At 37.7% G+C, this 66,598-nt stretch overlaps 3 protein-coding genes across 4 annotated transcripts in view; all 3 read right to left on the bottom strand.

The window, feature by feature from the left end:
- Positions 1–3,501, bottom strand: part of LOC306885398 (focal adhesion kinase 1-like) — a gene marked incomplete at its 5' end in the record, with an annotated part of 90,477 nt that extends 86,976 nt beyond the window's left edge. The window contains one exon of the mRNA XM_079441869.1: positions 3,300–3,501. The remainder of the gene's footprint in view (positions 1–3,299) is intronic.
- A 15,863-nt stretch (positions 3,502–19,364) lies between these two features.
- On the bottom strand, positions 19,365–49,820 carry dennd3a (DENN/MADD domain containing 3a). Of its 2 annotated transcripts, XM_079441325.1 has the most exons (25): positions 49,714–49,777; positions 45,414–45,586; positions 44,218–44,500; positions 44,010–44,125; positions 43,172–43,302; positions 42,985–43,096; positions 42,755–42,874; positions 40,779–40,997; positions 40,471–40,586; positions 39,467–39,622; positions 38,438–38,534; positions 38,248–38,351; positions 35,426–35,604; positions 34,616–35,146; positions 32,455–32,499; positions 31,001–31,260; positions 30,754–30,924; positions 28,891–29,020; positions 28,350–28,457; positions 24,708–24,847; positions 24,059–24,219; positions 23,236–23,375; positions 22,257–22,375; positions 20,689–20,826; positions 19,365–20,608 (listed from the first exon to the last, which is right to left on the bottom strand). In XM_079441325.1, exons 2-25 carry the CDS (start codon positions 45,495–45,497, stop codon positions 20,420–20,422), a joined length of 3,849 nt encoding a protein of 1,282 aa, XP_079297451.1. In that variant the 5' UTR covers positions 45,498–45,586; positions 49,714–49,777; the 3' UTR covers positions 19,365–20,419. The 2 variants fall into 2 exon arrangements, with proteins under 2 accessions (XP_079297451.1, XP_079297452.1); XM_079441326.1 differs by lacking the exon at positions 32,455–32,499 and having other exon boundaries at positions 49,714–49,820.
- A 745-nt stretch (positions 49,821–50,565) lies between these two features.
- LOC306885131 (kelch-like protein 7) lies at positions 50,566–60,387 on the bottom strand. The gene is made up of 11 exons (XM_079441479.1): positions 59,819–60,387; positions 58,797–58,899; positions 58,614–58,707; positions 58,406–58,530; positions 56,749–56,924; positions 56,481–56,655; positions 55,081–55,223; positions 54,017–54,257; positions 53,734–53,935; positions 52,459–52,556; positions 50,566–51,482 (listed from the first exon to the last, which is right to left on the bottom strand). The coding sequence occupies exons 1-11, from the start codon at positions 59,951–59,953 to the stop codon at positions 51,157–51,159; spliced, it is 1,818 nt and encodes a 605-aa protein (XP_079297605.1). The 5' UTR covers positions 59,954–60,387; the 3' UTR covers positions 50,566–51,156.
- Positions 60,388–66,598: the final 6,211 nt, after the last annotated feature.

Raw genomic sequence — 66,598 nt, 5'->3', positions numbered from 1 at the left:
GCCAGTTATACAAGCACTTCAAGAGCTTGTTGAAGTACAGGTGTTTGATTTGGACCGGTTCAGACTGGATCACCATCCAGCACGGACCCACACTGAAACAGTCCAGATCACGTTTATAAAGCAGCATTTGTGAGTGGTGTTACCTCCGCGGCTCAGTCTGAATGAGCCATTGAGACGGCTGGAAACTGTAAGTACAGTGGTACCATCACTCGCTCTCAATGCAGGCTCTGTCCACACGCTCTCAAACACACAACACGCCAGATACACACGCACAGGTTCACATTCGAAACAATCAACTAGTTCAAAGGTTGACTTCTATAATCAATACAGATATCTAGAGAGCAATGGCAAAATGTAAGCATGCAGGTACACAAAAAAATTTCATATTTTTTTATTTTGATTGTTTTTATTTTAAAATGTATGTATTATTCAAATTTTTACAGTTTTAGGATTTAATTCGTTTTATTTTGTTTTCATTTTAAAATTATTTATTACATATATTTTAGGATTTATTTCATTTTAGCATTTCATTTTCATTGCTTTTATTTTAAAATTATTTATTATTTTCATTTTTACATGTAAGATACAGTTAATTTGGTGTTTTATTTTAAAATTATGTTTTTAATTTGTATGTTTAATTGATTTTTAATATTTTATTTCAATTTATTTGTATTTTTTATTTTTGTCTTTAAATTATATTTTAATTTTGCATTTTTATTATTATTTTTTTTTAAAGTGTTTTATTTGGATTGCTGATTAATTCATTAATTATTAGCTTGTCATCAACTTTTTGAACCCGCTGCAATTCTCTCATATTTTAGCTGATATATTGTTCTGTCACTACATACTACCAGTATATAAACAGCCAGCTCTATAGTAGCTACTTTATTGCTACTTTCAATACATCAATATAAAAAGACAGGAACATAGGTCAGGAAAACACAATTCTATTAAATCATCCATAGACAAAAAAAAAAAAAAAATAGTTTGAAGACATTTTGCTGAAACGTGCAAGTAATTTTTCAAACCTGATGAAAATGCATACGTGTATTGCTTCATGTGACCTGCTGAGCTAAAAAAAAAAAAGTTGCAATGACCAATGCAGATACCGATATCTAGAGAAAAACTAGAGAGAAAAAAATACTGTGCACATAACACAATTTCAATAAAGAAAATGAGATGCACAAAAAATGCTGTAATGCAACACTTATTTTACACATTATTTCCACTGCTTTTTACTATTTTACACTACTTTTGATCGGTTAATTGATGCCGATATTCTCTAAATTGTCAAATATCGGTCTGACTGACACCCATCACTAGTTAGGAAGACAATGTTGCCCTAAACACACTTAGACGTCTGTTCCTGCCCAGAGGAAAAAGGCGTTTTCCTCTTAAACCCTGAGGGACGATACAAGGTAGCAACATCCTGCTAAACCAATCTCAGTTAAATGCTTTGCAACCACACACACACACACACACATATACGACTGAGCTTCCTGTCACAGCTGCTGAAATCACAGGCCGTCTTCCTGCGCAGCTAAAACAACAGGATTGCACACCATCAGATAGATGCATTATGAGGAGAAATCTTGCGGTTATATGTTACAGAATGATTAATGATCTAATCACACAGTGCAAGTTGAGCCGAGCTATCAGGTTCACTCCAAATAATGTACAAAACGCCTTTTATGTGAGCCAGAAGTTGTATCCACACGGGTAAATCTCTTGTGATGACAATGCAGTGGTCGCAAACTAAACATAATGACGAGTGATGTCAGCCGTAATTCACTCAAACGCTGTGATCTCACAGTCTGGCGGCTGTCGCCCAGCACCGGCTCTAAAAATACCCCAGCCCTGCGCACTGTCATTTCCACCGCCCCGAGACGCACAAAATACAGTATCGCTCGTACACAGAGCTGCCAGAACACAGCAGCAAATTACTGAGATTCCCCAGCACAATCAAGCTCTGTTTGCTCTCTGATCACATTCAAGGATGAGGATCTAACTGGTGCAATCATTAGTGTGATGGTATATATATATATATATATATATATACAGACACACACACATTTTTTTTTTCATTGTGCTTTCATATAATTTCCTACCATTCAATTACTCTACTCAGTATCAATATTGATTCTAACCATGGTCTATTGCAACCTTTTGAATCATAATACGTATCAAGATGTGACTTGTATCATTATATTAAAAACATTATTTTCAAATTAATGTCCAAATTATTATGTATAATTATGTGAAACCCTGTCCAAAAAGTGCTAATAATACAGCAATAACTCAATAAGCCTAAGGAAAGTCAACTGACTAAAAGGTTGCAATTAAAATTTTGATGCAAGTTTGAGCATTGTGTGGGATTTATACTTTTATTTTTCCAACTTTTATTGCATGAATAATCTGCCTGCAAAAAAATAGATAAACGAATAAATAATATAAATTAAAATGATGAAACAAAAATAAAATATATCAAAAATAAATCTGATATTACCATGGTACACCATCCAAAAATTATACAAATTCTCTACTATATGTATTAAAAATCATGTTCAAAAAATATCATTACGATGGTACATCTCCAAAAAACATATTATTACTCTAGTAGTACACACCCATAAAGCAAGGTAAATATTTTGTAAAATTGATCAAAACAAGGCACATCTCCAAAAAACACAGAATTACTATGGGGCATACCCATAAAGCATGTTAATTTTTTTTTTTTTTTATAAATCTTTTTTTTTTTTTTAAACCTGCTGAATTAATGCTTCTACTGTAAAATTACTCACACTGTGTATATCGAATATATTGTTTTATTTTCCCTTCATGTATTTTTCAAATCAATGCCAATGCTCTGCATACAATCCATTCATTACAATACAGCTATTTTTATCATTTATACTAAATCTATATTCTTATGCAATACTTGGTAATAACTTTTGTTGATTGAAATAGCTGAGCTTGTAGAATAACACAAACTGTCATCAAATCCTACTGCTGTTCACTTGATAAACACAATAGGTTTGTGCTGAAGTAGTGTAACATAAACTTTTGAAACTGACGTCAACATAAACCTCAAAAGTCAATATTAAGCTCGATTCGATCCAATGAACCCGACGCGCGATCAGTGCGCAAATATCGGATCCAAATCCATCAGATTTAGAGCAGTATTCCTCATGAACGCATGGCACGGTCGATCCAGCACAGGAATGCTCATTTTTACTGATTACAGTGACACTTTGTTTCTTTCTAACAGATGTGTGAAGGCATGAATGCGCGCTACTCACTCGATTATTGTGTGATCTTCTGTGGGGATATTCCAGAATGCGCTTTTCCCGTCTTCTCCAGTCGATTCTCTCTCATTCCAGCTTTTCATTCCCTCTCATTCCAACATGGCTGACGGGCAGAACCCAGCCCACTCCAGCAGCATCCAGCTCCACACACACACACAAACACACACATACACACTCCTCCCAGTCCCGAGTGAATGAACGCCGCTGGAGACGCGCACCAGACTTTGGCCACTGGCGCCGCCGGGGTAGTCCGATTCTTTTAGCGAATCGATTCGCTCGAACGGTCAAGTGAACTCTCTCGCCGATTCTATTCCATTCAAATGTCTACGATCATCTTAAAGGGTTAGTTCACCAAAATAAAAAAAATCTGTCATTAATTACTCACCCTCGTATGGAAGCCCGTTTCCGCCACAGTTGAGAAAAATGTGATTCTGTAAGTCATAATAATGAGAAACTTTCTCATAATTATGACTTAGCCTATTTTCTCATAATAATGAGAAAATTTCTCATAATAATGACTTAGGGTGTATTCGCAGCAGGAAAGCTCGCCAGTTCACTTGCTCTGGTCGGGACCAAATACAATGTTGATTTTTTTGTTTGTTTGGTGAGGTTCACTTTCACACTGACCTTTTTGCAAGTGAATCAAAAATTGTAAACAAATCCACACTTGTGCTAAGGTCATTCATTCACTGGACAGAAATTCTCAAGCAGGGGAATCATGGAGATCTTTCGTAGTGCAATTTTTATTCTTTTACTGATTTGCTGTTATGAGATATTAACGCACTATGAAGAAACGTATGAGCATCAAATGAGACAATGTCATAAGATGTTGAAATTTCGACTTGCCGAAAATAAAATCTATAGATATAAAATACTTAAAGCATATCAAAATGTTAGTTTAAACATTTAACCTAGATAAATGTACCCTATTACGCACATATCCAATCGTTTATGAGGAGAGTGGAAGCTGAAGCATTAAATACATTAAATAGACCATAATTGTTGCAAGAATAATACATCGTTCAGAACTGTAAAGGGTCTATTTTAATTTGTGTGCACTCACAACATCAACACGTTGTGCTTTTATAAAATAAAGAAACTAATAGGATGCGCTTGCCGTCCCGGTCTTGAACAGGAGTGCTTCACAAAAATGAACCGAAACTCAGTGAATATTTTCCTTACAGACATCTATAGAAAGCTTTAAATGACTAAAAAACGAAATCATTCATATACAAAACAAAAACTCTTTCATTATAATCCATAAAGATGCATTTCTTTCTAAAGAAGTGTCCAATGAGGAGATGGCGAGTAAGGATTTTTAACTTGATTTTTGTGACACTGACTCAGAAAACACTAGTTTATTAATAAATAATTCAAATATCTCCTTACTATTTCCCCCAGACACATTCATTGTAACTTTTGCTGGGGCTTTGCGGCAAGCTTTAGCCTATTTAGTGCGCTCGTCACATTGCTGTGCGCTATGATCACAAAAACTCATAATTTGCCCGAGTTTTTAAGCATTGAGGTTTAAAAACAAGCGATTTAAGATATTGAAATGCAAACAACAGCACTATATGCACAGCGTGAGCTGTGTGTTTCTGAGCGTGCTTTCTGCAGTTGGGTTGGATCGAGGCCGGTTCATATTCACACCTTAAACTAATCGTACCAGAGTTCGTTTGGAAGCGGACCGAGACCACCTCTTCAGCTGGGTCTCGGTGCGGTTGTTTGGTGCGCACCAAGAAGGGAAACGAACTCACGAACTTGAGTTCGTTTCAGTCGAACCAAACAAGACAGGTGTGAATACACCCTTAGTTTCTCGTAATAATAAGAAACTTTCTCGTAATAATAAGAAACTTTCTCGTAATAATGACTTAGTTTTTAGTAATAATAAGAAACTTTCTCATAATAATAAGAAACTTTCTCATAGTAATGACTTAGTTTCTAGTAATAATAAGAAACTTTCTCGTAATAATGACTTAGTTTCTAGTAATAATAAGGAACTTTCTCGTAATAATGACTTAGTTTTTAGTAATAATAAGAAACTTTCTCGTAATAATGACTTAGTTTCTAGTAATAATAAGGAACTTTCTCGTAATAATGACTTAGTTTTTAGTAATAATAAGAAACTTTCTCGTAATAATGAGAAACTTTCTCGTAATAATGAGAAACCTTCTCGTAATAATGACTTAGTTTCTAGTAATAATAAGAAACTTTCTAGTAATAATAAGAAACTTTCTCGTAATAATGACTTAGTTTCTAGTAATAATAAGAAACTTTCTCGGAATAATAAGAAACTTTCTCGTAATAATAAGAAACTTTCTCATAGTAATGACTTAGTTTCTAGTAATAATAAGAAACTTTCTCATAATAATAAGAAACTTTCTCGTAATAATGAGAAACTTTCTCATAGCAATGACTTAGTTTCTAGTAATAATAAGAAACTTTCTCGTAATAATGAGAAACTTTCTCGTAATAATGACTTAGTTTCTAGTAATAATAAGGAACTTTCTCGTAATAATGACTTAGTTTTTAGTAATAATAAGAAACTTTCTCGTAATAATGAGAAACTTTCTCATAGTAATGAGAAAGTGGTAGTGATGGCGCAGTGGATAAGACACATGCCTTTGGTGTGAGAGACCCGGGTTCGAATCCACTGTGAGACACCAATGTGTCCCTGAGCAAGACACTTAACCCCTAGTTGCTCCAGAGGCGTGCGACCTCTGACATATATAGCAATTGTAAGTCGCTTTGGATAAAAGCATCAGCTAAATGAATAAATGTAAAATGTAAATGACTTAGTTTCTAGTAATAATAAGAAACTTTCTCGTAATAATGACTTAGTTTCTAGTAATAATAAGAAACTTTCTCGTAATAATGACTTAGTTTTTAGTAATAATAAGAAACTTTCTCGTAATAATGAGAAACTTTCTCATAGTAATGACTTAGTTTCTAGTAATAATAAGAAACTTTCTCGTAATAATGAGAAACTTTCTCGTAATAATGACTTAGTTTCTAGTAATAATAAGAAACTTTCTCGTAATAATGAGAAACTTTCTCGTAATAATGACTTAGTTTTTAGTAATAATAAGAAACTTTCTCGTAACAATAAGAAACTTTCTCATAGTAATGACTTAGTTTCTAGTAATAATAAGAAACTTTCTCGTAATAATAAGAAACTTTCTCGTAATAATGACTTAGTTTCTAGTAATAATAAGAAACTTTCTCGTAATAATGACTTAGTTTTTAGTAATAATAAGAAACTTTCTCGTAATAATGAGAAACTTTCTCATAGTAATGACTTAGTTTCTAGTAATAATAAGAAACTTTCTCGTAATAATAAGAAACTTTCTCGTAATAATGACTTAGTTTCTAGTAATAATAAGAAACTTTCTCGTAACAATAAGAAACTTTCTCATAGTAATGACTTAGTTTCTAGTAATAATAAGAAACTTTCTCGTATTAATAAGAAACTTTCTCGTAATAATGACTTAGTTTCTAGTAATAATAAGAAACTTTCTCATAATAATAAGAAACTTTCTCGTAATAATAAGAAACTTTCTCGTAATAATAAGAAACTTTCTCGTAATAATGACTTAGTTTCTAGTAATAATAAGAAACTTTCTCATAATAATAAGAAACTTTCTCGTAATAATGAGAAACTTTCTCATAGTAATGACTTAGTTTCTAGTAATAATAAGAAACTTTCTCGTAACAATAAGAAACTTTCTCATAGTAATGACTTAGTTTCTAGTAATAATAAGAAACTTTCTCGTAATAATAAGAAACTTTCTCGTAATAATGACTTAGTTCCCTATCTGTCGGTCACTACGAGTTATGTCGTGACGACATTAGGGGATTTACTTGAGAGCCCCGACTGCCTCTGATAAGAGAAAACGCCAATGAAATTTGGCTAGTGGATTTTGCATACCTGAGCCACTCCCCGTGCATACGGGTATAAAAGGGCGACAGGTGCATCCACTCATCAGATTTTTGCTTCGGAGCCGAGTGGATGAGAAATCTTCAACAGATCAGATCTCCACAAAGCCGTCTGCCTCGAAGTTTGTTCCTGGGTGGCGTTACGGTGCAGACAACGGTGTCCCTGCAGCAGCGATTCCCCTGGGCACTTCACCTGAAAGAGCAAATTTCTAAAACACTGGGCGGTTCGCGTCTTTTTAAAGATGCCGTTCCGTCCGTGTTCTCTTGGTTGCGGTCGCTTCCTGTCCTCGGATGACGGTCACGAGCGCTGTCTTCAGTGTCTGGGCATCCAGCACGCTGAAGATGCGTTTGTGGATGAGTCATGCGCCTGTTGTGGGCGTATGAACATGGCAACGCTGCGATCTCGCCTTTCCTTTCTGAAAGGATTGGCACCCTCTGCCGCCACCCGTCCCGGTCTCTCTGGCTCGAGCAGAGGACCGCCGGCTGGCGCTCTGGGAGATCTGAGAGTGACAGTAAGAGCTTCTCCGCCGGGCACGTCCCCGCGGACCTCTTACTCCTCCCGCAGCGCTTGTTCCGTCCGGTTCCCGAGTGATTTCGCTGGTTCGCCTCACGGGGCCGCCAGCATTTCATTCGGTGTGCCGCCCGAGGATCAGATGTCGATCGCGGCATCGGGGGATGGGCTTTCGTCCTCTGAGGATGAACGATCGGCGGGGCTGCCCCCCTCGGGTGTTGTCGCCACTGCCGATCCGGACCCAGAGCTGACGGCCATGCTTGCCCGGGCAGCCGTGAGTATCGGGCTGGAGGTCAACAGACCGCCCAGTCCCGAGCCTTTGCGGCTGGATGATTGGTTCATCGGCGCAAAACGCGACCAGCGGCCGCAAGTCGTGGACGGCCCCTTTCTCGGCCAGAAGCCGCTCGTCTCCCTCCTCCGTCCTCACTACCCTCGATGGCGGGGCGGCCAGGGGGTACGTGGATATTCCCCAGGTGGAGAGAGCGGTTGCGGTGCACCTGTGCCCGCAAAACGCCGCCACCTGGAGGAATCGTCCGCGTCTCCCGTCCAAAGCCTGTAAGCTAACGGCCGCACTTGCCGCCAAGGCTTACAGCGCTGCGGGCCAGCGCTGTACGCATGCCATGCCATGCTCTGCCCTGCATGCCATGGCCATCCTGCAAGTTCACCAGGCCAAGGCACTGAAACAAATGCACGAGGGTAGTCCCGACCCGGGGTTGATGCAGGAGCTGCGCACGGCGAATGACTTCGCTCTCCGGGCGACGAAAGTCACGGCGCGGTCCCTCGGGAAGGCGATGTCCACGTTAGTGGTCCAAGAGCGCCATCTCTGGCTCAATCTGGCCGAGATGAAGGACGTCGACAAAGTACGCTTTCTCGACGCCTCCATCTCCCAGACGGGGCTATTTGGCGACACTGTCGAGGGTTTTGCCCAGCAATTCTCGGCAGTACAAAAGCAGACGGAGGCAATTCAGCACATCCTCCCTAAACGGCGGGATGCTCCAGCTGCCACCGCTGGCCCAAGGGCCAGACCCCAGTCTGCTGGTCGCCGTGGGCGCCCTCCTGCGTCCTCCAGAGCTGCTCCGCCCCGTGCTGAGTCGTCACCTAGGCCGGTGCGTCGAGCCTCTCGCAGGAGTGCGGCGCCCCCTGCGCCTCAGCCGGCCGCCAAGTCCTCCAGGAAGACGACAAGGCGGCCCTGACGCGCACAACCCGGAGATGGAGGAATTTGCTCTTTCCCAGGAGACGACGAGGCTAGCGTCGCTCCTTCCCCCGGAGGAGGGCCGGGTGGAGAATCTTGTGTTTTCTTTTGTTCTGTTCCGCCACTGGCCCAAGGCACCGCCTTCTGTTCCATCCAACCTTACTCCCCCTCGCTGCACCACTGCGGGCACGTCGATTGTGCCTTTGGTGCCACTTGCACGGTATCTGGGGGCGTGGCTTGCGCTACCCGGCCCGTCTCGCTGGCTCATTCGCACAGTTCGACTCGGCTATGCGATTCAGTTCGCCAGGCGGCCTCCCAGGTTCAGTGGCATCCTCGAGACTTCGGTGGCAGTCCGAGATGCACCTGTCCTGCGCGAGGAGATTGCTGTCCTTCTGGCAAAGGGTGCAATCGAGCCGGTCCCTCCAGCCGAGATGAGGCAGGGGTTTTACAGCCCCTACTTCATCGTGCCCAAGAAAGGCGGTGGCCTCCGGCCAATCCTGGACCTGCGAGTCTTGAATCGGGCCCTACACAAGCTCCCGTTCAAGATGTTGACACAGAAGCGCATTTTCAAATGCGTTCAGTCCGCGGATTGGTTTGCAGCGATCGACCTGAAGGACGCTTACTTTCATGTCTCGATTCTCCCTCGACACAGGCCGTTCCTACGGTTTGCGTTCGAGGGGCGGGCATGGCAGTACAGGGTCCTCCCCTTCGGGCTCTCCCTGTCTCCCCGTGCCTTCACGAAGGTGGCGGAGGGCGCCCTTGCCCCGTTACGGGAAGTGGGCGTCAGGATCCTCAACTATCTCGACGATTGGCTCATCCTGGCCCGGTCGCGAGAACAGTTGTGTGGTCATAGGGACCTGGTGCTCCGGCACCTCAGCCAGTTGGGGCTTCGGGTCAACTGGGAAAAGAGCAAGCTCTCCCCTGTGCAGAGAATCTCTTTTCTCGGTGTGGAGTTAGACTCTGTGAGTATGACGGCACGTCTCACGGACGAGCGTGCCCAATCAGTGCGGAACTGCCTGAGTTCCTTCAGAGGCAGGACAGTGGTTCCGCTGAAACAGTTTCAGCAGCTCCTGGGGCATATGGCATCCGTAGCCGCAGTCACGCCGCTCGGGTTGCTTCATATGAGACCACTTCAGCACTGGTTACACTCACGGGTCCCGAGATGGGCATGGCGCTGCGGGACACGTCGTGTGACCATCACGCAATCGTGTCGCCGCTCTTACAGCCCCTGGTCGGACCTTGCCTTCCTACGGGCCGGGGTGCCCTTAGGACAAGTGTCCCGGCATGTTGTTGTCACAACAGATGCCTCCAGCATGGGCGGGGGCGCTACATGCAACGGGCAGGCAGCCTCGGGGCTCTGGACGGGGCCTCGACTGCTTCGGCACATCAACTGCCTAGAGCTGTTGGCAGTGCATCTGGCCTTAAAGCAGTTCCGGCCACTGCTCCTAGGCCAGCACGTGTTGGTCCGCACGGACAACACTGCGGCTGTCTCGTACATCAACCGGCAGGGAGGTCTACGATCACGCCGCATGTCACAGCTTGCCCGCCATCTCCTCCTCTGGAGTCAGTCACAGCTCAAATCGCTGCGCGCCGTCCACATTCCGGGGGAGCTCAATCGTGCAGCCGACGCGCTCTCACGACAGCTCACGTTCCCCGGAGAATGGCGACTCCATCCTGAGACGATCCGGCTGATTTGGAGTCGATTCGGGGAAGCTCAGGTAGACCTGTTTGCTTCCCGCGAGTCCTCCCACTGCCAGCTGTATTTCTCCCTGGCCGAGGCCCCCCTCGGCACGGACGCACTGGCACACAGCTGGCCTCGGGCTCTGCGCAAGTATGCGTTTCCCCCAGTGAGCCTGATCGCACAGACACTGTGCAAGGTCAGGGAGGACGAGGAGCAGGTCTTGTTGGTTGCGCCATATTGGCCCACCCGGACCTGGTTTCCGGAACTCACCCTCCTCGCGACAGCCCCTCCCTGGCGCATCCCTCTGAGGAAGGACCTTCTTTCTCAGGGGCTTGGCACCATATGGCACCCGCGTCCAGATCTGTGGAACCTCCATGTGTGGCTCCTGGATGGGACGCGGCAGAGTTGAGTGGCCTGCCACAGGCTGAAGTGGAGTCTGTTCACGGACTGATGTTCATCTCGTCGGGAGGACCCCCGAAGATGCACGATTGGAGTGGTGCTTTCTTTCCTGCAAGAGAGGTTGGAGCGCAGGCTGTCGCCCTCCACCTTGAAAGTGTACGTGGCTGCTATTGCGGCCCATCACGATGCAGTGGACGGCCGGTCCCTGGGGAAGCACGATCTCATCGTGAGGTTCCTGAGGGGTGCCAGAAGGTTAAATCCTCCTAGGCCACCCCTGATGCCCTCCTGGGATCTCTCTATTGTCCTGGCTGGACTTCAGAGGGGTCCCTTTGAGCCGCTGGACTCAGTCGAGCTGAAATTCCTGTCGGCCAAGACAGCGCTCCTGACCGCGCTCACTTCCATCAAGAGGGTCGGGGACCTCCAAGCATTTTCGGTAAGCGAAGAGTGCCTTGTGTTTGGGCCGGCCTACTCTCACGTTGTCCTGAGACCCCGGCCTGGATACGTGCCTAAGGTTCCCACCACGCCCTTCCGCGATCAGGTGGGGAACCTGCAAGCACTGCCCTCGGAGGAGGCAGACCCAGCCTTGGCGTTGCTGTGTCCCGTAAGAGCGCTGCGCATATACGTGGACCGCACCCGGAGCTTCAGAAGCTCTGAGCAGCTCCTTGTCTGCCACGGAGGTCAGCAGAAAGGGAAGGCTGTCTCCAAGCAGAGGTTGGCCCACTGGATAGTGGATGCCATCGCCTTGGCGTACCAATCCCAAGGCGGGCCGTGCCCCCGAGGGGTGAGGGCTCACTCCACACGGAGTGTTGCCTCCTCCTATGCGCTGGCGCACGGCGCCTCTTTGGCAGACATCTGTAGAGCTGCGGGCTGGGCGACACCGAACACCTTCGCGAGATTTTACAGTCTCCACGTTGAGCCAGTCTCTTCCCGTGTGTTGGGTAACAGGTAAGTGGCGGGAAGAGTTGGCCGGTGTCACGCTTGCTGCGCCATTCCCCCTTACCCGGGGATACGAGCACCTATTCTCTCCTCCAGTTAGTTCCCCGGACGGCGAACCCTGGCGGAGTTCCTCCAGCACCCCCGGCAGTCAGGCTGGGCGGAGCAGTCTGACGCCAGGCCCAGTACCGGTGTTAGCTTGCCCGGGTCTCCGGTCAGCCCCTGTACTCGGCTAGGTGCCCGTGTGGCCTGATTCCCTTCGGGCGATCCCACACGTGTATTCATCCACGGTACGGTTTCCCTCACGGTAAACCCGTGTCTTCCCTTTGCCAGAGCTCTGTCAGACCCTGCTGGCAGCCTTCCTCCCTTCTCCTAGGTAGGATCTGCCCCAGGGTCCAGGCGTATGTAGCACTGCCCCAGGCTTGGGCCAGTCCATACCAGTGTCTCCACACGTTACCTCCCTTCGGGCAGGGTGTGGCCTCCGTAGCGCCCTTCTCCGGAAGGCTCGCTTCCCCGTCGTTACTGCCGGGCTGTAACAACAAACAGGAAAGACTTGAAGCAGTCTTTCATAGAAGGTCGAAATCCCTTCCGATTTCTGGGGAAAGGAACAGCGGCTTGGCTATCTCCAGCAGCAATGTACTCAGTGGTCCCTGCGGGCGCCAAGGTTAGCGAATTTGCGCTGGGGCGACGGGAAGGTTGCGACCTTCGCATCGCATTTGTCTGTCACGCGCTAGCTTGTCAACATCTGCATGCCACAAGGTCGTGACGGGGTTCAGGTTGTGGCGCTTTCCATAGACCCCTAATGTCGTCACGACATAACTCGTAGTGACCGACAGATAGGGAACGTCTTGGTTACGTACGTAACCCTCGTTCCCTGATGGAGGGAACGGAGACGTTATGTCCCCATGCCACAATCTTGAACCATCGCTGGTTGCCAGGGACACGTTCTCGGCTCCTCAGCGGAAAACCTGATGAGTGGATGCACCTGTCGCCCTTTTATACCCGTATGCACGGGGAGTGGCTCAGGTATGCAAAATCCACTAGCCAAATTTCATTGGCGTTTTCTCTTTATCAGAGGCAGTCGGGGCTCTCAAGTAAATCCCCAAATGTCGTCACGACATAACGTCTCCGTTCCGTAACCGAGACGTTTCTAGTAATAATAAGAAACGTTCTCGTAATAATGAGAAACTTTCTCATAGTAATGACTTAGTTTCTCGTAATAATAAGAAACTTTCTCATAATAATGAGAAACTCTCATAGTAATGACTTAGTTTCTAGTTATAATAAGAAACTTTCTCGTAATAATAAGAAACTTTCTCATAGTAATGACTTAGTTTCTCGTAATAATAAGAAACTTTCTCATAATAATGAGAAACTCTCATAGTAATGACTTAGTTTCTAGTTATAATAAGAAACTTTCTCGTAATAATGAGAAACTTTCTCATAGTAATTACTTAGTTTCTCGTAATAATAAGAAACTTTCTCATAATAATGAGAAACTCTCATAGTAATGACTTAGTTTCTAGTTATAATAAGAAACTTTCTCGTAATAATAAGAAACTTTCTCATAGTAATGACTTAGTTTCTAGTTATAATAAGAAACTTTCTCATAATAATAAGAAACTTTCTCGTAATAATAAGAAACTTTCTCATAATAATGACTTAGTTTCTAGTAATAATAAGAAACTTTCTCGTAATAATGAGAAACTTTCTCATAGTAATGACTTAGTTTCTAGTAATAATAAGAAACTTTCTCGTAATAATAAGAAACTTTCTCGTAATAATAAGAAACTTTCTCATAATAATAAGAAACTTTCTCGTAATAATAAGAAACTTTCTCGTAATAATAAGAAACTTTCTCATAATAATAAGAAACTTTCTCATAATAATAAGAAACTTTCTCGTAATAATAAGAAACTTTCTCATAATAATAAGAAACTTTCTCGTAATAATAAGAAACTTTCTCATAGTACATTTATCTGACGCTTTTTATCCAAAGCGACTTACAATTGCTATATATGTCAGAGGTCACACGCCTCTGGAGCAACTAGGGGTTAAGTGTCTTGCTCAGGGACACATTGGTGTCTCACAGTGGATTCGAACCCGGGTCTCTCACACCAAAGGCATGTGTCTTATCCACTGCGCCATCGCCACCCCCATAGTAACGACTTAGTTTCTAGTAATAATAAGAAACTTTCTCGTAATAATGAGAAACTTTCTCATAGTAATGACTTAGTTTCTAGTAATAATAATAAACTTTCTCGTAATAATGACTTAGTTTCTAGTAATAATAATAAACTTTCTCGTAATATTCAAGAGTTTTATTTGTCACATACACAATTATACAGAGTATAACCAGCAGTGAAATGTAGGTCAGGTCCGCTCCAAGGACAGTGCAATTATAAAGTATACAAATATTAAGAAGAAGTACAAACATAAAATAAAAGATAAGATAAAATAAGATAAGATAGGATAAAAAATATGAATATAAATGTGCAGGTCAGTATGTTGTTGACAAATAGTAATGAGAGGAATGTGCAAAAAATAATGTGCAAAAAGTTGTACAGGGTATTTGAATAGCAGCAATATGAGGTAGAGAAAAATTATGAATAGCTTATTGATATATGATATTTACATGGAGAAAAAATTATGAATGAATAACTTGTTGATATGGTGATATTACATGGAGTCAAGTGATATTATGACACAGAGTTAGAGTTTAGGAGCCTGATGGCCTGGGGGAAGAAGCTCCTCCTAAGTCTATCAGTTTTTGCCATCAGGCTACGGAAGCGCTTACCAGATGGAAGCAAAGTGAATAGACGGTTACCAGGGTGATTAGAGTCCTTGAAGATTTTAACAGCTCTACTTTTGCAGCGTTTGAGGTAGATGTCCTGCAGAGAGGGGAGAGCAGACCCTGAGATGCGCTCAGCTAAGCGCACAACTCTCTGTAGTGCTTTGCAGTCCTGATTGGAGCTGTTTCCATACCACACTGAGATGCACTGAGTCAATACACTTTCTATGGTCCCTGAATAGAAAGTTTTCAGGATTGCTGGTGAGACCCTGAATTTCCTCAGCTGTCGCAGATGGTACAGTCTTTATAATAATAATGACTTAGTTTCTTATTATTACGAGAAACTTTCTCGTAATAATGACATAATGTAAGTATGTGAACATTGATGGTGGTACATAGTTTTAGTTGTTTATTTTATTTTATTTCATTTGTGTTTTTTTTTCTTTCTTTTTTTAGCCCAACCAGGGACTGGGGCTGCAAATTAGCCTCTGGCTAGAAGCCTATATGTAGAGCATCGGCTGCATGAAATTGTAGCAATGTTATACTGCATTGTCCCTGTTAAATAAACTAATAAATAAATAAATAATCCACGCATGCGCAACGCAAGAGTGATGGCACGCTAGCGAATCAGTTAAACCATTGATTCGCAAAATGATTCACTGTTTCGAAGCACTCTAATCGTATAGTTAATCGCGAATCATTTTATTCAAATCGTGTATTGCGAATCAATCGATTTTAATGCTGGGACTTCGGAACGGGCTCGTGAACAATTTGATTCAGAACGCGTATCGCGAATCATTTGTTCGGAACTTTTGGAGCAGGTTCCCAAATCTTTTGATTCAGATTGGAATTTCGGAGCTGGTTCGTAAATCATTTTGTGAATTTATTGATTGAGATCCACGCTCCGAAGTCATGATCTGAAACGTTGGTTCGCAAATCATTATTCAGATAGGATCTCGGATCACAAATAATTAGATTTAAATCAGAACTCGGAGCGGTTCGCAAATCTTTTGATTCAGATCGGAACTGATTGATTTACTGTCAATGGTGCAGAACATAAATAATTTGATTCAGATCTTCTGAGCGAGTTTGCAAATCTTTTTCAGATCGTAACTTCAGGGAACGGAACGCGAATCATTCAGAGCGGGTTCGCAATTGATTTTGCGAATTCAGATGGGACTTCAGAGCGAATCTTTTGATTCATATTGGGACTTTGGGGCTCGTATCGCGAATCTTTTTTCTGATTTCTTTTGTGTTTATTAAACAGTATAAAATATCAAACTAGACAGTTATAAAAACAAAACAAAGAAAAAATAAAGAAAGTACACACAAATACAAACCTCTTAAGAAAATGAACCATGGTTTTACTAGTAGATTATCTTCTTCCTAAACAGGCTTCACTTACAGTTGAGCTATTGACAAACGTTTTGCGAAACGGCTCGATCGAATCATTCCGAGGAATCAGTTCAAAAGATGGATTTGTTCATTCACTGGGCAAAAACGCCTAGATACAATGGAGTAGCCTATGAATGACTCTCATGAGTTCAACAGTGGACATCTGTGTTTGTGGTCTCTATAGGGTCTCCATCTGAGAGAGCACATTGCTCAAGAAGTGACTGTTTTCTGTGTCTGAATAGAGCAGCTGTTCTTTTCTATTCATTTTGAGAATATGAACTATGGAAATTCAGTGATAGCAAATCACTGAATCACTTTGGAAAGTCAGTCATACCAAATCAATTAATAATGTTTGGCGTGGTTTTAAAAACACTTTATTCAGCGATTTATTTCATTTTTACACCTTAAGGTGTCTCATTCTTGTGTGGTTACTGTACTGATATCAGTAGTTTTTCATGGTCATGTGATTGTTGCTTATTTATATGCTGATCTGGGATCAACTCTTCATGATTAAACCATAAACCTAATCACCATGAGTGAAACCACATCTGTTTGATCTCAGATCAGCAGAACTTTGGCTTTGTTGACTTTTATAATCATGTTCATAAAATAAAAGCATTATGAACCCACCTAAATGAGTCACGTCTAGGCAGAAGGGAGTTCTCTGAAAATCCCCTTACTGATGAACCAATCAGTACACAGCTGAAGGAGAAACTTTCTTCTAGTGAATGTGATTTCTCTCTCTTTTACTGCTCATGTCACCAGCACCTGTTCCACAGAAATCTGACTCCTCTCCTCTTCCTCTGGTGGGAATTTCACTTCAACCTGGAAATGAGCTCTGAACAATGTCCAAACATAAAGAGCATTCACACAAGACAAATATTAGTTCATAGATCACTTCACTCATAAAGCTTCAAACAAACATCCGGTTGTGACTCATAAAAAGAAAACAAAAGTATAAGAGCTTCTGAACTCCTGGATGTTTCAGAAAGTTTAGGACTGATTAAAAAAAAAAAAACAATAGCATTTAATAAGAATTTGACAATTATTCAAATAGCATTGTTCTCAAAACTATAAATATTGCCAAATGTTAATATACATTAATAATTACAACACATTTTCACATTAATACTTTCCTATTTGTTAATTCAGTTGATTTATAAATAGAATAATTTAGAAGAATAAATGAACAATTTGTTCTCAAATCAGACATAAAAAAAAAGTAATGTGACCCTGGAGCAGTCTTAAGTCGCTGGGGTATATTTGTAGCAATAGCCAACAATACTTAGTATGGGTCAAAATTATCCATTTTTCTTTTATGCCAAAAATCATTAGGATATTAAGTAAACATCATGTTCCATGAATATATTTTGTAAATTTCTTACTGTAAATATATCAAAACTTAATTTTTGATTAGTAATATGCATTGCTAGAACTTCATTTGAACAACTTTAAAGGAGATTTTCTCAATATTTAGATTTTTTTGCTCCCTCAGAATCCAGATTTTCTAATAGTTGCATCTCAGCCAAATATTGTCCGATCATAACAAACCATACATCGATGGAAAGCTTATTTATTCAGCTTTCAGATGATCTATAAATCTCAATTTCGAAAAATTGACACTTATAACTGATTTTGTGGTCCAGGGTCATATATAGTTTTGTCAATTGTTGAGCCTAGCAAACGTGTTCACTATGGGTTAGTGTTATTATTATAATTTTGCATTAAATTAATTTTTTTTATTTTGTTAATATTTTGCATTATATTTTATTTTTCCTTTTTAGTTAATTGAACTACAATTTTTGTTAAATTTGTAGTAATTTTGTTTTGTTTTTGTCATATTTATTAGTTTTTAAATGTCTGTACAGTTTTTATTCATTTTTATTTATTAGTTTCAATTTATTTAGTTTTAGTTATTTTAGTACTAAAAATGAAAATGAGAAATGTTTCCTTAGCATCTAATTGAAATACAATTAGTTTAGGTTTTTATATATTTTATTTTATTTCAGTTAACATTTATTTCAAATGACTTTTCTTATTTATTACTTTAATTCTTATATGTTTTAGTTTTAGATAACTATAATAACCCTGCTATGAGCAGTCATCTATAAAAGACCTGCATAAATAAAAAATAAAAATGTTTTATGGAACAAATACAGGATGCAGATGTGAAATTACATGAGGGTGAATAAATATAAAAAATTTTGTGCAATCCATATTTTTAAACATCTTTTATCTCTCTTTAACTTAAAAAAATAAAAAAAGACTAACATATGTTTACAAATAGAGAGGCATAAAAAAATAAGGGTGGTATATCTTTACATCGCTGCTCTTTAGGTCAGTGTTCTTCAGATGAATGATCACAGCTGCCCATAATTCTCAACACACTGAGAGGTTCAGACGGGATTAAACGCCATGACTCTTGATCTCTGGAGATGAAGATTACAAACCATAATCTCACTCCGCAGATGGACTTCACAGCCTTCAGCGGCTCTCAGTGAAGCGAAACGTGTCGCTGCTCTCCTGAGACGTCGATACGAGAAAATAACATGAGTGTTATAAACAGTCAAGATACCAGTCTGAATCAAGACTTTTTTCCCCACATATTTTTATGCAACTAAAAACATTTGGCCATAATATTAATGCGCATGATACATGAGGCCACGGATAGCAAACTTTCATACTGCTTACTAGTATGTATACTGTGTACAGTGTGCTATTTTTCTGGACAGCCAGGTTCATTTGACAAAATATGCAATGTGCAACCAGAGCAAACTAAATATTATGCAATATATCACAATGCATAGGATAGGACAATATTTAGCTGAGATACATCTTTTTGAAAATCTGGAATCTGAGGGTGCAAAAAAATCTAAATATTGAGAAAATCACCTTTAAAGTTGTCCAAATAAAGTTCTTAGCAATGCATATTACTAATCAAAAATGAAGCTTTGATATATATACAGTAGGAAATTTACAAAATATCTTGATGGAACATGATCTTTACTTAATATCCTAATGGCTATTGCTTCAAATATTCCCCAGCGCTTTAAGACTGGTTTTGTGCTCCAGTGTCACATATTTGTTTGTTACAGCAGGCAGAATTGACTATATACCATGCAATAATTAGTGTACTAGTATTTCAGTGAGTTGATCTGAGAGAATGAAGTATTACAAGAAGCTGTGTGATGAGAAAGAGAATGACTCTTCTATCCTCTAGTGGTGGATCAAAGAAACACTACAAAGTTTAATCCAAGACAATTTTATGAATATATACAATAAATACACAACTCTGTTAATTTAATCTAAAATGATCATCTAAACCCCAGTCTTCAAAATGACATTTATAAACTAATGCATTAGTAAAATGTTTCAATATAAAATCATTATGGCCATCAAAATGGATTTTGCATAGATAAAAATAGATACAATAAACTATTTACAAAAGTTCTTGATATGAAACATATGCATGCAGACAGTTAACTCAGTCATATTCAATGGCATTGAAAATTTACTTTTCAATGAGGTTTATTGTTCTTTTACTGAAAAGTTATGCATCCCGGACTACTATTATTATTATAAGACAAGTAGTGTTGGAGAGTAAAGTGCATTTTCATATTTCTAAAATGCCACCAGGTGTTCATTATTCAAAGATGATCAAGTAATCAAACAATTATCCCTTTACAAATTCACAAATTCATACAAATGTGTGTTTTCACATGTATGAAATAAATGTACTTCATAAACTGAGTGCTAAGTGAAGCTAACCGGCCTGTAACGCAGTTAAAACATCTTAAAACAAGACTTTCTTTCACTGCACGGATGTTTATGCACTATTAAACATTTACACTGGCACGTTCATCTCCATTAGTTTGCTGTTTTTGGACTTGAACGCATTAAACAACAGTCCAGAGGAAATCCTTCATCATAAATCAGATGCAGACATCAACGAGATACATAAATACTGATATAACACTGAAGAATTCATAATAAATGTAGTGTAAAAGTGTCCTTCCCTTCAATATTTACATTTCATATTCATGTAACAAGCAAATTAACACTCAAATGATATATGAATGTGAGAATTTGCATGTTTTGGCTATAAATGTCCACTGTTTTTCATCTGGCAGTGTGTGTTTGCACTGTGTTTCTTCATTTAAACTGTGCATCTATGCATTTATGGTCATGTATCTGCCCCAAACGCAGTTTTCCTCTTATTTAGTGTTCAAATCTGATTGAGAAAATGTGTTGAAACAGATCACGTTCCGGCTGGTTTCTACTCAACTTTCCAGATGGCGATTTTGCCGTCGGCCCGCGCGGCTCCGCTGAGCACGTAGCGATCTTCAGCCGAGCACAGAGTCTGAACGCTGTCGTCGTGTGCCATCAGCTCCTTCTCCACCGTGTATCGATCCGTGTCCACCACGTAGATCTTCCCGCGGGTTTTCCCCTGGCAGCCCACCCAGATCTGACACCAACAGAGATTTTAATTGCATTCTGTATCTTCTACTTCTACATTCTGACAGATGAACGCGAGCGGTGTCTCACCTGGTTCTTGACTTTGATCATGCAGACGACTCCGGTGCAGTCTTTGAGCTGGATGCTGATGAAGGGTTTGTTCAGCTCTCTGTAGTGCCACACACACAGCTCACCTGAGTCTGCGAAACCCGTCCACAGCTGCTCCGACTGCAATCACATTCCCGTCACAAGCCAATTAATAAGATTAATAAAAATTACAATGCATAATATTTTATATGAGTTTTATTTCATAAGGGAGATACGCGGCTACTGTCTTATGGAAAACAGATGAAAAAAATTAAAAATTATAAATAAAAATCACAAACATTTACTTGGAGCACAAGTAAATGTGACCCTGTAGCACAAAAGCAGTCTTAAGTCGCTGGGGTATATTTGTAGCAACAGCCAAAAATACATTGTATGGGTCAAAATTATCCATTTTTCTTTTATGCCAAAAATCATTAGGATATTCAGTAAAGATCATGTTCCATCAAGATATTTTGTAAATGTTCTACTGTAAATATATCAAAACTTCATTTTTGATTAGAAATATGCATTGCTAAGAACTTCATTTGGACAACTTTAAAGGTGATTCTCAATATTTAGATTTGTTTGCACCCTCAGATTTTCAAATAGTTGTATTACAGCCAAATATTGTCCTATCCTAACAAACCACACATCAATGGAAATAGTATTTATTCAGCTTTCAGTTGATGTATAAATCTCAATTTTGAAAAATTGACCCTTAAGACATATATCACATATATAATTAGGTAACTAAATTAAATAACACTTTTTTTGACCCCAAGCTTGGGGTCAGATTTGTTTTGAAAGTAATTCATGCTTTATTCAGCAAGGATCAAAAGTGCCAGTAAAGACATTTATAAAAGATTTATGTCAAATAAATGCTGTTCTTTTGAACTTTCTATTCATCAAAGAATCTGGAAAAATAAAATGTATCAGTTTCCACAAAAATATGAAGCACCACGAATGTTTTCAACATTGATAATAATCAGAAATGTTTGTTGAGCAGCAAATCAGTATATTAGAATGATCATGTGACGCATTGCATCACAGGAATAAATTACATTTTACTATATATATTCACATAGAAACCAACTATTTCAAATTGTAATAATATTTCACAATATTACTGTTTTGTCTGTATTTTTGATCAAATAAATGAAGCCTCAGTGCCAGTGAGCATAAGAGACTTTTTTCAAAAACAGTAAAAATCATACCAACACTTTACTCAAATTAAGTAAATATATAAATCAAATTAGATATGATGCAGTGCACTTCTACAACCTACCTAAAAATCGTACAGTAACTAAAAATAATTTTTCCAGTCCTATTAGGAACCATCTAGCAACCACCCAGAAGACCCTAGCAACTTTTCCTGAACCACTTTTCTTGGAAATGATCAAAGCCGGTCCCATCACAGCTCATCAGAGAGGCCAGAGACCCATTAAAACAGCCTCACACGTGTGATGCATTAACTGCTCACTCGCTGCGGTAATGAGTGCTGAAGCCCAGCTGGATGGACACGCAGAGAACCGGACGAGCTCACGGCCTCCTTCAGAATCGGTGATTTTTACCTCGTTAAAGAGCAGGAAACTGCTGAAACCCCTCGGTGAACTCAGCAGGTGATCTGGAAGAGACACCTTACGATGAACTGTGCCGTTCCTGCGCACTTCCAGCAGACAATCACGACCACCTTTAATACAAAAAAAATCTGTTACGACCTAAAATGATTTTATTTAACCAAACGGAAATGAAGGTTTTCATTTTTTTCTGAAACCGAAAATACAGTTTATTTATTAATCAAATAATTTGTTTTATAATCCAACACTCAAAAAAGGAGTTGCATATAAACATTTGAGTTGCACATGTAGGTCTTAAATAAACTTTTTAATGATATTATGTTTATACTCCAATTAAACAGTGGCTGTAACAAACATACATTAAATAGTCAAGATAACAGTTTAAAGTTAAAGCCCCTATTACTGATTTTTGAAAATTACCAATGTGTAGCACAGCTCTAAGTGAATGAAAACATCAGAAAACATAAAACGAATCCCAAGCCGTTTCATATTGACGTCAACATGAAACATTAGCATATTGCTCACCCACTTGTTGCACGCGCAGACCTGGGAAAACTCGATTTTTGAGTTGGTCTGAATGAAAATGCAGTAACACTTTACAAAAAGCAGCACTGCACTCACAAACACTGCTTTAAATGAAAACGACCAATCATCGCAGATTAGAAACACACAAAGAAGGGGTTTGGAGCAATCAATCGTTGAGCGAATCGTTTGGGAGTCGTTGAGCAAATAAGGTAAATATAAATGCATATGAGAAAATAAAAGTGCTTTTTGACCTTGCGTGCATGTCAACCTGTTGTTGGGGACTCCCAAAACCAAAATATGAACCTTTCATAACTCATAATACGGGCACTTTAAGTAAAATGCTTTAAATATGTTTTGGTGGAAATTGAAAACTGATTTTCGGTTGCCAAAATTTGAGTTATAATATAACAGAAGTGTGCATTGGTAGCAGTGTGTGAGGCAGACTTACAGCACCACAGCATGCCGGCATGGATCTGGATGGACTGCAGTCTGTCGCAGGAGACTTTGAACTGTCGTCTGACCTGCAGCATCGAAACGTCCCACACGATCACACTGCCATCTTCACTGCACGAGTACGCCACCGTCTGACTGCACCGGACAGCAGGAAAAACATTCAATTAACATTAATGTCTAGGTTTGGAGAAATTCAGCGTTGTGTCACTTGCTCACCAGTGGATGCTCTGCAGTGAATGGGTGCCGTCAGAATGAGAGTCCAAACAGCTGATAAAAACATCACAATAATCCACAAGTAATCTTTAATTAGTTTTAAATTTAAACTGTTGCTAAAATATAAGTCCTCTATCCATATATCCATATAGAGGACTGCTCCAAAATGCACTGTTTACAAGCAAAAACAGCTCTAAACAAATATGTTGGTGGATTTTGATGAAAGAAACAACAGGAGATGGACTTTTTCACTGGAGGATGCGTTATTATGGACTTATATTTTGGGCAGATGTGACGGTTTAAAGTTAAAAACATCTTAAAGATGGATTTGTTTCACAGAAACACAGTTTTTCACTTCTCAAGACATTAACTGATGGACTGGAGTGGTGTGGATTACTTGTGGATTATTGTGATGTTTTTATCAGCTGTTTGGACTCTCATTCTCACGGCACCCATTCACTGCAGAGGATCCATTGGTGACTCAATTTGATGGCATGCTACATTTCTACAAATCTGTTCCAGTTCATCATGCATGGCCTGAAGGAATAAAATTAATTTCTAGGTGAACTATTCCTTTAATGACTGTCCTGTTTTGTCTCTGTTACCTGAATTTGTCAGTTCTCTCCTCCAGGGCGAGTCCGGTGACCTCGCCGCGATGCTCCGTCAGCTGTTTATTGCAGGAAACGCTCTGCGGGTTTATGATGTAAATGAACGAGTCCTTTGAGCCGATCCACAGTTGCTGCTGGTTCACTGCCAGAATGCAATTCTGACAAGGAGTGAAAACAAGCATGTGTTTATACAGTAAACAGCAGGGGGCAGCACTACTATGAAGTGCACTAATATTTTCCATGACTATATGCATCCCGGTAATGTGGTGAAGTCAAACAAAATGCAAAAATTCAGTCATAGATTTGGAATGCAGGGTAATGGAGCAACATTTCCTTTACGTATTTTTTTTGTATTATTATTGCTGTAATGTTGTGGGGAAAATGTACTGAATTGTCACAAAGTAAAATTCTTAATGCTTTTAGATAAAGTTGATTACAGCCTACAGTTATAGTATTACACTATATTGGTTATTTTCTTCTGATTTTGTATTGAACTTTGTCCTTTCTCATTTTGTTTGTGTCTAATTTCCTCCTGACACTCATAATCAGCCTCTCATGTCTGATAAGGAGGTGATAAGTGTCAAGGAAACACATACAGTAAGTAATCACTAAAGGTCATTTTTTATATCTAGAGAGCTTTCCTCACCAGACGGGACTTTCCCACTTGAACAGAGTTCTGCTGCATGGACCAGCTGGCCGCGTCGAACACCAGCACCTTCCCATCGCTCAATGCACACCACAGCTTTGGGTTTCCTCCGCCGTCCAGCTCTGAAACGCCCAGTTGACCTACAAAACACACAATGCTTACCGGACGAGTCTCTGGCTTTCATAACAGTTCAGTTTCCATCTGGATGGTGGTAAAATCCTCCCTGCTGTGTCACAGACCCCTCTCCACAAAACTTACACAATCTGAGGGAGGATGTGTTTCTACATACACTGAGTGAGACCTACATCTGTGCTGAATGTTTCCACCGTCAGTCCTGTGAACAAGACGAATATCACAAAAACACGGCTTTTGATCTCTCTCAGTCGAGCTGCTGTTTATCCCCTTTGTATTTTTTTTTTTACTTTTTATTAGTAGTAGCAGTGTTTATTTTTTATTATTTAAATTTTAATCTGTTATTTTTCGCATTATTTACCGTTAAAAACAAATAAACATTCATTAAAAAAAAACATAACTAGATCCTAGTCCACAACAAAAATGTAAATAAAATAAAATTAATCATATAGAATAAATATGTAAAACAAATTAAAATATATATATAAATTATATATCTATATAATTATACAACTATATCTATATAATAAAATGTTATATAATAAAAAATCTGCTTTGTATAAATAAAATGAAGCTTATTTTTAGGATCAATACTATTTTGGTATTGTGGCGTTATTCTCATAAGTAATAACCACATTTGTTCCCCTCATTCTTATTAATGTAATTCAATTATTATTATTTTTAAATGAGCATGAATTAAAGGCAGTACAACATTATGGATAAATGCTTCACAAGATGAACAATATATTCCTTTTTGTATTACAGTAGTGACTTTTGGGGGAAAATATGCATAATTATCATTACGTAAAAAATCTTAATGCTCCTAAAAACAAGCTTTCTATATGCAAGCTTTTACTTCTTATTTCTTTCTTGTGATTTTGTGGTGGAATATGACCTGTAAGTGTTTATGGCAGGTTTTATGAGATCTTTTACAGTTTGTCACTCCTCAAGCGTGTAAAGAAAGTGTGACTTTTGCCATTCCGCTCAGCTGGACCAACAGGAGCAGGACAGTGTTTTTACATTACGCAATAGAAATACTGAAGTATCGTGATTCTTATCAGAGTCATATGACCAGTGAAACCTAACAAGGACACTGATAGTCCTGTCTTGGACTAAGTTTGCTTGGTTTTAAAGTGCATTCTTCAGAATAAATAAATATTGGTCTTAATCTTAGGGCTGGGCGATTAAAAGATAACGATATGTATCGCGATAGACACGTGAACGATATCAATAAAAAATGTGTTCGATAAAACGTTCGATATTTTTTATTCTTCGTCGGAAGAAAACAAAGGTTGCGAAGCAAGTTTGGTTGCATTAACAAATGCACTCGCTCTCTGGTAACCTAGCAACGTAGGGAGTGACATGCTAACAGCAAATCATGTAACAGTATCATGTTTGGTTGCGCCATATCGTTGTCTCGTGTCTAAAGTGCGCACGCGCGGCTCAGAGTGCACGTCTGCAGCCAGACCTGGCTGGTCTGCTGGATTCCTCTTCATAAGCAGAAAATGAGTGCCGCAGCGAGCGAGGAAATTGTAAATAAAAGAGAAAGTCAGCTTGCCAGTAGGGCTGGGTATTGAGTTCGATACTTTTTAGGCACCGACCGAATTGCCCCGATACCACCGAGTATCGAAAAACGTCTTGTCGTTCGGTACCAAATTTCGATACCTAAGGGGTTAATCTCATCACCGTCAGTGAGCCAATAATCCTGCAGCACTAGATGTGTTTGACTAGAAACGGCGACGTGCTGATTGACCAGTGTTTGACCTCCGCGAGAGCGATTCTAAAGCGCACGGAGCAGTCCGCTCTTTAAATCGCGCGGTTTGTTTATTATACACAGACTGAAGCTCGAGTGACGCTCGCGGTCATTTCAGCGTCTGACGTCTCACTAAATGAGGACATAAACACATGAACAACATCTCCAGACCTGCTCTGAAAGTCACTTCATGAGCATTTTACCTTTTGATTCGAGTAAAACTAACTCATCTCGTATACACACAGAACTGTAAAGGTATTCCAGGCAACCCGTCAAAATAAAAGTTCGGTTTTAATATTAACGGTATTAATATTGTTCAGCAGACAGTACATACTGCTACTACTAGGCTACTATTAAAATTATTAATACTTTTTTTTTTTAGTAATGATCACACAACAGTTATTCCATGTTTTAATTTTAATAGTAACCCCCCTTTGTTTGCCAAAGTAAATAAACTTTGATTTTCAATAATTTAAAGATAAATTAAATTAATGTTTTATGTCTTCATTTGAAAACCAGATACAGAACACAGAATTTCTGAGGAAAAAATAAACTAAGTTGTTTTTATGCATTCAAATAATTAGACATACTACACCAGAATTTAATAAAAATAAAACATATGGTGAAAGAAAATAAAACACCCACTTATGAAAGTGGATGAAGATTTAAAATTTCTTGAAGTCTTTAACAACCTAGAAATGATGATTCTGTCTCAGCTATGTGTTTTAAAATGAACACGCACTAATGTAAACGTAGCCTAACAGATGTGCAAACTGAAAACAATTTGAACTTTATTAAAATTATTTATTTATTTATTTATTGCCAAACTTGCCAGTATGGCAGTTTTTTGGATATTATAAGTCTGACCGTAGTCAGACCAAATGTCGTCTGCAAATTATGCAAGACCGTCGTCCCCGCCAAGACTGGTAATACCACGAACTTGATGTACCACCTTAAAAAAAATATCAATAATTATCGATATCGACCGATATGAAACACTGATATCGTGATACAGTTTTCAGCCATATCGCCCAGCCCTACTTAATCTATAAAAACCATACTAATAAAAGCATCTCAAATGCAATTTTAAAAAATAAATAAACATTAACAATAACAAACAAGAATATATATTTCCAGACGTGTTTAAAAATGTGCATTTCTAGAATTTGAACCAGTCAAATATTTCCAAATGTTTATGGCATGAACAGCTGTTTTAAATCTCTTGTGTTTCTGAACGTATTTTGAAAATCGCACTCAAATAACCCCATATCCTGATCTGGAGTCATGTTTGTGTAGTTTTGTTACGCCTTTAACAAACATAAAGAATGAAGCACTTCAGATCCCTGAACAAAGGTTTGTGCTTCACAGTTCACTGCCAGTCACTCGGAGGAAATCTCAATCACATTAATCACGAGTCTCTGTCCCGGATGAGTCCGTAATCAAACATTGGAAGGAAATAAGCATGGAAACTCTGCCCTGGGCGGTTTCTACAAAACTAATTTGTAAACCTGTTCTTCTCCATGCTTGCAGGATGGCACAGAAACACATGAACAGATGACAGAAGTTACACACTATAGCCGCCAGCACAACACCAGTGACATGTTTGTGGAAATACCAGGTCAAACTGGTTGATCTGGGTGAGAGAAACTTGAAAGCCACGTTGATATGAAATGAATATCTGTTCGGCTTTGCTCTATTTTTAGACAAATAAATACCACAAAATGTGTGTCATTCTGCAAAACACAAAACAGACTTACCAGGCGTGTAGAGCAGGACATCCACGGCCAGAGGAGACGTCTGGTCCAGAGACGGGTTGATCTTGTGTTTCAGGGTCTCAGAGGTTGTTTTAGGGACCATCATAGGCACTGTAATAAACCCAGAGACAAATACAGTCACTAAATACTGTCCACTGTCTGCACTGTGACGCATAATGAGGTGAAATAAATAAGATATCCATGCTATAGTGCACTTCCACAACCTACTGAAAACTACTGAACATTTTGGGTGTTGGATTTATAACAAGAGGAAATGAGAGCATCACTGTGAAAACATAATTAGTTTTATCGATTGTCTTGTTTTCAAAGTCACTGGAAAACAAAACCATAATCAGATATTGTTTTCATAGCCACTTCCAGAATGGTGTTATGTTTTCATAGTCACTGGAAGCCGAAATCATAATCTGATATAAATCACCCAACCAACATCAAACACCAGTTTATTACTGTAAGTGATGCACGCTCAGCCATAACAAACTACAAAGCCACAGTAAGATATCTGCACCTAGGGAGTGATACACACCCTCAAGCTTCCTCTTGTCGAAATAGGCCAGTTTGGTAGCAGCGAAGATGGCTTTCTGTGACTGCAGGCAGCCGACCACAGCATCCATCAGTAGAGCGTTAGTCAAGGCCTGCTCCATGAACTGAGGGTCCTGTAGACACACATCACAGCACACATTCACACGGCCGTCTACAGCTCAGGAGAGACACTCCTGACCCTCAGGACAAGAGCCATTCATGCAATTTGAGAAAGTGAGAACATCACCCGAAACAAAACCCAACACTACTACGCTAAACTCTGACAGCTCTCATCGAAACCTGCATTCAGTCTGCGGTCTACTCTAACCTACGATACTGTGTTCTGTTACACTATGGTTTCACAGATTAGGCTATAGTTCAATTACAACATTTAAGTATCTTTTATAAACGTGCCTTAGAAAAGTAACAATACTGACATGCTTTAAAATCAGTCAGTGGTGCAATTTCCAACATTTTGGTAGAGAAAGTTTTCGCACTATCAGACAGATTTGTAACAAGAAGCATTTATAAACCTGCCAATAACCACAGATTTAAAAATCTCTCTGCGGTTTTCCACCAAAGTAAAAGCTTGAGGGTGAAAGTGAAGAATTTTTAGTTAAGACACTAAATTATTATTAACACATCAAATATTTATTTATTCAAAGAATTTAAGATATATCATTATTGTAACAGTGTAAAATTAAATGATAATTCTTATCAAGCATTTATTTATTTATTCCAGGAAATTAAGGCATGTTAGTGCTGTAACTTAGTGTTAAAATAAATTATTAATATTCTTATCAAATATTTATTTCAAGACTTATATAAAAGTTATGTAAATTAGACAAATAAAAGAAATATATATATAATATATATTAAAAAACAAATAAAAAGTTAAATAACATAATTTTGTTAAGTACACCTCCACAAAAGCCTACTAAAGGAAAAATACTAAAAAACTGAAATTATCCGCTTCTGGACCATGTTCACATATGGCTTCCTTTTTGTATGATAGAGCTTTAGTTGGCATCTGCAGATGGCACGGCGGATTGTGTTTACCGACGGTGGTTTCTGGAAGTATTCCTGGGCCCATTTAGTAATGACAGAATCATGCCGATAAGTGACGCAGTGTCGTCTGAGGGCCCGAAGACCACGGGCATCCAACAAAGGTCTTCGGCCTAGTCCCTTACACACAGAGATTTCTCCAGTTTCTCTGAATCTTTTGATGATGGGAATATTTTATTATATTACATTACGTTATATCTATGCACTGTAGATGATGAGATTTGCAAAGCCTTTGCAATTTGACATTGAGGAACATTGTTTTTAAAGTATTCCACAATCTTTTTACGCACTCTTTCACAGATTGGAGAGCCTCTGCCCATTTTTACTTCTGAGAGACTCTGCCTCTCTAAGACATCCCCTTTTATAGCTAATCATGTTACAGACCTGATGTCAATTAACTTCATTAGTTGCTAGATGTTCCCGCAGCTGAATCTTTTAAAAATTTCTTGCTTTTTCAGCCCTATGTTGCCCCCGTGCCAACTTTTTTGAGACCTGTAGCAGGCATCAAATTTGAAATTAGCTCATTTAGTGGATAAAAGTGTAACATTTATTTGTTTAAACATTTGTTATGTTCTCTATGTTCTATTGTGAATAAAATATTGGCTCATGTGATTTGAAAGTCGTTTAGTTTTCATTTTATTCAAATTTAAAAAAACGTTCCAACATTTCCGGAATTCAGATTGTAGATGCATGTCATGTGAGCGTTAACTGGAATATTAACTAAGACAATAGTTTATATCAGAGGAGTTCGGCTGTTCTAGGAGATGAATTTGTCTGAAGCAGACTGAAGCAGTCATCAAACCTTATGATCGTCTGCCATCTTCCTGCCGGCCCACATCTCTTTGATCATCAGGTGCCAAAGGTCACACTCCGACTTCAGATTGGCCTCGAACATCTCCTTCCTGAGGGAGGTTTTGATCTTCAGCGTCGGGATCCTCAGCAGAAGGAAAGGAGCAGACGATATCTTCACATCCTGAATGAGATCAACAAAGTCTTTCATGATTACAGTTCGGCCGGAAACAATTAAACCTGGGATGACCGATTCTGACCTCAATATCTCTGAACTTGGTGATCTCCACGTATCCCGGCCGGCCCTCCGTCAGCAGAAATAGTCTGCGCTGGGTCATGGCGATCTTCCCCACGCCGTGGCTGGTCTTCACCGATGACGAGAGCTTGTAGACCCATTCGTCTCTCTCCAGGTGCTCCAGCACGACGACCGGCAGATCCACATCCTGAGCCGCCGCTTCCGTCTCCTTCCAGAAGTTGTAGAAGAAGCAGAACATCTCTGGATCCACTTGCTTCTGCTGACCTGTGTGGAGAAAATATTGCAAACATGAATGTTTTACTGTAGATCTTGGGCTTTCAATCTTTTAGATGCAATGGAGGCACCTCCATCTTAAAAAAATAAAAAGCCTCTATATATTTTCATAGATAAAAACCCAATTTATACTGTTATTATTATATAGTTATTGTAAATTAAGATAAATGTGTTAAAAATATTTAGCAAATAATATTCATTACATTAAGTTTTCTTTCCACTATACACTATACTACTCTAACTTTACATGTATTATTAATTTAAATTATTTTTATTATACATTTAATTTAATCTAATTATATATTTATTATGAAGTATATACACATTAAATATTTTTTATTTACTGTAATCTTATTTTATATTTATTATTTGTACATTTTTTACACTGTTTTCTCTAAACATTGATTGACTGATTATCTATTTTAATTATTATATATTTTAGTATATTTTTCATTAAAATTTTTAAACTTTGTGTTTGAATTATTTCATTTAACTGCATGTATATATTTATATTCTAGTTTTATTTACATTTTTATTTTATTTTACTATCCATTTATTGTTTATTACTTTATTTTTATACTGTTTTCTATAAACTTTGAATGATTTATTGAATTTTTATTATAAATTTATTTATTTATTTATATATATATATATTTTCTTTTTTTTTTTTTTTTTTTTTTTTTTTGCTGTATTTTGTGCTGTTTATATATATATATATATATATATATAAAAAACACACAAAATACAGCAAAAATATCTCCTTAAAACTTGAATATTTACTGAACAGTTGTGCCTTGCATTCTTCAAATGTTTTTAAATAAAAGAATGAGTATGAGTGTATGAGTAAGAAATGTATTTGACACACGACAAACACAAACCTGTTCTACTAATACCATCCAGGAACTGATGTGTGTAACAGAGCTTTAAATGTTACATGACTTTAAACAGACAGGAAATGATTAACCAGCATTGTGCTACTCGAGCAAGTGAACACAGGAGTACAGCTAGAGGTTAAACACAAACTAGGTTAAAGACGGCAGCAGCTCTGAATATGGCTACCTGAAGAACATTCCTTCTCTCTTACACACACACACACACACTCATGCACATGCAGGTACGGAGTCACATGTGTGCCATCGTGCCGTGATGCTGTTAGTGCTGATGGCACATGCAAACTACGCTTACCCTCCAGCTCAAGGTAAAACACAGACTGCGAAGTGGAATCCACACCTGACAAACCAAAGCCATTTTTACCAAAAACACTAGAGATGCATAATACAGTGAGCATATCACTATCAGCCAATATTAATATCAGCATATTTCAATGGTTTTTATCTGCTTGACTGGGCCGATATTGAAAGCAGAAATTATCAGTATAATATAATATATTCCAATTGTATATTTTATACTGCACAGTACAAAAATAATTTACAACTGTGGCCATCAACTGCTGTATCAGCCAAATTATATCTACCCATCCATCCATCATCTACCTGTCTATCTACCCATCCATCCATCCATCATCTACCTGTCTATCTACCCATCCATCCATCCATCATCTACCTGTCTATCTACCCATCCATCCATCCATCATCTACCTGTCTGTCTACCCATCCATCCACCATCTGCCTGTCTATCTACCCATCCATCCATCCATCCATCCATCCATCATCTACCTGTCTGTCTACCCATCCATCCATCATCTACCTGTCTATCTACCCATCCATCCATCCATCATCTACCTGTCTATCTACCCATCCATCCATCCATCCATCCATCATCTACCTGTCTGTCTACCCATCCATCCATCATCTACCTGTCTATCTACCCATCCATCCATCATCTACCTGTCTATCTACCCATCCATCCACCATCTGCCTGTCTATCTACCCATCCATCCATCCATCATCTACCTGTCTATCTACCCATCCATCCATCCATCCATCATCTACCTGTCTATCTACCCATCCATCCATCCATCCATCATCTACCTGTCTGTCTACCCATCCATCCACCATCTGCCTGTCTGTCTACCCATCCATCCATCATCTACCTGTCTTTCTACCCATCCATCCATCCATCCATCCATCATCTACCTGTCTATCTACCCATCCATCCACCATCTGCCTGTCTATCTACCCATCCATCCATCATCTACCTGTCTGTCTACCCATCCATCCATCCATCCATCCATCATCTGCCTGTCTATCTACCCATCCATCCATCATCTATCTGTCTATCTACCCATCCATCCATCCATCCATCCATCATCTACCTGTCTATCTACCCATCCATCATCTACCTGTCTGTCTACCCATCCATCCACCATCTGCCTGTCTATCTACCCATCCATCCATCATCTACCTGTCTGTCTACCCATCCATCCACCATCTGCCTGTCTATCTACCCATCCATCCATCCATCCATCATCTACCTGTCTGTCTACCCATCCATCCACCATCTGCCTGTCTATCTATCTATTCATCAACCCATCCACCCATCTCTTTCCATCCATCCATCCATCCATCCATTATCTACCTGTCTATCTACCCGTCCATCCATCCATCCATTCATCCATCATCTACCTGTCTACCTATCTACCAATCCATCATCTACCTATCTATCTACCCATCCATCCTCTACCTGTCTATCACCCCATCCATCATCTACCTATCTATCTACCCATCCATCCTCTACCTGTCTATCACCCCATCCATCATCTACCTATCTATCTACCCATCCATCCTCTACCTGTCTATCACCCCATCCATCCATCATCTACCTGTCCATCTACCCATCCATCCATCATCTACCTATCTACCCATCCATTTGTCTACCCATCTATCTATCTGTCCCTGCACCCATCATTTCTCCAGCGATCTATCCATCTATTCTGCACATTCGAATTTGTGACAGTTGCGCTAACAAAACAAATATGGTGTCCGAAAGCCGAGGTTGATGGTCAGTTTGTGTGTTACATTTTTGACCAACTTTTTCCACTTTTGATGTCATTTCTAGCGAGAAATTAGTATTGTAGTAATAAAATATTTGCTTAGTTATCACCAAAGCTCCCTCTTTTTTGTTCTAGATCATTAAACTCTCTCCAAAGTCTTTCCGAAATCAGTTTTGGAAGGTACCTTCACACACAAGCGCTGCCTGCAAAGTCATTGCCTGATAGGTCAGCGAGGCATCAAGTCAGCTGCCTAAGCTTTCTGATGCAGCCTTGCATTGCAAGAACAGGAAAGGTTGCCAGATCTCAATAAGTTTCCCTAAGCTATTAGTTTGCTCATCAGTTTGGCCAAAACAGAAAACAGCTCTATTCTGATTGGCTGTGCTTTGTACCCACCCACAGTGAGCGCCTCAAACAGCCGCTGGATGGTGCCTTGATCCTTCACGATGCCCGACTCCTGAACGCGCCGCACAAAGTCCTCCATGTGCAAGTGTTTCTTGGGCAGTTCGAATCTCTTCACCGTCCCGCCATCCATCGGTCGCGCCCGCTCCTGTTCATTCTCCCTTTTCACCCAGCTGATCAGACGCTTCAAATCAGGGCGTCGCTCGGCCGTCTTCCTCTCCTCCGCCGGCAGAGACTCGACCAGCGAGTTTAGCAGCTCGGCAGGAAAGATGTCCATGTCTGTTTTATGCAAGCTCTGGAAGTCTCTGAGGGCATCCACGCGCTTCCCAGCAACAGAGTTCACCAGTCCTCGTAAGTAATAATAACGAGCCAGGAGGGCGGAGTCATCTGGGGTTGCCGCGGAGATGGCTTTGCTCAGCTCTTTGATGAGATCATTGTAGTAATTCTGAACGTATTGGTAGGCGAGCGGAGGAGGGAATTCTGGGAGTTTAAAGGTTTTGATTGGCCTTGAGAGACTCCAGGAACCTGTTAACATAAAATAGGAGATAAGTGACATGCACTATGTTTTTTAAGTTTATTTTATATTTCATATTACATTGTGTTGGAAAGTGGGGGCCTTCATGTCAAAAAGGCTGAGAACCACTAAGAAAGTCCCTCCCCCCTAAATTATAAGGGACTAACAATAGCAAACATGAATATTTATCTTAAAAAAAAAAAAAAAAAAAAATATTGATTAAAACCACATGAATTCCTGGAGGGTCCCTGAATAAGACTTGTGTTAAAAGTTTAGTCAAGTGTCCTCACCGCTCTGGAAAGGCATGGTCCCCGTGGACGTCTGTCGGACCGGGACGGTGAGCAGTCGATGGTCGGCCAGGTTTGGCATACTCACCCCCAGCCTGCTCTTCAGGCCGTTCTCTGCTCTGACGTACTTGCGGATCTCGTCAATCGTGGGTCTGCGAGGAGACTCTGTCATGGCTCTCATCCTGAGCAACAGAGACGGGGATGTGTTTTAATTCAGCTCATTCATGTCAGATAATATCACCCAAACTAAATCTTTAAAAAATATATTGTGTTGTTTTTTAATCTAATGTCTTGTACTGCATGTGTGACCTGCTGTGACACTGATAATCATTTCAATATGTTCCTCAATGAGAAGAAATGAATGGGAACATGTTTACAGTAAATACAATTACAGCAGGTCACTGTGCAGGACCGTGAAAATAACTATGCTTCACTTCCTCAGAAGTAAATCACAGGCTGCTGTGACTGTGATTTACTAATAAAATAATAAAAAAAAACTCTGGTTACTTTTCCTTGGTATCTGTTACCAGGAAGAGACGAGTAAAAATGATCAGAAAAATAGTCATACTTCAGTTTTTATGTCCATGTTACACTTTTCCTCTGACCCTGGATAATTAACCAGGATGTTTTTGTCTGCTGTGCCCGTTTTCACTGGTACACACTGGAATGTAGGTTTACTGTGGTGTTAAATATAGTGTTTAACTTCCCCTTCCTTCAATAGAAAGCATCGCACTGAGACAGATTCATGCCTCATTCTCAATGCTGGACAGAAAGGGAATGAGGAGGTGATGTTTTTTGTTTCCTTCGATGACTAACTGTTTCCTGTATATGTTTGACACCTATTTGTGTCCTCTGTTTCTGGTCACCAGTGAGCCCTATGAACAGTGATCAGCCTATTAGGCTGGATTTGCATGCACAGATCCCATGTATTCACACTAACCTGAATACATAGTCACATTCCCGATTACTAACTTTTCATCAAGCACATCCCTAATGAATGATCATCTAAAAAGTTGTAAACAATAGGGGCTTTCCTAAAACACTGGAGGAACCTTTTCATGGTTCCTAGAACTATTGGCAGAAGTTCCTGCTTTTTGGTGTGTTCGCTACAAAGGAATTAGGAACAATTCTAGGTTTGCGTGAACTAAATTAGCTCCTACTTCAGAGCAGGGTCTAAAACAGTTTTATTGTAACTACTAGTGACGCAAGTGTATGCTGATAAAACACATACGAAACACCAGCTACCCGGCATTTTTAAAAAGCCATGTAAAAATATTTACTCCACGAACATGGAAAACAGTGATAATAACGGCATTTACCTGTGTGTTTTTTTTCACAGCCTCAATGATAACACTGCAAGTTGTCATAGGAGATTTAATCAGATATTCATGTTCTTTCAATCACGTAAATTGTGCGTTTACATTTCGTCTCTGATATCACAAAACCCATGACACAACAAAAACAGCTGCGATCACGGCATCCTCCATTCACCGGTTGTTGATGTTTGTAAATGCTGCACATAAAGCAGGAACTCTCCAATCAGAGTTCCTGCTGCTGGTGTGAATGCAACCAGGAAAACAGCCCAAGGGAGAAATTGGTTGTCTAGGAACGACTCTGCTGACTAGTTCCTACAACAATTTGGTGCGAAATCCCCAAATGTTTACATTGTGCAAACTCAGCACACAGACATTAAATAAGTGCCGTATCCGCATAGAGAAGAAGTCCTACCTCAGAAATTTTCAACTCTTAACATTTTTATGATCGTGCAGTTCATGCAAGCTTTGCAATTTATATTTTTGGCCTGCTTTCTTGATTGTCATTTACTGTAAATCTTGGGGTGATTCTGGAGACAGACCTTAGTTTCAGTAGTCATGTCAAAGCAGTAACTAAATCAGCATACTATCATCTCAAAAACATTGCAAGAATTAGATGTTTTGTTTCCAGTCAAGACTTGGAGAAACTTGTTCATGCCTTTATCACCAGCAGGGTGGATTACTGTAATGGTCTCCTCACCGGCCTTCCCAAGAAGACCATTAGACAGCTGCAGCTCATCCAGAACGCTGCTGCCAGGATTCTGACTAGAACCAGAAAATCTGAGCATATCACACCAGTCCTCAGGTCCTTACACTGGCTTCCAGTTACATTTAGGATTGATTTAAGTAGTTTTACTCATTTATAAGTCACTCAATGGCCTAGGACCTAAATACATTGCAGATATGCTCACTGAATATAAACCGAACAGACCACTCAGATCATTAGGATCGAGTCAGTTAGAAATACCAAGGGTTCACACAAAACAAGGGGAGTCTGCTTTTAGCTATTATGCGGCCCGCAGTTGGAACCAGCTTCCAGAAGAGATCAGATGTGCTAAAACATTAGCCACATTTAAATCCAGACTCAAAACTCATCTGTTTAGCTGTGCATTTGGTTGAATGAGCACTGTGCTATGTCCGAACTGACTGCAATACATTTTATGTATAATCATTTGAACTGTTTTAAATCCATTTGAAATCTATATATCATTTTAAAATTCCTTGTTTTTATTATTATTTTTAATTCCCTGTTTTTATTGCTGTGATTATTATTTTTAATGACCATTTCATTTTCTTTTATGTAAAGCACTTTGTAATACCACTGTGTATGAAATGTGCCTTGCCTAAATGCACTTAATTTATATGCTTTGGCATGGTAATGCAAAACGAGCCATTAAAAAAAAATAACTGAAAAATAACAGAGAATATTCTTTTAACGAATAAAAACTGGACACAGGAAGAAAAAAAAAAGAGATGAGATGAAAGAGTCCATGAATATTGACTTTTATTTACCTGTGAGTCTCTGAGCGGATGTTCGGCTGCATGCGGGTGAAAGCGTCATTCTTTCTGTTCAAACGGTCCCGTAGAAATGAGTGGAATATATGAGTGTCTAAAACCTACAAGCACACACACATACATGAGCGAGTGGGTTTGCTAGAGAAGCACATGCTGAGTGTATATCCGAACATGAGACTTTATTTACCTTCTTGTAGAACTCGTGATCGATCATCTCTCTGGACCTGAGGAACTCCTCACTGTTGAAAACTCGATGCTCATAGTTCAGGAAGTCACAAACTTCACTACAGAGAGCAGAAAAAGACAGCATAGGGATTTCAGATCAATCACAGAGCATGAAACAATTAATATCACTGCGTTCACATTTCAGCAGGATACTTCTGTCAGAGAATAAAACCTTCATAAAACCTGTTTTCATATAAATCCAACCATAGCAGAAAGTTCTTTCAATCTACAGTAAACTACAGCATTCTGTAATGAGAAGAGTTTAGCCACTCATAACTGAGGTTATTTCCATATGACACATACATAGACTTTTTTTTTACATTTTATAATATAATATTCCAATTATGGTTATTGTAATTAGATTCTATTTTTTTTATTTTTACTTTTTTGTAAAACTGCTTTTTGCAAGTTGTGGCTTTTTAGAAAAAAAAAAAAACAAGTTTAAATGGAGTTTATTGTTTGTTGTCATCAGTGACATTGTAGTACTATTCATGTATTATAATAGTATTTATTAATATTAATATCTTTTTTATATTTAAATTTGTTTAATATTAGTTTTAGTAATTTTGTGAGGTGCTTTTGTCATTTTATTTGTCGTTTTATTAGTTTAAATATTTCTACTTAGCTTTAATTTAATTTGTTTTTATTTATGTTTTAATATTAGTAATTTTAGTATTTTACAGTAAACATTTTAATTCTTGGACAAAATTAGCAAAATATAACGCCAAAATCTTTTTTTTAAATTTAAGTTTTTCATCTAATATTTATATTTCAGCTTCATTTAAATGACAGAAATCAATTTTTTATAGTTTTAGCTAATAATACCAATACATTTTTTTACAAAACGTACATTTGTAAAAGTCAGAGGGTAAAAACATGATCATGCAAAACAAATTTAAGACTGTGTTTTGTGCAAATTGACAAAGAAAATAATACAATGACAAAAAAAAACATCCCATATTATTAGCTGCAGAAGTGTTGAGCTCCAGACCTGAAGATGTTGACGATGAGCTCCATGGTGACGTTGAGGATGACGGAGTTGACTTTGTACTGCCACTGTCTCCTGTGAGCGCGCAGCTCGTTGATGTCAGTGCAGCTGCTGGCGCGACACACATCCAGATCATAGTGAAGCTGCAGTCCTTTAGCTCTACACAAACACACAACACACACTCAACACTACAGCAGCACATTCACACGACAACCTCAAACTAACAACACAATCTGAGTCCTGCACGGTGTGTTTCTGTTTTGGATGACTCTGTTTATTAGGAATAATTAAGTTCATTATTTGCAATTTACTTAATTGTGTCTCTGAGCTCCTTTGAGTATAACACTTTGTACACAGCAGGATCATGTTCATTAGCGAGCGTAAAATCCAGTGAATCACCTCAAACTAAAAATAAGGAATGCCATGTTGTGAATTACAAAAACATCCTGCTGCCGGTGTAGAAGATAAAGGTGAAGTGTATCATGTTTACAATGTTAAAATGCTGTCTTTAACTCCACACTGATGTTTAGTAACAGTCAGGACATTTAAATGTTAGATTTCGATCTCAAATAAATGCTGCTCTTTTGAGCTTTCTATTCATCAAAAAATACTGAAAATAAAATGCATCACAGTTTCCACCAAAATATGAAGCAGCACAACTGTTTTCAACACTGATAATAATCAGAAATGTTTCTTGAGCAGCAAATCAGCATATTAGAATGATTTCTGAAGGATCATGTGAAGGATCAATGATGCTGAAAATACAGCTTTGATCACAGAAATAAATTACATTTGAACAGATATTCAAATAGAAAACAGTTATTTTAAATTACAACAATATTTCACAATATTACTGTTTTTTTCTGTATTTTTGATTAAATAAATGCAGCCTTATTGAGCAGAAGAGACTTCTTTCAAAAATTTAAAAAAATCTTACTGATCCCAAACTTTTTTTACAATATTGTATGCAAAGTGAAACAGGAATACTCTTCCAAAAAATCTCTTACCGAGATATAAAACAATCTGTGGCTGTCAGTGGCACATCTGGAAGCTCAAGTCTGTTTGAACTAGAAGACAACACTGTTCCTTGGTCAATGTCTATAAGAACCAGATCATCCAACTCCTGTCAAAAGACACATGAATCTATCACCAACTGAGCAATAAGTCAGGTCAATTTAGCAAAAGTAAACTGCTATTAGTGCAGTATAACTGATTTGAGTGTCACATAATCAGCATTGCCAAACTGAATGGAAAAGGTTTACTAAGGGTTTGGAGCATGCAGTCAAACCAAGCATGATATGAAGCTGGTCCGTACCTCTGCGACCTCCTCGAAGTGGTACGTGTGGCAGCCCATCACGTAGGCCGTGGGCGCCATGATGAAGTCCAGCATCTGGTGAGAGAGGACGGGTACGAACGGATGCTGCCAGCGCAGCGGGTGAATGAAGATCATGAAGCATTCGGCGACTAGTGTGAGTTTAGCCCAGTCGGTGGACAGAAACACCACCCTTTGCTCCGTCAGGATGCAGCTGATGATCTGACAGCAACAAAATCATCAACAACTTTGAGCTCCTTTGAAATTATATTTGATATTTCAAGCTGTAAATATATAAGCATATCCTCAAAAATGTCCTGTAAAAAGAAAAATGTGAGTTTGATCCAGGTTTAACTGCTAGTTTAGGGCCAGTCGAAGCACAAAATACTTTTAAAATGGCTTGAAATGTTCATAGTTCCCAGTGTTATTTATATACTATTATAGCTCTTATAGTACTATTGTCACGGTGCACACAGCAGGGAGGAACGAGGAACACGCAGACGAGGACATAACTTCAAATAACAGACACAGACACAGGCACAGACACAGGCACAGGCACAGGCACAGACACAGGCACAGGCACAGGCACAGGCACAGGCACAGGCACAGGCACAGACAGAGACACAGACACAGGCACAGACACAGGCACAGGCACAGGCACAGGCACAGACAGAGACACAGGCACAGGCACAGACACAGGCACAGACAGAGACACAGGCACAGGCAGAGACACAGGCACAGGCACAGACAGAGACACAGGCACAGACACAGGCACAGGCACAGGCACAGACAGAGACACAGGCACAGGCACAGACACAGGCACAGACACAGACACAGACAGAGACACAGACACAGGCACAGGCACAGGCACAGGCACAGACACAGGCACAGGCACAGACAGAGACACAGGCACAGGCACAGACACAGGCACAGGCACAGACAGAGACACAGGCACAGACACAGGCACAGGCACAGACAGAGACACAGGCACAGGCACAGACACAGGCACAGGCACAGACAGAGACACAGACACAGGCACAGACACAGGCACAGGCACAGACACAGGCACAGGCACAGGCACAGACACAGGCACAGGCACAGACACAGGCACAGGCACAGACACAGACACAGACACAGACACAGACACAGACACAGACACAGACACAGACACAGACACAGACACAGACACAGGGGAGTAACGAGTAGACCAGACCAAATCAAACTAAACAGACAGGACTATAAATACACAGGTTAATCATAGATAATTAGACGTACACGGCTGGACAAGAATTAACTAATAATCACATTAAACAAGGACAGGAAACAAACCAAATAAAAGGAACACATGACACACACGACTATAGTACTATTATAGAGCTTTTATTTTTATATTTTCATTTAAATTTTAGTTTTTTTGGTAATTCTATTATATGCTTTTGTCTTTTTATTCGTTTTTTAAATATTTCTATATAGCTTTAATTTATTTCTATTTAAGTTTTTGTAATTTGAGCACTTCAGCTTTAACTTATTTGTTCAGTTAAATAAAATGTTTCATTTAGTTTTCAACTAATATTTATATTTTATTTTAAGTTTTAGCAATTTTATGTGCTTTTGTTATCGGTATTATTAGTCATGTTAGTACTTAAATTTGAACATATTTTATTCAAATTAGTTGCCAAGGGAACATTTATAATTATCATAAAGTATTTTTATTGAATGTTATTATTTTATTTTAAGTTTCAGTAATTGTTATATGCTTTTGGCATTTTATAAATAATTCTATGTAGCTTAAATCTGAAATGCACTACATTTCTTTTACATTTATTTCAATTAGCTGTCAAATCAACATTTCTCATTTTCATTTTGTTTTATTTCAATGAACACAAATGTTTTTAATAGCTTTAGTTCACAATAGTAACCCTGGTAAGTTGAGATGTATATGATCGTAAGAGGCACAGAATTGGTGTGAATCTCCTGACCTGCAGGATCTGTTTGGGTTTGAAACACAGAAAGGGCAGGTGAAGATCGAGGTCCATCACGGGTCGATCCACATCCAGTCTGGAGGGAAGTTCAATCTGAAAGGGTCTGAGATTGAACACCTAGAGAAACATCCACAAAGACCAACAATGAAGTAGGTGACCTGAAAGAGCTTGCATACCTTGCACAGGTAAAATAAACACATTTATAAGTAAATAGTGATGATGCTCACCACATGCAGAGGTCCAGGAGGCGGGATGGGCACCAGCGCCAGTTTGGCAGAAAACTCCTTCACCTGCCCTTCAAACTCACACATGCGGGACGTTTTTAGCTGGAGCAAGAAACTACGACAGAGAAATAAACTGATCACAACAAATACTTCATGTTACAGCTAAATAATGTTATGGAGTGGGTCTTACCTGGACAGACAGTCTCTGAGCGCATTATAATACGGATATTTGGAGATGATACAGATGCTGTATGTGGTGAACAGACGCTGGAGTTTGTTCAGCCGATGGCCGTTTTGATGAATCCCATTATCTGGATGGAACTACAGTAACACAACATGACAAATGAATAAGCGACTACATTTTACTCATTTATTTACATGGGAATTTAATAATAATCATTAATATATGTTATAAATATGCATTTATGTGTTATATTATATTTTAATATATAGCATATTTGATATATTATATTTTATTTACATATATACACTATCGCTTAAAGGTTTGGGTCTGTAAGATTTTTTTTATTATTCTTTAATTCAGCAAGGATGCATTAAATTCATAAAGGGTACATTTATAATGTAACAAAAGACTTCTCGCTCTTTTTTTAAATAAATAAATGCCGTTTAACTCAACTTTCTATTCGTTAAAGAATCCGGAAAAATAAAATGTATCAGTTTTCACAAAAATATTGTGCAGCACAACTCTTTTCAACACTGATAATAATCAGAAATGTTTCTCGAGCAGCAAATCAGCATAATAGGATGATTTCTGTAGCATCATGTGACACTGAAGACTGGAGGAATGATGCTGAAAATTTATCAATAAATTACATATATTCACATAGTACATTTTTATTTTATTATTATTATTATAATTATTATAAAATTGTAACAATATTTAACAACATTACTGTTTTACTGTATTTTTGATCAAGTAAATGCAGCCTTGGCAAGTGAATAAGACAAACACTTATTTTTTAGAATAATTATTATAGTAGTATAGATAAGCTAATAAGACATCTCACATGAACAGGTTTGCAGTACCGAGCCACCACACCATGAGTCTGGTTCCCAAACACATCTGTGAACACCAGGAAGTGATAGTAGTCTTCTCTGCTCTCATTGGTTATTCTCAACCCATCTGTCCAATGACAAACCAGACACAGTCAGTGTTAATGTTAGATACAGAATAGCAGACTGAGGCGTCCTGGGAAGGTTACCTAGGAAGGTTACCTGGGAAGCAGAGCTGCGGCAGGGCTATCAGGTCAATGTTCTGAGGTACGCTGAGGTCGTCTGACGCAGCGACCACTGGTTCGTTGGTTTGTCCAGAATTGCTGAAGGTGGAAACCGGTCGGTCTCTCTTCTTCTTAAAGGAGCGTCTCCGCTGGACTCTGCTGAAGGCCGGAGCGTGATCGTGTTCAGTGCCGTTACTGGAACTCTCCTTCGTCACAAAAGGCGGCGCGTAAACCTGCAGCACCTCCGCCTCCACCAGAGACTCTTTGTCTTTACCCTGCAGCTGTGACCAAACAAGATCACAGTCAACATCCTATATATATATAACTATAATGTATATTATAAATATATTAACATTTATATTGTTAAAACAGATTTATATTTCATTTAAATGCTGTTCTTCTGAACTTTCTATTCATCAAAGAAACCTGAAAAAGTTCTACTCAGCTGTTTTCAACATAATAATAATAATAATAACAATAATAAATGTTTTTGAGCAGCGAATCAGAATATTAGAATGATTTCTGAAGGATCATGTGACTGTAATTATATGCTAAAATTATATGCCAAAAATTCAGCGTTGAAATCACAGGAATATCTTACATTTTAAAATATATATAAATAAAAAAAACTTATTTTAAATGGTAAAAATACTACACACATACACAAAACCTTTAATTTTTTCCCTAAAATGTTACATTACAATCGATAACTATTAATTATATAAAAATATACATAATTTATTTATCATTATTTTATTGTTTATTATTAAAATAAAAATTAATTTAACTATTAGATTTTATAAATAATAAATATTTAATAATAATAATAATAATAATAACATTAATACATTTTATTTTTTTATTAATTTAATTACATTTTATGCAAGGTATACTATACAGGATGAGAGATATATATCATCCTGTATAGTATAACTTGCAATATATAGTAATAGATTATATATATTATGCAGGATGATAAAAAATATTATACAGGAAAATATCTTATATTTTACATACTGTATGTATAATTATATATTTAAAAGATATACATATTTATTTTATTAAAACGTTATTGTTTTTTCTTATTAGTAATAATTATCAATGCAATTTTAAACAGCATTTTCATAGTTTTTTGCTCAACATTTTGCACAGAATGGCTGTGAACACTGAAATAAACAGTTTGAGACGTCTCACCTGGCCTAGTTCTTTCAGACGTTCGTTTGATACTCCGAGCACCACACACGCCTCCAACAGACCAGATGGGATGTTTTCTGCCATCAAAACCTGGACTCGGTGGTCTTCCAGCCACTCACATACACTGGTCTTCAGTCTTATGCCCCATTATGGTTCTTCAGCTTCCTGTAGGTCTGTTGAAATGGTTACTAAGAATTCAGTTTATGCCACACCAGACATTTTTAGAAGCACTGACTATAAAAGCAATCACTATCACTGTTGCTTATAGTTATATATAGTCATGCGATATTATAATATTATATATAGTCATGCGACATCTAGAGACCAGAATATCACTAAAAAACTAAAAACACACATTAATATTGTTTAAGAAGCAACTATTGCAATCTTGCAGCTATATGGATTATTTACATTTAAAGATGCACACAAACAAAAAGGGAAGTTTGCACAGTATGTGGTACAACAACTGTCACCCATAAAACCATCACTATGCAAGACGTATAATTTGAGAACATGGCTTGTGTTTCACAATCAAAAACGTCTGATTTAACGATCCAGTTTCTCCCGTCTGGAAAAGGGGTTTTCAAACTGAAGTCCGTGGAGAAATTAGAGAAAAACAGTGACAAATGTAAAAATAAATAGATAATACAACATAAGATTTAAATATTACATCTAACAGTACAGAGCTAAATAAATAACAGCCATGAGATACATTACAGTTTTCATTAATAGTCTGAATTAGTTTTTATTTATTCTGATTTTATTATTATTTGTATACCTTTATTTATATATATATTAATTACTTTTTAATGTCTATATAGTTTTAATTATTTTTATTTAATTTAATTACAGTTATTTTAGTACATAATGTTAAACTAAATAAAAATTTTCTCGGCAACTAGCTGATTAAAATAAGTTTAAGCTTTTTATTTTTTATTTTATTTTATTTTATGTCAAGTCACAATTTTTTTATGGTTTTAGTTTTAGCTAAGTATAACAACCTTAAAAAAAATAAGCTAAAATAAGCAATCTCAAATAAATAAATAAAACATCTTACAGTTTAAATTGGGTCTTACATTAAAATATATAGCTGACTTTTCAAATTTCAGGATGGGGGTTTTCTCCACTTAAGTGCATGTTTTCAAATTTAAATTTGCATCATTAGAGGTCAGCAATAAATAATACAGTCTAATAGTCTGGTTCTCCATGAATGCTCCTCTGTTTTTCCATCAGAAGGACTGCATGCAGTGAACCGCACCCAACATAACATCTGCTTCTTGTCAGAAACGGGATCAAGTTCAGACTAAGACTAGGACTGAATATGAAAGCATGGAGTTTGTCACAGTTCTGTCCTCTCAGAGAGACCAAAGCATGTAAGACTGTACGTGTGTTTACACCACATGCACAATAGTTGCAACACAGATCCTGCTCTTCATGATTCCTGAGCAAAGCGGCGAGTGAAGTCACGCAGAGACAGAGAGAGCTTTCATACTGCTGGAGCCAAGTTTGAGAAAGACGTCAGACCAGTTGGGAAAAACCAAGAAAAGCAAGGTTTGTCGTTCCTGAGCACATGCCTCCTTCTATTTGCCTATACTACTGGAAACAAGTGCTCTAGCCTTCTGTATAATTATCATATATGACCCCTTTTTATGAATTAAAAATGTTTTATGAATTAATTTAAGTTAACAAATGGTTGTATTAAATTACATTAAGAAACGCAAGTTTGTGGCCTTCGATTTTTAACAACAATGCATTTATAAACTGTGTATACAGGTGCATCTCAATAAATTAGAATGTCGTGAAAAAGTTCATTTTTTCTTGTAACTTATTTCAAAAAGTGAAACTTTCATATATTTTAGATTCATTGCATGTAAAGTAAAACATTTTAAAAGTTTTTTTTTTGTTTTAATTTTGATGATTAGAGCTTACAGCTGATGAAAGTCAAAAATCAGTATCTCAAAATATTAGAATATTTACATTTGAATATAAATTCCGGGTATCTCTTGTTCTTTGAAACCACAATAATGGAGAAGACTGCTGATTTGGCAATGATCCAGAAGACGGACATTGACGCCCTCCACAAAGAGGGCAAGTCACAGAGGGTCATTACTGAAAGGTGTGGCTGTTCACAGAGTGCAGTATCAAAGCATATTAAATGCAAAGTTGACTAGAAGGAAGAATTAGGGTAGGAAAAGGTGCACAAGCAACTGGGATGACCGCAAGCTTGAGAATGCTGTCCAGCAAAGCTGATTCAAACACTTCACAAGGAGTGGACTGAAGCTGGAGTCAGTGCATCAAGAGTCTCCACGCTCAGACGTCTTCAGGAAAAGGGCTACCAAGCCACTTCTGAACCAGAGACAACGTCAGAAGTGTCTTACCTGGGCTGTGGAGAAAAAGAACTGGACTGTTGCTCAGTGGTCCAAAGTCCTCTTTTCAGATGAAAGTAAATTTTGCATTTCATTTGGAAATCAAGGTCCCAGAGTCTGGAGGAAAAGTGGAGAGGCACAGAATCCATGTTGCTTGAAGTCCAGTGTGAAGTTTCCACAGTCAGTGATGATTTGGGCTGCCATGTCATCTGCTGGTGTTGGTCCACTGTATTTTCTGAAGTCCACAGTCAACGCAGCCATCTACCAGGAAATTTTAGAGCACTTCATGCTTGCTTCTGCTGACAAGCTTTATGGAGATGCTGATTTCATTTTCCAGCAGGACTTGGCACCTGCCCACACTGCCAATGGGGTATTGTCAAGAGGAAGATGAGAGACACCAGACCCAACAATGCAGATGACCTGAAGGCCGCTATCAAAGCAACCTGGTCTTCCATACCACCTCAGCAGTGCCACAAACTGATCACCTCCATGCCACGCCGAATTGAGGCAGTAATTAAAGCAAAAGGAGCCCCTACCAAATATTGAGTACATATACAGTAAATGAACATACTTTCCAGAAATCCAACAATTCACTAAAAATAAAATGTGTTTTTTTTATTGGTCTTATGAAGTATTCTAATTTGTTGAAATAGTGAATTGGTGGGTTTTTGTTAAATGTGAGCCTAAATCATCACAATTAAAAGAACCAAAGACTTAAACTACTTCAGTCTGTGTGCATTGAATTTATTTAATACACGAGTTTCACAATTTGAGTTGAATTACTGAAATAAATGAACTTTTCCACAACATTCTAATTTATTAAGATGCACCTGTATGTAATATACATACTATACATATGTATTTAAAATGGCAAAATGTAAAATACAATGTGTGAGTGTAATATCATTACAATTTAAATTACACACACACATTATATTTACATACACACATGTGTGTGTGATTGCCTCTTCAAGATGAAGCGCTTTTTGTATTCACCAATTGTACAAAAGCGTCTCCCAGATGACTAAATGTAAATGCAAATATGTGACCCTGGAGCACAAAAGCAGTCTTAAGTCGCTGGGGTATATTTGTAGAAATATCCAAAAATACACTGTATTGGTCAAAATTATAAATTTTTTCTTTTATGGCAAAAATCATTAGGATATTAAGTAAAGATCATGTTCCATGAAGGTATTTTGTATATTTCCTACCGTAAACTTTTCCTACTTGTATAGTTTTGATTAGTAATATGCATTGCAAATAACTTTATTTGGACAACTTTAAAGGAGATTTTCTCAATATTTTGATTTTTTTGCACCCTAGGATTCCAGATTTTCTAATAGTTGTATCTCAGCCAAATATTGTCCAATCATAACAAACCATACATCAATGGAAAGCATATTTATTCAGCTTTCAGATGATGATGTGTAAATCTCAATTTTGGAAAATTGACACTTATGACTGGTTTTGTGGTCCTGGGTATATATATATATATATATATATATATAAACAAACTATATAATGTGTGTGTGCGTATAAACACACACACACGCACACAGTGTAATCACATTAAAATTTATCAAAAAATACTCTAAGTTGACAAAAGTTCAATTTGTGTTCAAGTTTCATTTGTGAACAACCCAGCTGACAACACATTAAACAAGCTCAATGGACAAATACATAAAACAACCAATGATTTAATTATTATCGGTTGGTTTTGATATTTCATGCATTATTTCTATGATACGCTGTCAGCCGAAACTAAAGAAAACAGCGAGCAGATCGAGTTTAATAGTGACTGAACATAGAGAAATATCCAGTCTGTGACACATGTACAGTATAAACCGACTTAACTGTGAATAAAGATTCAATATAGCGCAGTAGCAGCAACAACATATTACTTCGTATTCAGTAAAGATTGAGAGTAAACAAACCTGTGTCCAGCGGCTCCGTGTTACTCAGCGCGACTGCTGTAGATGCAGATCAGATACAGAACACGTCAAACTCTTTCTGAACGATGGATGCCTACATGACCAACCATACTATGGCAAGCCTCGCCTCATGAATATTAATTAGGTAATGCTGACGTTGCTTAGTAACCTTTTCGAAGCGTCCAGTCAGAAGCCCTAATTAACATTCCTGCGTCACGCCGCCACTATAATGAGATTCGCCAACTGACGTAACGCCCGCCTTTTCGGCCAATCAGGTAGGACTACAAGCCTAACGTCACCTTACGTAATTAATATTCATATGCAAAGCCGTCAACATAGTAGAATTGGTAAAATACACTCCCATAGCTGAAAACTTCTGGATTAAACGTACAAAATCTATCCGCAATAATTTACTATACTATAAAGAATATCTAGATTGATTTGAACAGGACTAATGAAGGTTCATCTACAGTAATTAATATACATTTTATTTTGTAAATGCTCTTAACTCATTTACATGCATTCGAACGCTGATAAATCAATTTTAAAGCTAAAACGCCGCCTAGTGTTTATATATATATATATATATATGTATGTGTGTGTGTATATATATTTATTTATAGCACTTGTACATGCATTTACAGTGCACTTACAAATATAACTGATTTTCTATTGAACTGTCATCAGCTGAATTGCAGTGGTCAAACTATATAAAATAAAACTGGCAACGCAAACTCCATAAAGTTCAATGTTTCAATGCATTTTGAGGTGCAGCTCGTCATATTAATGGAGTGTTTCTCGCTCATCTGAATATGTTCCTAAATGTGTGTCTTCGACTTGGAAAGGAGTTATCTTCAGAATGGAAATGCATATTTTATTTGTTAACATCATACTTTTTTTTTGCTTATTTCAGTTAATCTCATAAAAGCAGCGAGCTAATCCAGTAGTATATTTCTATAGTCTTTGGTAATACTGACACTTTCAGAAAGTTTCTGGCCTGTTTTATTGAATTCTGCAACATCAAAACGATAATACGATAATTATTTAAAAAATAAAAGTCACCAGTTTGTTCACACATAACATACATCGAAACACAAATTCTTAAAACATATAAAACCAACATAAAATGCGTTTTAGTCCCCAAAATCTGCTAAATGCAGAGGTACAAATGTTTCCAAAGAATGAACTGTGGACATCTGTGGATATTTTCACCCACAAGTTATTGTCTGTTAAAACTCTAAAATTAAAATAATCCCGCAAAGAGGTGGATATATAGCCAAAAGAAGCCTTATCTCAACAACAACAAAATAAATGTTTAAAACTGATCAGTTCAATCTGAGCGACACAAGACACAAACCATAATCTGGTGAATATAAAGCAGTGGGCACTACTAGGACTCTGTGGTTTCCAGTGGTTTTATATCGTCTATATGCTCAGATAGCAATGCTATATTCTTCCATCCGCCAATGATGATGATGATGATGAAGATGTTGAATTCATGTCCTCTTCGTTGGCGCCGCACGTGTCCACCAGACAGATGAGGCAGCTGGTGACGGGAAATGCACGGACTTTACTGGAAACCACCCATTTGTCGGTCTCTGTGTAATACTCCATGATGTGCCCCAGACGGCCGACCCCCTGAAACCCGGCCAGCACGTAGATGACTGAGCCCACGGCCGCACACTTCACCGTCACGCCGCGCCACGGCATCGGTGACGCCATCTTCCACTCGTTACTGCCGATCTCGTAGTACTCCACCGAGTCCAGACCGCCTGAGAGAAACAGACCTCTAATGACCTGGATTGACTTCAGATTTATCATTTCTTGAGGAATAAATGCACAGGGACAGGTTTTTCCATAACAAAATATAGCCAAAAATTAACTGATAAAAGTAAAGATACCCCTGCCTTCTCAATGACAGGATAATTAAATACATTTATTTATTACAAGTAAATTTAATAATTGTATTTGTTCTAATTATATTCATATTTTATTAGTATATATTAATATGTACAAGATTTTATTAAAATAAATAGTTTTTTTGTATATATATATATATAGTAGTCAACATTTGAAGTGGATCAAAAAAGTTAATCAAAGACAAGAACGCATTTTGGTTTTTGGTTTTAGGATAACTTTGATGAAAGGTTTTGATCCACTTCAAATGTTGACTAGTGTATATGTGACACAGGACCACAAAACCAATCATAAGTGTAAATTTTTCAAAATTGAGATTTCTACATCATCTGAAAGCTGAATAAATAAGCTTTCCATCGATGGATGGAAAGGATAGAGCAATATTTGGAACTATTTGAAAATCTGAAATCTGAAGGTGCAAAAAACACTAAATATTGAGAAAATCGCCTTTAAAGTTGTTCAAATGAAGTTCTTAGCAATGCATATTACTAATCAAAAATGAAGTTTTTATATATTTACGGTAGGAAATTTACAAAATATCTTCATGGAACACGATCTTTACGTAATATATATACACTAGCACTGCAATTATTATAAGAAATTCAGTTTTTTTTCACAATATGAGCTCTTTAAATGTATTCAGTCATTGCAGAACAAAGAAAACAATGTGTTACTTTGTCTCACTGTCTGTATCAAGCTTAACAACTCAACAGATGCTTGTGCCTGGAAGGCGGTTTGATAAGAAATCATCATCCCAGGTTCAGCAGGAACATTAATATATTAAAATAAAGCAAATACTGGCACAAGCAGTGAACTTTCATAGAAACATACCGAGTGTGTTCTGCCCGCCGACGGCGTATATTCTTGAGTTCACCACAACCAGACCGTGATTCTTACGAGCCTCCCGCATCCCACAGAGAGCCCTCCACCTGATAACACACACACACACACACACACACACACAGTTAATGGGACAGCTCACATAAACCTGTCAGCTTTTTCGGCCGAACCCCTTCGACTTAAAATATTTCCTTAAAGTCCCACACATTCTCATGTTCACAGTTCTCTGATGTCAATTAATTGTGATATAATATGACATGCATGGAAAAAAATAAATAAATTATTAAGTATTTTATGTATTTATTTATTTGAATTTAACATTTTTATGATTTAATTCATTATTACTTTGGGAGACCTTGACTTAAAATATAGCATACAAGTACTGTTTTGATATTTTTATAGTTTTGTCTTCGTTGGAGAAAAATAGTTTTCATTAACTGAAATAAATCTGAAATTAAATATTAATTCAAATATTATTGATATTTCATTTAATTGAAATAAATGTATTATTAAGTTTATTTCTGTATATTATAAATTAAAACTATTCAAAATCATTTTCATTATTTGATACAAATTTGAAATAAAATAAAATATAAATATTAGATTTAAAACTGAAAATTAACTTAAAATGTTGCCTTGGCAACTAACTGAATTAAAATAAGTCTAAATTGAAGTACTAAAATAACAAATAAAAACTTAAAATATTAATAAACACTATAATAGTTTATAAATAATACCAAAACCACACTGAAATTATGAGATTATTTACATTTTGGGTAAACTATTCCTTTAAAATTCACATAATTGTAGGTATCATGACTATCAACCTACTAAGAAATGCAATTAAATTGGTCTGTATCTTGAAAATAGAAAATATAATATTTATACAGTGTTTTTTGCAGAAAGTGAGAAAACGATGCTTTGCTGTTGCTAACTAAAACTATTAAAAACGTTTTAATTAATTTAAATATATTTGAAATAAAATCAAATATAAATATTAGATTAATTATAAACTTATAATAAATAAAATAAAAATGTTGCCTTGGCAACTAACTGAATTAAAATAAGTTTAAGTACTAAAATAACAAATAAAAATGAATAAATAAAAAAGTTAATATATTAATAAATACTATAATAGTATATAAATCATACTAAAATAACACTGAAACTATGATAGAATGTGAACTATCCCTTTTCAACAAGTCAGAAATATGCACCTATAGCTAGGAAAAGCAATGAATTGCTGTGTGTTTTGGACAGACGTACTCTTCAGTGTTGGGGTCGTACACCTCGCAGTCGTTGAGGACTCTGCCGGACACGTTGTTTCCCAGACTTCCTCCGCAGACGTAGATGAGGCCGCTGGCCTCCAGCGATCCGTGACTGCAGCGCGGCATCAGCATGTTGGGCTTCATCTGCCACGTCTCTGTACGTGTGTCGTAGCACTCGAACAGATTCAGAGCTGAACTTCCTGTCAACACAAACCACCAATCAAACATTACTGGCTTTTCAGTTTCTCTCTAAACCCACGGGACGCTCTGCACAAACTCACCCACTTCTGACCCTCCGGAGGTGTAGATCTTCCCTTTGGAGGCGCAGGCGGCCAGACTGTCCCGTGGGTTCGGGGGTCCGAGTTTGGAGTACCAGCTGTCCTTCACCACATTATAGCAGTCCATCCGTTTGATGGGGAAGAGCTGAGAGCCGCCCAGGATATAAACCACATTGTCCCAGAACACAGACGTGGCGTCCCGTCGCTTCTCAAAGGGGCAGCGAATGTCCGTCCAACTGTAATCCTGAAATACACAAACACAAGATAATGACTTTTAAAAATCATTTTATGCAGACTTAGACTACATAAATTAAAAAATACATATTTACAAAAGATTGTATTAATTATTTTATTTTTATACCAAAACAAAATAATAATCGTCAATTAATTCATTTTTTTAAAGAGCATTCCATGAATTTTTATTTTTTTATTTTAATTATTTTATTTTGAATAAAACATTTAATCATTAAGAAAACTAAATTAGTATAAATAAAATATTTCCAGCAGTTACATAAATGAGAAAATTCATACTCGTTACAGGGTTTTAAATTTGTAAACAACTGAATTGGTTTTATTAATAATGATAATGATATTAAATAATAATTTAAATAATTATATAAATTAAATATTTCCTGTTTTTCCATGATGTGGATCTCAACCCCTTTGGTTTTTGTTTTTGATTCTTTTTATAGATATTTAGATTACATAAAGTCATACATTTATGCTTATTCAAAAGTTTAACATTTATTTTTTACATTTTTCTATTACATTTTTTTGTTTTGTTTATTTGTTTTGCTAAATTTTTAAAAAGTTTTCCATGGCAGTGGATCTCAGTCCCAGTGGTTTGTGATTTCCCAGAGAATTAGAGATTTAGATTACATAAAGTGAAACAATTATATTTAATAAAGATGTTTATATTTTCATGACTTTGTAATTGTATTAAAAAATGAAATGATACAAATCAAATCTTTCCACGGCTGTTAATCTCCCAGTGTAATTGACTTGATAAACCTGACATTTGCAGATAGTTTGTTGGATTCTGGAGATGATACAGGCTGAGTGTGTACCTTCGGGTTAAAGTAGCGGCAGGACTGTGGCTGGGAGCCTCCGAACAGAGCGATGCGGTAATCGTGTTTCTTGCGGCGCGGTCGACTGCTCTCACCGAGCTCCTCACGGTCCTCTGGAGACAGAAGATGATAACGCATCCCGCCTGAGAACAAACACACCAGCTCAGAGTTAAATAATGAAAGGATTTAGATCATTTAGAACTAAAATGTTGTCCTTAAATTATTAGGAGAAATATAACAGTGCTAAGTATAAATATATCTGTAAATCTTTTTAGACATACATAAATATGTCTAATGTATATATATATAAACAAATATTATAGAAAATAATTTTCATGTTTATTATTATACATTTTATAATTATAATTAATATATTATGTTTTCTTTAATTATTAATTTGTTTAATAATAGATAAAAATTAAGTAAAAATGTCAAATAAAAATAATAATACATCAAATAAATAAAAGAAAAGAAAATTAAGAATTAAATAGTTAAAGCTGAACCAAAATGTAAAATGTATGGATTTTTAAAGGGGTCATCGGATGCAAAATTCACTTTTACATGTTTTTTTAACATAAATGTGTGTTGTGAGTGTGTGTACACAACCATCCTAATGATAAAAATACACCCCTTTTTTATTCCCTATAAATAATAACCTCTTCCTCAGATCAAGCCGTTCTAAGATTCTTGGCAGAGTGACGTAGTTCTGCACAAGCCCCTCCCACGATTGTTGATTGACACTGGTGTTTTACCTTAGACCCGCCCTGAGTGAACTATCATCAGTCTGCCATTGTTTCGACGCCGGAGCAGATGTAGACAAGAATGTCTCCTAAGCGACTGAGGTGTTCTGTTGTTGGATGTAATAATGAACACAGCAGTCATTTACTCCTGACATCTGAGCCGCTGAAGATGCAGAGGATTACTTTTGTTTTTGAAGGGAATGCATCCCCCGATCTGCGTAAATGCGTCTATGTTCACGAGAATCATTTGTGATCCAGCCTCACCTACAGAAGAAGTGAGTATAAGGCTTTTTTATGAATCTCTGCAAATCGCCTTTCTTAATAATGTGCTAGTTCTGCGGCTAAAGTAAACAGTACGGCATCACCCCACAGAAGAGAGGGGTGGGTGAGCAGAGCTCATTAGCATTTAAAGGAACATGCACCGAAACGGCTTGCTGTGAACAGAATAAGGTAAAAATTGCGTTGTTTTACACTACCATTGAGAAATTTTAACCAAAGAATGTTATAGACTTTTCATTAAGACCCTAAAGAATCATATCAACTTGTGGAAAATGGGCATCCAATGACCCCTTTAAAAAAAATGTATAACATGGTTAACTTAAAGACTGACTGACTGACTATCACACATGAGTTTTTAGTGGTCAGGTGTCAGGGACTCACAGATGACCATTTTAAGGCACTCGGGGTTGTCCTGGATCAGCGGTTCGGCTTGAACGGTCTTACTGAGGAAGTTTTTGGATACGAGGGGGAATCGAACCTTCCCCAGAATGTCTACGATGTACTGCTGTCGATTCAAGACATCGTACTTCAGCCACCGCACCGCTGCGTCGTAGATCTGCACAATCACACAGAAACACGTTATTCAGCTCAGTAAACATACTGTACACAGTTGAGTTTCCAGCCGTCATGGCGGCCCGTGGGCTGTCACCTGGTCTTCGGCTCGGACGGTCACCGTGTCCTGCTGGAGCAGGTGCGTCACCTGTTTCACGTCCAGCTGGAGAAACTCGTCCATCTTGTAAACGTCTGTGAAGTGCTGGTGGATGAAATCATCAGCCGCCACCTTCAGCTCAGGACAGTTCAGACACTCGGCCACTGCGCTGATGCCTTACACAAAACACCCAATCACAACACTCCTCTACAGATTCACAGCTGCCGTATAATAATGCACTATATAGCACTGACCATATCGGTTTCTACCACTGTAATCATATTTAACTCTAAATTATAACGTTATTTCACATGAAGCTTGTCAATTTTTAGACTGGAGCTGTAATGTGAACACAAATTAAATAACATGTAAAGTTATATTTATCAAATTTTTAATATCAACAATAATGACACACAGAAATATCTAACTATCTTGTGATTACCTGAAATAAAACACAAAAGAGAAACAGGCATTAACATAAATCAAATATATTAAATATATAATATTATTTATTAAATAAAAAACTATCACCAGTATTAAATAAATAACACATATAAATATTTTGTTATTTAAAACATTTAAAATGTTGTTTAAAATTGTTCCAAAAATATAGTAAATCAGATGAATATCAGCAATAATAAATCCACAGAAATATATAATTATATTGTGATTTAATACAAATAAAAAGGAAACATCTAAATAAATAGACAATAAATAAAAAATAAAACATGAAAATAAAATGCAAGACAAATTAATAAATATATAAACATTATTATTTATAATATGTAAATGTTGTTTACAATTGTTTTACATATAAATATATACATTTACCTGTTGTCTATTTTCAGTTTATTGCTAGACATTGCTTTTCGTAAATAATTTAAATATATCGCAGACTATGATGCATATGTCACATATCATCATAATTTTTAATGCTAAGATTATATGATGCATATGTCAGATCTCATATTATATCATGTTAAATATCTCATATTATATGATGAATATATCAGATGTTAGATATAATATCAGATTTATATAGAATAGATAGAATTATCTTGTGATTAATAGAAGTAAACATGAAAATTAAAATAAATTGCGAGACAAATTAATAAAAATAATTAATAAATATAAAAATTGTATTGTTTATAATATGTAAATGTTGTTTAAAATTGTTTTACATATACATATACACATTTATCTGTTGTCTATTTTAAGTTTACTTCCAGTCAATTTTAATGTAGAGATTTCACAGACTATATATGATGCATATGTCAGATATCACTTTTTTATGCATATTCAGATTATGTGATGCATATGTCAGTTCTCATATTATATTAAGTTAGATATATGATGAATATATCAATTTATATCAGCAATAATTACCCACAGAAATATAGAATTATCTTGTGATTAATAGAAATAAAAAAAATGAGAAATAGAAATTTAACAGACATGAAAATGCATGTCAGATATCTCAAAGATTATGTGATGCATGTCTGACTGCATCTATTATAAGATGAATATACCAGATATGTCAAGATATAATATCATAATTATCTTGTGATTATTAGAGATACAAAATAAAAACGAGTAATAGAAATGAAATAAACAGGAAAATATCCATAGAGAATACTTGAAGATGCTGGTGTCTTACCCAGACAGTTGGTGGGGTCCACCTGCTCCTTCAGGAAATCCACACACATTTTCTTGACCGGTTCAATCTGGTACTGGTTAGCGGCGTTCAGCAGAGACTGAACATTATTACTGTTCACTAAGATTCTGAAACAGAATCAAAACATGCATGAGCTCTAAATGCATGTGAAATGCGTGTTATGCATCTGTGGAGAGACGTCATGTCTAACCGAGCCGTGTAGACAAACTCCACCAGCAGCTCGACGATCTCCGGTTCTGCTCCACCAAGCTCCACCTCGTGATTGGTGGCCTCCATCATACTCGCTGCACATGCAAAAGCAGCAGGATTTGTTTTAGATGTGTCTGTGTGTAACTGGAAAGCTCTGTTAGATGCATGCTGAAGTGTTTCTCACATGTGAACATGAGGTTGAAGAAGTGGCTCGCGGCGGCCAGCACCACTCTGTGTGCCAGGATGTGTTTGCCCTGCACCACCAGAATCACGTCACACAGGATTCCCTGCGAACACACACCGTCAGACAAACCTGCAAACTCCAGTTCTGTGCATTACAGACAAGAAATGTACAGCTGTGCATAGAAAATGCTTTGATTTCGTTGAAATATTCATAATTGGAATTATTTCTTAATAATAAACAACCATCACAACTTTTCATCTTCCACAGTCATTCTGTATTATTGATTCTGTGTCTTCATCATTAGTAAAACATTGCATTATTTTTAAACATTTATAATATTTTATTATTATATTTCATTATTTAAAAACATGTTTATTATTATTTATTATTGCCAAAATATTTTATTTTAAAAATTTAAAACTTTTACAATTAAACATCAACAAACATATTAATTTATTTGACAAGTTACAATATAAATAAAACAGTTTTAACTTAACAATTATTATAATTTAACATTATATATGTATTAATTATATGTGTGTGTGTGTGTATATAAATAATAATAATATTTTAAGTTATAATAATTAAGCTAATTATAAGCTAAATTATAGTTATAAGTTAAAATTCCAATTTAAAACTAAGTTATATAATATAATAAGGTGTCAGATATAATATCAGATGTGTAATATCAGGAATAATAACCCACAGAAAGATAAATAAAATTAAAGAGACATGAAAAAACACATATACATATTTTTTATACATTTTTATTATCATTGTATTATTGTGTAAATTATTTACAAATTATAAAATTTAAACTTGGTCCACAATTTAAAAAAAAAAATACATTTACCTATTAACTTTATGTTAATTATGTAAATATATCCCATATTTTATTATGGATATGTCAGATTTCAGACGCATAAGATGTTAGCTATCTCATATTATATAATGAATGTATCAGATTATGTCAGGAAAGTCATACTATATGATGCTTATGTCAGATATTTGATGATATTTACCTGTTTTCTTAAATTATTCATCACTCCCATGATGTTGGACAATAATCTGTACTCCTCTTTGGACGCAATCTTCTTCTCGCTTTTCTTTTTGGGTCCTGATACCTTCTCGCTTGATGTGGAGGCCATGCTCATCATGCTTTATTAAGAGTATGATTAGAAGGTTTAATTAAAAACACACACTGAGGTTTGCTGCTCGGCTCTGTTTGTAAATATGATGTGACGGAAGCGGCAGGATTTCGGGATCACCGCCTGCAATAAAAGTCCATAAACGATTTTTATTTAAAAAAAAAAAAAAAAAAATATTTAAGTTTTTTCTCTTAAGGTAGTTTTAGGTAGTTACTCTTTAAGTATATGAGTTTTGGCAAAAGTTAGTTTAGTACTTGCGACAGAAATGATGTGAAGCACGTGACAATATAACAAAACGACCTGTCAAAATAAAAGTATCAGAACTGCTTTTTCAGTACTCTATTTTTCTTTTGTTTTTAAAATTTCAGAATAGACTAATACGATTTTTTGAAATGTGGAAAAAAAAAAAACGTTATTTTTTTAAATGCAGAATGTATTTGTTTTCATTTGAAAAAAAGATCTGATATAAATAAACCACATACAAATGTATTATAATAATATTTAATCTTGTTTATTTTACTTAATGTCATTGTTTTTAGCAAAAAAAAATTTTTTTACACAAGTTTAAATGTAATAAGAGGACGATTTATTATACTTTATTTTATTATTATTTGTTGCTTGTTTTTTAGTGTGGCTATAAAAGCTCCAGTGCACTATATTATTTAGTATTTTCATTAAAATAATTATTTTAGTACATTTGTAAAGCAATAGCAAAGTCATCTAATTGCACTACACATATATTGCCTGTATTATGTAACGTACACCAGATGTCAGTGTTAAAACACCTTATTATGTTAAAATGTGTGCCTTTGTCAGTATTAGACACATTAACCAGATGTCTAAACCATTAACTGAAATTCATGGCTCTTGTTTGGCTAACAAATTGGTCGTTTTTACATTCGTACCTTGTCAAAATTGTTTGTTTTTAAATGTCATAAGACAAGAGGAAAATTTCATAACATGAACAAGCGTTAAGCAAAAACATTCTTTAGTGAAATGTTCATCGATGCATGTTTGCAGTGGTTTTCTTCTCCTCCTGCATGAGTGTGCAGTTATTTGAGTTGGTTTGAGGTGAAAGTGTCATGGCCAGTCAAGGCCAATTACATCAAATCCCATATTTCTCAGGCTTAACGCCTGCAGTGGAGATGGATACAGCGTTTGCACTCATCTTTTGACTCGACATGGAGAGTTTTACATAAGAGAAGACATGCCAGGCTCTTGTCTGTGTTTAATGAGGCAGAGGGGCCTGTCCTCTCTGAGGTGAGCTTATTATGCCAACCAAACGCTCTGGCCTTGCTTAATTTCTCAAAGCTTTAATTTGAACAGCGCTGTTGTCAGACGTCTGAGAGGCGATTAGTTCTGTCTCCTCATCCACCTGAACAATGGAGGAGGGCTGAGCATGCCGGACATCGCTCTCGCTGTCTGGGTCATCGGAAGTTGACAAAGGTTGAATTTAGCAGGTTTTTGTTCTGAAAAAAAAGGACCATTCAAACAGCAATAGACAATGTTCAATTAAACCCTAAATTCAAAAAAAAAAAATGGTTTGGGTAGACAGATACATTTGATTGTACAGTTTCAAACTTTTTATCAAATGCACTTTGACACTGAAGTCACAATTAAAATATATGAATATCATTGCGCTGCACAAAATATAAATATATATTAAAATCTAAACATTATTGTATAAAATAAAAAATAAAGAGCTGGTAAAAAACTGTAATTTGAGTGCAATGTAAGTTGCTTTGGATAAAAGTGTATGCTAAATGTATAAATGCAATGTAATATAAATGCATAAATGTAAATATAAAATATTAGATAACGTATTAAAGGAAGTGGTGTCTAATTTTCATCATTTTTGTCAAATTTCCATCATGTCTTTTTGAATTTAATGATGATTTAATGATTTTCATTGGGGAAAAAATCATTAAAACATCAACTTCAAACAGGTGATTTTTAACTGTAAAATAACTTTCAAATATGTAACCAAACATGTGCTCTATCCATGTAGTCATGACTGTTTTAAAATTGGTTTATTTGTTCAAAGCAAATTAAAAGCAAATAATATGAAATGGAAAAAAATCATGCACTGTTGCCCAAAATCCAATATTTGTTGAGATTATGTTTTGGTCATGTGACTTTCATCAGGCATTCAAACCTGGCAGGATTTTTAAAAAAGAGTGGACTACATTCAAGTGATTTTGTTTTTTCTTTTACAGGTTTTTCACCCTTTAATTTATGCAAATATATTCAGATTAAATCCAATCCACAGTAAAAACATTCACACCTTTTGGCAGCCAAACACCGTGTGTCGATATTCAATGGCTCACACGGTCTCTCAAAAAGGCATTGAAATAGAAAGAGATGGAGAAGAGGACAAAGCAATTGAAGCGACCTCTCAATGCCTTTTTGGAAGCTGAAGAGGAAAGCCGAACACACATATTTTCAGTGTTTTTCCCATCTGTCTCTGCGGTTTTATTGCAGCTGAAGGCAACAGCAGCTCGAGTAGAAGCGCTCGCTTTGAACCTCTGAGCTGGACGAGAAAAACGCCCCGTCGTCCTATTGATTCCCATCTGTGGGAGTTTTTGTTGTCATCTGCACTTTAAAGGGGTTTTTCCTCAAAAACCGAGAGTTTTTCTTTATTTCAGGCCTAAAATGCAAAGAGCCAAAAATGAAGATGAGGACAGAATCTGCAGAACCAGATAGATAGATAGACAGACAATATGATGATCCTGTGAAAATGAACACGCCTGAGGCACTTCGTCAGTTCATCTCCCATGAAACTCATTTACAGCAGTTGTTTCTGAGCTCTCGTTCAGTCATGGCGTTCTGCCCTCCTATAACATAATTAAGCAAATAAAGACTCATAGAAGAGACACAGGGCCAAATCCGCCCTCAATGAGGCGTGCAGGCCTCCGCCTGCAGAAATTAATTACCAAAAGACTTCTTCAGTTGTTGGAAAGCAAAGGGGCGCATTATTGTGCCGGTGAGTGGCGGTCTGGGAGTCGCTGTGAGCTGGATGTTATTTCTGTGTTTTCCACACATCACCTCTCCGGCGTGCCACAGCCGTCACCGCGCTCGCTGCCAGATCGCACGGCTGGGAAACTGTGAAAGCCTTCCTCTAACAAGCTGCCTGGTTCCCACATGAAAGCAAACTCAAGGATTGCTCCACCAACTACAACCACTCCATTTACATATCTCCATTCCTAAAGAGAGCCCGGGCTCATTATGATGGAAGAAAAAACACAAGATAATCAGAATAATAAAGTGGCATTTTATCCACAGGCAAAATGATGCAACTGCATGTTGGTTATGTTGGTTGGTTAAACACCTTAACAACCACCCAAAACCTATCAACAGTCCAAACACCTTAACAACCACCCAAAACCTAACAACAGTCCAAACACCTTAACAACCACCCAAAACCTATCAACAGTCCAAACACCTTAACAACCACCCAAAACCTATCAACAGTCCAAACACCTTAACAACCACCCAAAACCTAACAACAGTCCAAACACCTTAACAACCACCCAAAACCTATCAACAGTCCAAACACCTTAACAACCACCCAAAACCTAACAACAGTCCAAACACCTTAACAACCACCCAAAACCTATCAACAGTCCAAACACCTTAACAACCACCCAAAACCTAACAACAGTCCAAACACCTTAACAACCACCCAAAACCTAACAACAGTCCAAACACCTTAACAACCACCCAAAACCTATCAACAGTCCAAACACCTTAACAACCACCCAAAACCTAACAACAGTCCAAACACCTTAACAACCACCCAAACACATTAGAAACCACACAAACCCTAATAACCACCCCAAAAACCTTAGCATCCACCCAAAACATAACCACCCAGAACACCTTAACAACCACCCAGAACACCTTAACAAGCACCTTAACAATCACCCAAAACACCTTAACTACCACCCAAAATACCTTAGCATCCACCTAAAACATAACAACCACTCAAAGACCTTTATAACCAACTAACAACCTTAGAAATCTTAGAAAACACCCAAAACACCAAAACAACCACCCAAAACACTGTAACAACCAACAAAACAGTTAAGAAACCTTAACAACCTCCCAAAACACTGTAACAACCAACAAAACAGTTAAGAAACCTTAACAACCACCAAAACAAGTAAAGTAAAGTAAAGTCGTGACGTATTGTCAAGTATGGTTACCCATACTCGAAATTGGTGCTCTGCGTTTAACCCATCCAAGTGCACACACACAGCAGTGAGTAGTGAACAAATGCACACACACACACACACACACACCGTGAACACACACCCGGAGCAGTGGGCAGCCATGCTGCAGCGCCCGGGGAGCAGTTGGGGGTTCGGTGCCTTGCTCAAGGGCACCTCAGTCGTGGTATTGAGGGTGGAGAGAGCGCTGGACATTCCCTCCCCCCACCTACAATTCCTGCCAGCCGGGGGCTCGAACTCGCAACCTTTCGATTACGAGTCCGACTCTCTAACCATTAGGCCACGACTTCCCCACCAATAACCACCAAAACACCTTGGCGACCATCCAAAACCATTCAGAATCACCTAGAACTCCTTAGTAGCCACCTATCAACCACACAAAACATCTTATCACCCAAAACACTCAACAACCACCCAAAACACCTTAACAAACACCTTAATACATTAGTAAGCACATAACAACCACCTAAAGCACCTTAGCAACCACCCCAAACACCTTAACAACCTCCTAACAACTATCCAAAACACCTTAGTGACCACCAAAATGCCTTATCAACCACCTCCAACACCTTAACACCTTTTAAAACACATTTGGGGGCAGTCGTGGTCTAATGGTTAGAGAGTCAAACTCGTAACCCAAAGGTTGGGAGTTCGAGTCTCAGGTCTGGCAGAAATTGTAGGTGGGGGGAGTGAATGTACAGCGCTCTCTTCCACCTTCCATACCACGATTGAGGTGCCCTGGAGCAAGGCACTGAACCCCCAACTGCCCAGGCACCGCAGCATAACCTCCCCGGGCACCCACTACTCCGTGTGTGTGTTCACTGCTGTGTGTGTGTACTTAGAATGGATTAAATGCAGAGCACAAATTCCAAGTATGGGTAACCGTACTTGGCCACATGTCACGTCACTTTCACTTATCACTTTAACAACTGCCCAAAGATATCAACCACCTAGAAAGCATTCAAACACCTTTGCAGCCACCTAAAACACTGGGTTTCAGGCTGCTATTGTAAACTCTTGTCAGTAGTTAACACACTAATTTAATGGCAGTTTACACTTAAGCGATAAAGGGTGCCATAATAACATCAAATAATGCTAGAATTGAAACACAAATGTGCTCAGTCTCCACGCCCTGCTGAAAATCCAGTCCTGAACTACATTTTTTTCTTGCTGAATATGCTGTAAATGAGTAAATGAGTTGTGAAAGCCACTTCATGACTGTTTGCTTTGAATGCGACACCATTCACAATCACATTTCCATCTCAAAGCTTCAGTGATTCACATGAAACACAATGACAGTGAGTCAGTTTGAAGCACAAGAACTATGACTGATGACAAACTCATGCAATGACTCAGTTGTAGATTTTTCTATTTTCTCATTTTCTTCCATTATGTAACGTGACATTTTATGTCTTTTCTCTATTTGTCCTCACAGTATCATCAGTTTCTTGACTTTGACATTTCGCTCTAGTCTTTGATATTGTGAGGTTATGGTGTCATCGCCAGTTTAGTTGGATTAGATATTTTTGGTTAGGCATGTATAGGTATTAATGTGGAGTACAGTATGTGTCATTCTGCAGTGCTTATATGTTTCCTTGAATCTATTTCCGCACAGTCTTTGAAGAGGAAGAACTTCCTAGTGTTCACTAAAGGTGATTTTGTGTTTAACATCATAAAAATGGAAAAAGACCCAATACAGATGTTTATTCATATTAATAATAATCTAAAACAAATGTACTCTGGCAAAATAAAAGAACTCTGGCAATATTTAATTAGTATATTTAATAACTACAATATTAATTTAACAGTAGAAACAGAATAAAAATGGGGGGGGGGGGGGTATTTTTAAAACTTTACACAAACTGACTGCCAACAGCTATAAAATTAACATAAAAATAACCAAGCAAGCACCCAAATCATCTTAGCAACCACCCAGAACATCTTAGAAACCACCACCAAAAACACCTTAGTAACCACCTAACAAGCACCCAATAGACTTTAGCATCCACCCAGAACATCTCATCAACCATCTAACAACCTCCAAACCACTCAATCACCTTAGAAACTACTTAGAAACTACTTAACTACCTCAGCAACCATGTCAGGTAAACCAGGCTTAAATAAAATTGTTATATTTTTGTCTCTACACAAACACCTTAGCAACTACCCAACAACCACCAAAAACACCTTAGTAGCCACCTAGCAACTACCAAACTACCTTAGCAACTACCTACCATCCACCCAGAACAAATTAGCAAGCACCAAGTTTTCACCTTAAAAACTACCTAACAATCACCTAGCAAACACCTAAAACACTTTAACACTACCTAACAATAACCCTGAACATGTTAGCAATGTGTAACGAGGAGGCAGTGTCTTTAAGATCCATGTGCAGCTTTATTATCACACAAGAATGGAGCCACAG

Source organism: Barbus barbus (genome assembly GCF_936440315.1).
Source record: "Barbus barbus genome assembly, chromosome: 19".
NCBI lineage: Eukaryota > Metazoa > Chordata > Actinopteri > Cypriniformes > Cyprinidae > Barbus > Barbus barbus.
Note: the sequence above shows the minus strand (reverse complement) of the source record. Positions and strands in the feature narration are given on the sequence as shown.

Coding starts and splice junctions, on each gene's coding strand:
- dennd3a (XM_079441325.1), bottom strand. CDS start 45,497: ATGGCAGAAAACATCCCATCTGGTCTGTTGGAGGCGTGTGTGGTGCTC. Junction 43,303..44,009: donor GGTACTGCAAACCTGTTCAT/GTGAGATGTCTT, acceptor GTGTTACTGTAG/TTCCATCCAGATAATGGGAT. Junction 20,827..22,256: donor GTTTCCTGCTCTTTAACGAG/GTAAAAATCACC, acceptor ATGTGATTGCAG/TCGGAGCAGCTGTGGACGGG.
- LOC306885131 (XM_079441479.1), bottom strand. CDS start 59,953: ATGATGAGCATGGCCTCCACATCAAGCGAGAAGGTATCAGGACCCAAA. Junction 53,936..54,016: donor CTCCGGAGGGTCAGAAGTGG/GTGAGTTTGTGC, acceptor TTGTGTTGACAG/GAAGTTCAGCTCTGAATCTG. Junction 52,557..53,733: donor TACGACCCCAACACTGAAGA/GTACGTCTGTCC, acceptor GTGTGTTATCAG/GTGGAGGGCTCTCTGTGGGA.